Source organism: Prunus mume, linkage group LG5 (assembly GCF_029339155.1).
Source record: "Prunus mume cultivar Tortuosa linkage group LG5, ASM2933915v1, whole genome shotgun sequence".
Lineage (NCBI taxonomy): Eukaryota > Viridiplantae > Streptophyta > Magnoliopsida > Rosales > Rosaceae > Prunus > Prunus mume.
In genome coordinates, this window is record NC_142702.1 from 3,915,481 (window position 1) to 3,983,400 (window position 67,920).

At 35.6% G+C, this 67,920-nt stretch overlaps 5 protein-coding genes, 1 long non-coding RNA gene, 1 other non-coding gene and 1 pseudogene across 12 annotated transcripts; 5 read left to right on the forward strand and 3 right to left on the reverse strand.

The window, feature by feature from the left end:
• The first annotated feature begins 5,230 nt into the window (after positions 1–5,230).
• LOC148916672 (putative serine carboxypeptidase-like 53) lies at positions 5,231–5,840 on the forward strand. Its single transcript, XM_089052255.1, has 2 exons — positions 5,231–5,237; positions 5,497–5,840. Exons 1-2 carry the CDS (start codon positions 5,231–5,233, stop codon positions 5,838–5,840), a joined length of 351 nt encoding a protein of 116 aa, XP_088908381.1.
• Positions 5,841–5,845: 5 nt separating this feature from the next.
• On the forward strand, positions 5,846–19,107 carry LOC148916673 (serine carboxypeptidase-like 40 pseudogene; annotated as a pseudogene). The gene is made up of 4 exons (XR_016126966.1): positions 5,846–7,164; positions 14,927–15,034; positions 15,130–15,404; positions 18,886–19,107. The product of XR_016126966.1 is annotated as a serine carboxypeptidase-like 40 pseudogene (transcript).
• A 14,278-nt stretch (positions 19,108–33,385) lies between these two features.
• Positions 33,386–34,304, forward strand: LOC148916674 (uncharacterized). Its single transcript, XR_016127390.1, has 4 exons — positions 33,386–33,460; positions 33,557–33,768; positions 33,891–33,996; positions 34,118–34,304. It is a non-coding gene; the product is annotated as an uncharacterized LOC148916674 (long non-coding RNA).
• A 3,838-nt stretch (positions 34,305–38,142) lies between these two features.
• Positions 38,143–43,641, forward strand: LOC148916675 (F-box/WD-40 repeat-containing protein At3g52030-like). 2 transcript variants are annotated; one of them, XM_089053395.1, is made up of 9 exons: positions 38,143–38,523; positions 38,608–38,814; positions 39,421–39,475; positions 40,273–40,371; positions 40,849–40,952; positions 41,355–41,444; positions 41,722–41,861; positions 42,385–42,469; positions 43,074–43,641. In XM_089053395.1, exons 1-9 carry the CDS (start codon positions 38,363–38,365, stop codon positions 43,426–43,428), a joined length of 1,296 nt encoding a protein of 431 aa, XP_088909521.1. In that variant the 5' UTR covers positions 38,143–38,362; the 3' UTR covers positions 43,429–43,641. The 2 variants fall into 2 exon arrangements, with proteins under 2 accessions (XP_088909521.1, XP_088909522.1); XM_089053396.1 differs by lacking the exon at positions 40,273–40,371 and having other exon boundaries at positions 38,144–38,523.
• A 685-nt stretch (positions 43,642–44,326) lies between these two features.
• Positions 44,327–47,362, forward strand: LOC103330712 (N-terminal acetyltransferase A complex catalytic subunit NAA10-like). Of its 3 annotated transcripts, XR_016127413.1 has the most exons (3): positions 44,327–45,074; positions 46,308–46,398; positions 47,188–47,362. XR_016127413.1 is itself a non-coding variant. In XM_089053471.1 (2 exons), exon 1 carries the CDS (start codon positions 44,422–44,424, stop codon positions 45,061–45,063), a length of 642 nt encoding a protein of 213 aa, XP_088909597.1. In that variant the 5' UTR covers positions 44,327–44,421; the 3' UTR covers positions 45,064–45,074; positions 47,188–47,362. The 3 variants fall into 3 exon arrangements, 2 of the variants coding, with proteins under 2 accessions (XP_088909597.1, XP_088909596.1); XM_089053471.1 differs by lacking the exon at positions 46,308–46,398; XM_089053470.1 differs by lacking the exon at positions 47,188–47,362 and having other exon boundaries at positions 46,308–46,564.
• A 2,982-nt stretch (positions 47,363–50,344) lies between these two features.
• LOC148916676 (protein PNS1-like) lies at positions 50,345–54,384 on the reverse strand. 2 transcript variants are annotated; one of them, XM_008233318.3, is made up of 5 exons: positions 54,049–54,384; positions 53,580–53,951; positions 52,255–53,169; positions 51,299–51,532; positions 50,345–51,141 (listed from the first exon to the last, which is right to left on the reverse strand). In XM_008233318.3, the coding sequence occupies exons 1-5, from the start codon at positions 54,064–54,066 to the stop codon at positions 50,962–50,964; spliced, it is 1,719 nt and encodes a 572-aa protein (XP_008231540.2). In that variant the 5' UTR covers positions 54,067–54,384; the 3' UTR covers positions 50,345–50,961. The 2 variants fall into 2 exon arrangements, with proteins under 2 accessions (XP_008231540.2, XP_088908756.1); XM_089052630.1 differs by having other exon boundaries at positions 53,580–54,120.
• Positions 54,385–58,671: 4,287 nt separating this feature from the next.
• LOC148916677 (uncharacterized) lies at positions 58,672–60,724 on the reverse strand. Its single transcript, XM_089053682.1, has 2 exons — positions 60,501–60,724; positions 58,672–59,078 (listed from the first exon to the last, which is right to left on the reverse strand). Exons 1-2 carry the CDS (start codon positions 60,642–60,644, stop codon positions 58,953–58,955), a joined length of 270 nt encoding a protein of 89 aa, XP_088909808.1. The 5' UTR covers positions 60,645–60,724; the 3' UTR covers positions 58,672–58,952.
• A 1,253-nt stretch (positions 60,725–61,977) lies between these two features.
• Positions 61,978–62,059, reverse strand: TRNAS-GCU (transfer RNA serine (anticodon GCU)). Its single transcript has one exon. It is a non-coding gene; the product is annotated as a tRNA-Ser (tRNA).
• Positions 62,060–67,920: the final 5,861 nt, after the last annotated feature.

The window sequence follows — 67,920 nt, forward strand, 5'->3', positions numbered from 1 at the left end:
TATAAAATGGGGATTTACATGGGAAGCTAGGGGATTAGTAACTTTCTTCTCCTTCATTGCCCCATTTAATATTTTATTATGTTACAATACATATATAAAAAATTTAGTATTTTAATTGAAACATTGTATGTAAATACTATACATCATGTGAATGTTATCCATGTCCCTTCTATATTCACTATGAAAGCAAAAGACGCACTACAAGGCACATACCACTCCTTGCATGTCACATTCAAGTATCAATCATTTCACCACAACCTCAACCACAGTTATCATCTCATCTCTTGTCTTCTTTCAATTTTTTTCTTCTTCTAAGAAAAAGTACAAGGAAAAACAATTAATGAAAATGATAAATAAATAATATAAAAAATAGCATGTTTACCTACAAGTAATAGAAAGAGTAATGCTATTTGGAACCAAATGGCAATTGATGTGTCATGCAATGAATGTCATGTCAATTAATGAATGTTGCCATGAGGCACACACTAGGAATGCTAGGGTTTTTAATTGACTTAGCACATTCATTAATTGACATGGCATGACATATCAGTTACATGCAGTTAAACAATTGTGTGCCTAAATAGATTACTCATGATAAGAAAATGAATTATTTTCATTCCTGAATTTCATGCATTTACTTACACATGAGAAATCATTTAATATGCGAATTTCACTTACAAATCCTTAATCAAATACTCAAAGGAATGGAAATTGGTAGTTGATTTGATTCTTATTCCTTATTTATCCTATTCCGTTTTTTCTTATTCTGATTACTTATAAGTAAACATGCCATGGGTCTTTCTAAAAATATTAAAAGGGAGCCACCACCTCCAACTTTAAAGTTAGTTTTGATGGCCAACGTGGTCTAACTTAGTGGAAAAGGGTCTTGACTTGCAGACCAGTAGTCACATATTCGAATCCCCTTAACATCTTGGTAGGGTTGGCTCAAAGAATTTAGGGCCCCTATACAAAATTAATAATATGACCTCCTAGAACAAAGTCTTGAACAAAAATAGATAAAAAGAATTGGGCATATATATATTGATAACAAATTTAAAATTACTCATCATGTAACTTACGTGTTTTTGGATCCTCCTTAAAAGGTTATGGTACTCTCGTATCCTAAAATTGTAAAATCGGCCCTTAATCTTGTAGATCCTCATTTTATTAGAATAAGGATCCAATTTACATCCTCATGGTCGAAGTTATCAATTCCTTGTAATGTGGTCTATATCCTTGTAAATGGGGATTTACAACATTATGGATTATGTGAACCCTAATGTTGTAATCCTGGTTCAAAAACTTGTAAATCGCTGCCCAAATCTTGTAACTTATAAGTTTTGGGATCCTCTTACAATGTTATGGTATTCTCATATCCAAACTATTGTAATATTGATCCTTAGTCTTGTAAACCATCGTGTTTACTTTAAGAAGGACCTCATTTTATATCCCTAAGGTCCACACTTACCAATTCCTTGTAATGTTGATCTATGTCCTTATAAAATAGGGATTTACATGGGAAGCTAGGGGATTAGTAACTTTATTCTCCTTCATTGCCCCATTTAGTATTTTATTATGTTACAATACATATATAAAAAATTTAGTATTTTAATTGAAATATTATATGTAAATACTATATTTATGAGTGGATATTCTTATTAAACATTTTTTTTTAATGGATGGGAAAAGGGAAACCTATATAACAAGGATATGAACCAAAAATCATAGGACGATCATAAGAGATAAGTGAAATTTTTGTGGGAACATGAATATGAGGATTGACAATGTATTAAATTATTTGTTTAGGCATAAAAATAAGTTTGTAAAAGCATATTTTGAATATGCTATGAGTCATATTCAAGAAATAATATATAGTTTTAGTTTTAAAACATTTCTCTCAAATTATTTTAGAATTAGCTTGAATTCTAAAATTTCGTACATGAGAAGTGAATGAGATGGTAACTCGATCACTTTCTTTCCCTTCATTACCTCATTTAGTATTTTGTTATGTTACACACTTATATAAAATTTTGAGTATTTTAGTTGAAATTGTATATATTATATGTAAGTATCATATTTATGTATTTACATATTGATTATAAAGTGCAATATATATTATTTAAGTATTATATTATTATATATATTCTTATTCAACATTTTTTTTATTGATCAGAACATGAACCAATTATATTACGAAGATATGAACCAAAAAACAGAGAAGGATCATAAGGGAAATTTTTGTTGGAAGATGCTATGAGTCATCTTTTATTATAAGACATTTGTTTAAACTTATTTTTAGAATAAGCACAAATACATATATATTTTTATATAATAATATGTCATCGTGAGAAGTAATTATAGTGTGGTTTCAGAGTATGCTCATATAATATTTATTATAATATAAGTGGATATTTATTGATATTATGTCTTAAAAGTTGAATATCTTATCATTAAATGATATTAAACACGTAAGTGAATTATACTATGTAGTCAGTATTTTAGTTCCTTGTAGTAATTTATTCACATTTAAGAAATAACAAAACAAAAAGAATAGTTTAGAGTTTCAAAAATTGTTTTTGGTTACACGTAAAAAAACAATTTCAATTTGGCCAATTGGATTTATATAAAGTCACCCAAGTTTTATTGATTTTGGTTATAAGTTATATAAAGCAACCCCTAACTCATGAATCATGAAAAAAATCTGCAAATGTATAATTGTAATAACATTATGGTCTACCCTAATCCATAACACTGTAATACCCTAATTTACAAAGAAAATGACACACAATACCAACATAAGAATGGACTTTTGAGGAGTAAAATTATGTCATTATCCTTGTAAATACAACTGAAAATCTTGTAATCTATGAGAAAACTTGTAAACTTTCTTCTTTTATACTTGTGATCTTGAAATTTAATCCTAACAATGTACTATAAAATCCATGGCCATGTTAGGAAAAGAATCTAAATTTATAATACTTTATGGATGTCTATAAAAGTACAGCCATGTAACATAGAGTTCAACAATTAATATAGTTCTTATTTTAGAAATTGATTTCAACCAATTACATAGACAAAACTCAAGGTGAAAAAAATTTGATGGATAAAGACTTTCAAGCTCTCAAATAAATGTTGTTGCGCATTCACGAATTCTATGAAACAAAAGAAACAAAAAATTAAAACTATCAACCTCAATTGTTTTTTAAAAACTAGGATAAAATACGGAGGAATTAACCACAATTAGCTATCATAATTCATATAAATAAAACCAGCAACTCATAATGAACTTGAGTAAAGCTACAATGAGGTGACATATCGAAATCAGAAGGAAAAAAAAAGTCTAAAACGGTTCTCATAAAAAATATAAAAAAAGTCTAAAACTGTAACTTTATATGTATAAAAGTAAAAAAAAATGTCATTACGAAATTCATAAGCATGTCATCGTGAGTCAAATAGAATAAACTCAATTGAAAAATAACATGTTAAATGATTTGCCAAATGCCAAACAAGAAATGCATAATTGCACGACCCTTATGCAACTGCATTGTTTCTCTCTTAACCTTCACATGTTGCTATCTTGAGAATTCCCAAATACTAGAGAAGGAAGCCTTAACCTTTACCTGCTATAGTAGGTTATGTTTCAGTTTGTTTAGAAATCAATTATCATGTGCTCTATTAAAGACAAAAGGCGCATTTATGCGCTTGGTGCACCCTAGTTGCCTTCACAATGATAGCAAAAGACGCACTACAAGGCACATACCACTCCTTGCATGTCACATTCAAGTATCAATCATTGCACCACAGCCTCAACCACAGTTATCATCTCATCTCTTGTCTTCTTTCAATTTTTTACTTCCCAAAAAAAATTACAAGGAAAAACAATTAATGGAAATGACAAAAAATTAGCATGTTTACTTACAAGTAATGGAAATGATAAGAAAGTGAACTATTTTCATTCCTGAGTTTCATGCATTTACTTACACATGAGAAATCATTTAATACGCGAATTTCACTTACAAATCCTTAATCAAATACTCAAAGGAATGGAAATCGGATCCCTCCTAGTTGATTTGATTCATATTCCTTATTTATCCTATTCCATTTTTTCTTATTCTGATTACTTATAAGTAAACATGTCATGGGTCTTTCTAAAAATATTAAATGGGAGCCACCACCTCCAACTTTAAAGTTAGTTTTGATGGCCAACGTGGTCTAACTTAGTGAAAAAGGTCTGACTTGCAGACCAGTGGTCACATATTGAATCACCTTAATGTCTTGGTAAGGGTCGGCTCAAAGATTTTAGGGGCCCTGTACAAAATTAGTAATATGACCTCCTAGAAAAAAGTCTTGAACAAAAATAGATAAAAAGAATTGAGCATATATATCGATAACAAATTTAAAATTACTCATCGTGTAACTTACTGTTTTTGGATCTTGCTTACAAGGTTATGGTACCCTCATATCCCAAAATTGTAAAATCGGCCCTTAATCTTGTAAATCCTCATTTTACTAGAATAATGACCCAATTTACATCCTCATGGTCTGGAGTTACCAATTCCTTGTAATGTGGATCTATATTCTTGTAAATGGGGATTTACAACATTATGGATTAAATGAACCCTAATGTTGTAATCCTGGTTCAAAAACTTGTAAATCTCTACCCAAATCTTGTAACTTATAAGTCTTGGGATCCTCTTACAATGTTATGGTACTCTCATATCCAAACTATTGTAATACTGGTCCTTAGTCTTGTAAACACCACCCCATTTTATATCCTTAAGGTCCACATTTACCAATTCCTTGTAATGTTGATCTATGTCCTTATAAAATAGGGATTTACACGGGAAGCTAGGGGGTTAGTAACTTTCTTCTCCTTCATTGCCCCATTTAGTATTTTATTATGTAACAATACATATATAAAAAATTTAGTATTTTAGTTGAAATATTATATGTAAATACTATATTTATGAGTGGATATTCTTATTAAACAATTTTTTTATGGATGGGAAAAGGGAAACTCAGATAACAAGGATATGAACCAAAAATTAGAGGAGGATCATAAGAGATAAGAGAAATTTTTTTGGGAACATGAATATGAGGATGAGAATGTATTAAATTATTTGTTACTCATTTCCTTTGTCAGGTTGGATCATTTCATTTTATAAAAATTAAAATGCATGTGTTAGTAAATTACCAAAGCACTCCCTAAACACAACTCACATGGCATAACATGACGGGTGACTAAGAACATACAAAGTCTTCACAACCATCTGGTCCCTCTCTCTTGTCATATAAGACTGAGTCACCTCTCATAGCCTTTCGTGGAGATTTCTTAGAACAATTATTCCTTCTTTGCATCCAAACCTAAAAATCCAAGGCCTCTGATCTCCCTAATTCATATATCTCTTTTTCTCTCCTTAATTCATATGACTGTCAAAATGCAAAACAAGCCTTGTTTACTTCTTTTCTTAGTTCTCCTTCTTTCTTGCTTCATAGCTCAAATCCTTGGGAACAAGCAATCACAAGCACTTGCTCAACTTTACAAGTCCAAGTTGAAGGAAGGCGCGGGCATCGACACGAGCCAATTCGAGGCAATTCTTCACTCCAATGGAGCCAAAATTCATCCTCAGGAGGGGTTGAAGGAGAAGGACAGGATTGATAGCTTGCCTGGACAACCCCATGTGAATTTCTCTCAGTATGGTGGGTATGTTACAGTGGATAAAGAAGCAGGTCGTGCACTCTTTTACTATTTTGCTGAAGCAGAGAAGGCTAAGGATTCCTCACCTCTTCTTCTATGGCTCAATGGAGGTAAATTACTTTACTATACTCTTGCAATGTAGTCAACGTCACCAGCTCAATGATGCTGGTATAATTTGTCACTGCTAGGAAAATTATGTGTGGTTGATTGTGATTTCCTCTTTGTCCGTGCATGCATTCTTTCCTTTAATTCTATTGTTTTTAGTTTTTTGGGTATTTAAAGGGATGAAAATACATCCCATTAAAATGCGAACAAAATAAATGAATCTCTGTTAATTGTAATTTACGCTAGGATTTGCATCCAGCAATCGCTGACAATGATTCATGCACGACGGACAAACTTCCCTCCTTTCATTTTTTCTTTCACAATAATTAATTACCATTACTCATTATTTTAAATTTGTCCTTGTTAGAAACATTTCAACTTTCATTCACATTCCCCAGGTGGCTTCCTGCCGCCCTCTTTAATTTGAGGAATGGCTGGGATAACAAATCCCAGAATTCACTCTTGTGGATGATATCCCGGCCCTCAAGCTGTAGCTGTATATTTTTCACCAGGGAAATATACAAAGATTTAAAATTCAACGTTGAGAAAGTTCTTGGTTGATAATATGCAGCTCAATTATTTATCATTAATATTGTTAGGACCAATTTTTGGTATATTGGCAATTTTGGTATATTGGCAATTTCCTGTTACAAAAACATAGAGTAGGTCTTTGAGTGTAACCTACAGTTTTCAAGTGACATTCTGCTATCCTGGATCAGTGTGGCTCAGAGACAATGCCAAGGTATGTTTTGCATCCATGCATTCATATTTTCATATTTGCTTGATCATCAAAAGTGGCTGTAAGATGTACATGATTGATATATGATTTCAGTCTTATATAATCCAGTGCCAGACATCAATGAGTTTTTAACGATGGTTTTATATTCTTTAGCAAAAGGGCTCTTTTGTCTTTACGGCTGGGTTTTTAATTAAGTGGCTTTATTTGTTTTAAAGAAATAATTTATTTGTTAAAAACCCATTTTTGCTAAAAGCCTTTTTTGGTCTCTGACCTAGTTTTAAGCGTGTAATAAAAGAAAGGAACTTAGCTTTTTTGTTTAGGGTCTGCAACATTGAAAAAGGGAGAAGAACGACAAAATATTTGTAGAGAGGTTTTTGAGAGTTCATATTGAAAACTCATGTGGTTGTTCCTTGTTAGCCTCCATGAGTGATTAAATAATCATCTTTTCATATATGTGTGAGTTCATGAGCATTATGCATGTTGGTGATCAACAATCGTGCCTTGAGGTGTGAGCAGCCGAGACTAGAGTTGTGCCATCTCTTGTTGCGAAGGAAGACAAGATCGCTGGTTGGGTTGAGTAGCAAAGGCGAGTAGGCAAATCTGCCTTGTGAGCGTTAGTCTTGTGAGTTGAGACTTGTAAGACCTTTTTGTATTCTTTCTCATAGTGATTTGTTCTCCGGCATAGTGCCCGCAGTTGTTTTCCTCATCTTGAGGTTTTTTACTGCGTCAACATATCGTGTGTCCCCTGTGCAATTGTTTGCGTTTTTATTTGAGTTTATTCTGCTGCGTATTCTGGAATTTTTTGCTTTAGGATTGTTACAGTATTTCAATCCTGTCGTGGTGTTTGAATATTAAGAAACAGATCGTTGGCCATTCTAGGGAATTTCAATTGGCATCAGAGCGGGTCACTAGACGTGCTTAGTGAGATTGTTGGGCTGTGCTAGAATGGATCGTGCATGTGGGTCTGTGACTCATCCTCCGTTTCTTGATGAGAATACTAACTATGGGGCTTGGAAAGCTAAGATGAAATCTTTTCTGTGGGCTCAAGGTACAAAGGTGTGGACAACTATTGAGAATGGTTGGGAACCTCCAACAAAGGAAATTAAAGGGCGTGGAAAAGAGGTTGAAGGTGAAGGCCAGTCGACAACAAAGGTTGTAATTAAGCAAAATACAGAGTGGACCGATGAAGAAAACGATATGAGTGCCTACAATCAAAAAGGTCTTAACTCCATCTTCACTGCGGTATCAGCTGAAAAATTTGAGTTTATATGTCATTGCAAAACCTCAAAGGAGGCTTGGGATATTCTGGAAATTACTCATGAAGGAAATGCCACTGTCAGAGAATCCAAACTTCAACAACGATGACTAAGTTTGAAAATATGAAGATGCTGGAAACTGAAAAATTTGCTGAATTTTACGCTAGATTGAGTGTGGTGGTGAATGCTTGCAGCAACCTTGGTGATGCAATTCCTGAACACAGAATAGTGAAAAAGATTTTGAGATCTCTGCCTATGATGTATCACGCCAAGAAGACAGCGATTGAAGAGTGTAAGAATTTGAACACTTATAAACTTACTGAGTTAATTGGTTCTCTTACCACTTATGAGATGGAATTTCCAGAAATAAAGAAAAGTAAGGGCATTGCTCTAAATACAGTGAAAGAAGATGGGAGTGACAGTGTGTCAGAAGACAAAATGGATTATGCTTTGCTTACAAAACAATTTCGTAAGTTTTTTGAAATCTAAGAATTCAAGGTCTGGTGAACAAAGAGGAAATTCAGGTTCAAGTACAAGAGGGAGTCGCCCTCGTGAGTTTACTTCTGACAAGTTATCACATACAACCAGAACTATGGAGAGAAAGGGCTCTAAAGATTCATTGAAGTGCTTTGAATGTGGTGGATATGGACACTTTGCCTCTGAATGCGCAAATAATTTGAGGAAGCAAAATAGTGGGAAAAATAAAGTAATGGCAGCAACTTGGAGTGATAGTGAGTCTGATAATGATTCAAATTCAGAAAATGAAGATCAAGTTGTTGCTTTCTCTGGGAGAATTCATGCGCAAAAAGATGAGAACTCTGATGTTGAAGAACCTGAGATAGAAGTGGTGATGAAGCAATTCAATAGTCTCTATGATTCCTCTGAAAAACTGAAGAAGAAAAATGTAGAGCTTGCTGATCAAGTGGCTTTTCTACAAGACGAACTAACCAGGACTGAAGCTGCCTTTCAATCCCAGCTGAAAACAGAAGAAAATCTGCGTGGGTCTTTGCTTGAAAAAATTCAGATGCTCCAAGACAAGTACCAGCTGCAGAAAGATATGAATGTTTCTCTTACTTTCGAAAGGGACCATGTTAGTGCTGAATTAAAATTAGCAACGGAAAAAATATTTGGTATGACCATTGGTGCAGAGAAGATTGACAGGATGCTAAGTCTGGGAAAAAGGGCTGGTGATACGAGAGGTTTGGGTTTTGAAAGTGAAAAGTCTAAGCAAGAGGTCAAAGCTGTGAAATTCATCAAAGAATTCTCTTCTACTGAAGCGAAGGTTAGCCCAAAGAAATTTATACCAATCTGTCATTTTTGTGGAGTTTTTGGTCATATACGGCCTAGATGCAATGTGCTTAGAAAGGAGAAGAGGTCAGCTTACTACTATTCTCCAAGAAATTTTAATCCATCTCAAAGAACCAAACTAGTGTGGAAAAAAAAAGAGGAAAAGTGCTTGGTGACTTTAATGGCCTTATCTGCTAGAAAATCTGATACATGGTATTTCGATAGTGGTTGTTCAAGACATATGTCCGGTGATAAATGTTGGTTTACAAATCTGAATACAGAGTGTGTGGAAGGCTCTGTGACATTTGGAGATGGAAGTAAAGGTAAAATTTTAGGGAAAGGAGATGTTGAGACACTTGGCTTACCATTCTTGAAAAATGTCATGTTGGTGGAAAATTTACAGGCAAATTTGATAAGCATCAGTCAACTTTGTGATGATGGTAGCAGCGTGTGGTTTGATAAAGATCAATGTTATGTTGCTGATTTTCAAGGAAAGAAGGTTATGAGTGGCATGAGATCCAAAGATAATTGCTATTGTATTCAGGTGAATGAGAACAAAAGTCTTGTGTGCAATCGCGCTACTGATGACGTGATGGAATTGTGGCATAGAAGACTTGGTCATATCAACTTTCGTGATCTCTTGAAGCTGTCCAAGAATGAGTGTGTCAGAGGTCTGCCAAAGCTGAGTGGTAAGTCTGCAGGAGTGTGTGGTGCGTGCCAATTAGGTAAGCAAGTCAAGAGTGCTCACAAAAGCATATCCTACATATCAACATCCCAACCATTAGATTTGCTGCATATGGATTTAGTTGGTCCCATTCAGACTGAGAGCATAGGTGGAAAGAAGTATATGTTGGTGTTGGTGGATGACTTTACTCGGTTTACTTGGGTTGATTTTCTTCGTGAAAAATCTGATGCATTTAAGAGTTTTCGTGGCCTATGCAACAAAATTCAGATCGAGAAAAATCGTCACATGTTATTGTCATGAGACTTCGAACAGACCATGGAACAGAGTTTGAAAATATAAGCTTTGCTGAATATTGTGAAGAGAAAGGAATAAAGCACGAATTTTCAGCACCTATTACACCTCAACATAATGGGGTGGTTGAGAGGAAGAATCGCACCTTGCTTGAAATGGGACGTGTGATCTTGACAAGTGCTAAGATAGCGAAGAAATTTTGGGCAGAAGCTATTAGCACAGCATGTTATACAGCAAATCGTGTATATCTTAGACCGGGCACAACTTCAACTCCTTATGAGCTTTGGAAAGGGAGAAAACCTAACATAAAGCACATGAGGGTTTTTGGGAGCGTCTGCTATATTTATAGAGATAGAGAAAACCTAGCAAAGTTTGATACAAGAAGTGATGCTGGCATCTTTTTGGGTTATTCTCTCACTAGCAGGGCTTATAGGGTGTTTAACAAGAGGACATGTACGGTAATGGAATCAATTAATGTTGTTGTCAATGATACTGATATGTCATTTGGTTCTTGTGCAGATGATGATGAGGATATTATTCCAGCAGCTCATAGGCAAGAAGAAAAGGACAAGGTGGCTAACATTAATGATGAAGTGCATGCAGATGAAGATATGTTTTCACCTCCTCTTAGACCTGGTGCTCGGCAAGTCCAAAAGGACCACACACCATCTGATATTATTGGAGATTTAAATGATCAAAGAAAGACAAGAAGCCAAGTCGTTGCGGAGGTAACTCATCTATGCTATGTTTCCAAATTGGAACCAAAAAATTCAAAAGAAGCACTTCTTGATTGTGATTGGATCATGGCGATGCAAGAGGAGTTAGACCAGTTCACTAGAAATGATGTGTGGTACTTGGTTCCACGTCCCAAGGACTTGAATGTGATAGGTACAAAATGGGTTTTCAGGAACAAAACTGATGAAAATGGTGTTATTACAAGAAATAAAGCAAGGTTGGTTGCACAGGGATATTCCCAGGTTGAAGGGTTGGATTTTGATGAAACTTTCGCTCCCGTGGCAAGGCTTGAATCAGTTAGATTGCTTTTAGCTATAGCTTGTCATATGAGGTTCAAACTACACCAGATGGATGTGAAAAGTGCGTTTCTAAATGGGGTTTTACAGGAGGAGGTATATGTAGAACAACCTGTAGGATTCAAAGATCCTTACAATCCTGATCATGTATATCGTCTTAGAAAAGCTCTCTATGGGCTGAAGCAAGCTCCTAGGGCTTGGTATGATCGGTTGTCATCCCATTTGCTGAATAAAGGGTATGTCAGAGGAGCTGTTGACAAAACTCTGTTTGTCAAAAAGACCAACAAGGACTTGATTGTTGCTCAGGTTTATGTCGACGATATTGTTTTTGGGTCTACATCTGAATTTCTTGTAAAAGAATTTACTGAAGTTATGAGCAGCGAATTTGAGATGAGTATGTGTGGGGAGCTGAGCTATTTCCTAGGCCTGCAAGTCAAGCAACAAGATCATGGTATCTTCATTTCTCAAACCAAGTATGCAAAAGACTTGGTCAAAAAGTTTGGTATGAGTTCTGCCAAACCAACAAGGAATCCCATGGCTACACACAACAAAATTGATGCTGACCCTTCTGGAAAATGTGTAGAACAAACACTTTACAGAAGCATGATTGGAAGCCTCTTATATTTAACAGCCAGTCGACGACATATCATTCAGTGTTGGTGTGTGCGCTCGCTTTCAGGCAAATCCAAAGGAGTCTCACTTGAATGCAGTCAAGAGAATCATCAGATATGTAAGTGGTACTCCAACTTTAGGTGTATATTATTCATTTGACTCAAATTCTGAAATTGCAGGTTACACCGATGCCGATTGGGCTGGAAACATTGATGATAGGAAGAGCACATCTGGAGGGTGCTTTTATGTAGGTAATAATCTTGTGTCTTGGCATAGCAAAAAGCAAGCTTGTGTTTCCTTGTCTACAGCCGAAGCGGAATACATTGCTGCTGGAAGTTGTTGCACACAACTACTATGGATGAAGCAAATGATGAGTGATTACGGCATTCATCAAGGTACTTCAACTCTTTTTTGTGATAATCTGAGTGCAATAAATATTTCCAAAAATCCGGTTCAACACTCACGAACAAAACACATAGATATTAGGCATCATTTTATTCGTGAATTGGTGGAAGAAAAGGTGGTAAGTCTTGAGTTTGTTTGCACAGAAAAACAATTGGCTGATTTGTTTACAAAACCATTAGACACTGTTCGTTTTGAAGCTCTCAGGAAGTCTCTTGGTATTTGTTCCATTGAATGAACTCCCTCTAATTTTTTTTTTTTTGCATTCACATTTCATTGTTGTATGCCCATGTCGATTAGGTCTCTTAGTTTCTGTTATTATTTTTTTCCTTCGGTTTTATTTTTTGTAGCCTTGTAGTATATCATTGCATTGCCTTTTCAATCCCATTGTCATAAGCTTGTATTTCTTTGAACTAAGATTGGGTTTTCTAGTCTGAGTACGGGACTAACTGTGAGACACATGCTCTTAGTTGGGAAATATTTTTCTATGTTAGTCTCTGGACATTAATCCTTGCTTGGCATTTTCACAGCATTTCCTTGGTTCTTGCACATGCACACCAATATGAGCTATGAATGCCTTTGTTGCAAGATTTCACTTTAAACGACAATGATAGATATCTTTGGAGCTTGACTCAGGTTATCCCAAAGTAGCCGGACCTCTTACCTAACCAGTGTCGAGGGTCGCGTCGAATACGGGATGGCTTGGTCCATATTTATTTTCAAAAAAAAAAAAAAAAAAAAAAAGTGTCACAACTTTGAAGCCTTTTGACTCGAGTTGCTAAGCCCATGGAGTATCCTTGATATACTTAGTGCCCTAAAGTCCTCTGGCTTGGGAGCATCTGGCCTAAGACTTATTACAAGTCACTAGAAAGCTTAATAAAGTTGTGGACGTGCTCCATAAAAAAAAATATATATATATATATATACAGCACAATTGTGAATCTGTTGAATACCACTTGTATGCATTGTCATTCTATCTCTCTATTGGTTCACTTTTCACACCAAGGCCCCCTGTGCACTTTTGCTAGCCTTGATTATATGGTGTTGCCTGACATGCAGAGATATTTCACAACACTTGATGTTGTGGGTTCTCATTGTTACTCTTCAATTTTGACTTGCTATCTCCTTACAGCTTTGCTTAGAAATCTCGTGTGTGACACTGGTTTGAAAAAAAAAAAATTTCATCTTGTGTGCCTTCTTGCTCCTTCGTCATTACATGTATCTTTTCATACATTCATGGGAGATTTCATAATTTGGAACTTTTGCCTACATTGTTCTTCCTGGGAGTGGTTGTTTGATGTGCAAGTGGTTATTTCTTTGAGGGGGAGTTTGCCATTACCTATCCAAAAAAGGGGGAGTAAACATTCTGAGTTTTATTTTGACATATTGTCTTTTCAACCATACATGCTTTTCACTGGTTATTTTTTGGTTTAGTGGTGCAGAATTCAGGTTACCTTTTCTATTGCAAGTGGTTATGTTTGAGGAATTCTTTTCACTCACTTGTACTTGGTTTAGGGGGAGATTGTTAGGACCAATTTTTGTAACTAGAGTTTTTGTATAGGAAATGCCAAAGGGGGAGATTGTTAGGACCAATTTTTGTAACTAGAGTTTTTGTATAGGAAATGCCAAAGGGGGAGATTGTTAGGACCAATTTTTGGTATATTGGCAATTTTGGTATATTGGCAATTTCCTGTTACAAAAACATAGAGTAGGTCTTTGAGTGTAACCTACAGTTTTCAAGTGACATTCTGCTATCCTGGATCAGTGTGGCTCAGAGACAATGCCAAGGTATGTTTTGCATCCATGCATTCATATTTTCATATTTGCTTGATCATCAAAAGTGGCTGTAAGATGTACATGATTGATATATGATTTCAGTCTTATATAATCCAGTGCCAGACATCAATGAGTTTTTAACGATGGTTTTATATTCTTTAGCGAAAGGGCTCTTTGTCTTTACTGGTTTTTAATTAAGTGGCTTTATTTGTTTTAAAGAAATAATTTATTTGTTAAAAAGCCCATTTTTGCTAAAAGCCTTTTTTGGTCTCTGACCTAGTTTTAAGCGTGTAATAAAAGAAAGGAACTTAGCTTTTTTGTTTAGGGTCTGCAACATTGAAAAAGGGAGAAGAACGACAAAATATTTGTAGAGAGGTTTTTGAGAGTTCATATTGAAAACTCATGTGGTTGTTCCTTGTTAGCCTCCATGAGTGATTAAATAATCATCTTTTCATATATGTGTGAGTTCATGAGCATTATGCATGTTGGTGATCAACAATCGTGCCTTGAGGTGTGAGCAGCCGAGACTAGAGTTGTGCCATCTCTTGTTGACGAAGGAAGACAAGATCGCTGGTTGGGTTGAGTAGAAGGCGAGTAGGCAATCTGCCTTGTGAGCGTTAGTCTTGTGAGTTGAGACTTGTAAGACCTTTTTGTATTCTTTCTCATAGTGATTTGTTCTCCGGCATAGTGCCCGCAGTTGTTTTCCTCATCTTGAGGTTTTTTACTGCGTCAACATATCGTGTGTCCCCTGTGCAATTGTTTATGCGTTTTTATTTGAGTTTATTCTGCTGCGTATTCTGGAATTTTTTTGCTTACAGGATTGTTACAGTATTTCAATCCTGTCGTGGTGTTTGAATATTAAGAAACAGATCAGTTGGCCATTCTAGGGAATTTCAAATATAATGAATCTACTTTTTTTGGTAGAGAGAGAGTGTGAAGACTATAACTTCCAGTAACATTATCTATTAGTTTGATGACAATTTAATAATTATATTACCTGTATGTCTATAATTTAAACGTTGCAATGACTTAATGTCTTCACAGGACCTGGATGTTCTTCTCTTGCCTATGGAGCAATGCTAGAGCTTGGACCGTTCCGAATCCACAGCGATGGAAAAACACTTTACCAAAACAAATTTTCATGGAACTATGGTAAATCTAACACAATTAAAAGGGACTAAAGAATGATTTTCAATGCTTAAAGAAATTGATCTTCTTCTTTTTTTCTTTTTTTGTATTTTTTTCAGCTGCTAATGTTTTGTTCCTTGAGTCCCCTGCCGGGGTGGGATTTTCTTACTCAAATAAAACATCTGATTATGATGCCAACGGGGATAGAAGAACAGCTGCAGATAATTATGTGTTTTTGGTGAATTGGTTGGAGAGATTTCCAGAACACAAGGACAGAGAGTTCTATATTTCTGGTGAAAGCTATGCAGGGCATTATGTACCTCAACTTGCACACGCTATTCTTTACCATAATAAGAGGGCTAACAAGACAATTATCAACCTCAAGGGCATAATGGTAATTCTTTCCCTCTTTCTCTCTCTATTGTGAAGTAAAAATCTATTGCTAATAATAATTGGAATTTAGACTCTATTTGGTACTATGTTCTTGGATTCTTGGTAGTTAGTGTGTAATAACTGATTCTAAATTAATATTTAATTATTAGAGTATTCAAATAAAAGATAATTTTATCTCGAGAATATTTTAATGGGTTTAAAAGTTGACTTTTTATTTGTGAAAGAATTTGGGGATTGTAGTAGTATCGTTGCGTAGAGCACATCGAGATGAGTCCGTAAACACGTAGTATGCTCAAATTGGAATTATAACAAAGAAATTATAATATACGGAAGCTCAATGGCATAACCGTAAATATCTTTTGAAGTTATTTTTTTTAAGAGTGGAGAAATCATTACCCTTTTTTAAAACCCAGATTTTTTTTTTCTTTTCTCCCTCAATTCTCTCTCTCCCTCCCGTAGCCTTTCTCTCTCATGACCAAAGTAGCCACCGATCTTTGGCCGGTGACATCTCCTCCCTCCCGGCCACTTTTTGGCCATGGTCCAAGAACAAAAATTGCTCCATTCATTGCCCAGTCACGAGGTATAGGTCTTGACCAGCGGTTTAGAGGCTTTCCGGTCGTCGAAATTTCTTTGGGCACCACTCCCAGCTGACGCGTGTGGCTGCCTGTGGGCACTGCTTGGGTGACCCTTTGGTCCTAAAATAATCTTCATGTCGCCCCGAGCACGACGGTATGCTCGGATTTCAATTTGGTTATCGTTTGACTGTCGATCGGATATCTCATATTGAGCATTATCCTAGTTCGATATGCTCGGACAGTTAGATAGACTTCATTTTCAAGTATGTTGATCTAGGAATTTCTAGGATCGTGTGGGAATTCGTGAATCATGAATCAGAGTCCGAATGCTCCGATTCAATAATTCAAAATTTAGGATAAATGGTAACCGTCCGATAGTGCGATCTCAAGCGATCCGACTACTCGATCGAGATTAAACTTGCATAACGTGTTTTGTAGACTTGGTTTAACCTGTAGGAACTTTCAGATCGGAAATCGGAGGTCGTGGGCCCCGCGGGTCCATTGACCATTATGGGAAGTTTGATCCCTCGGATGACCAAGAGTCTTCCGAGGTGGTTTCATCCTTCAAGAAGTTCAAGAACGATATTATTAATGCTTGACTATTATGTGATTTATTTTGATTATATTTGGATTATGAGATTATGTTATAGTATTAGTGGCGGATTTTGATGGAGTCTCGCTTTGGTATTCTTGGGTGTTATTTTGGTATTCGAATGCAATATTGGAAGTTATGGGATCTCTAGGGGTTATTATTTATATATTTATTATTATTATGATTATTATTAAAGTATATGACTGAGTGATATTGGATTATTTAAATGTTTATGAGTTACTATGTAATCGCTTATACTTTCTAAGAATATTACATTATGTTTGATTGTGTAAAGTTGGGAATGGCTTATTAATCGGATTTTGGAGTGACTAGTAAATTAATTAAATATCTAAGTATATGTCTATATTTAACATATATACTCAGTGGTTTGAAAATGATGAATTATGGACACTAGTTCTCAACAGTATGTGGTGCAAATTCAAATGTAGTTGAGAACTGATTTTTGGAAAGTTGAGAAAAGATTTGAAAAATGGATTTGTGGAATAAGAGAAATTTTATGATGAGTTTCGGAGTATGGTTTTCAAACCCACCACAAGAGTACCTTAGCGCCTCAAACCCCCAACCCCAAAAAAAAATTGCCTTTGGAACAGTTTAGTCATTTATGATAATGCCCCACGAGTCTTAGGGATATCTGGATCATGAGGAAGGAGGAATGCGGCTCAAGTTGACTAAGTGTTGGCTCGAGTTGACTTTGTGTTTCTGAGGCCTGTGAGGATGTGTAGCTTATGTGACACATTGGAATTGACGGTATAATGTGGGAAATAAATATAAAATGATGGAATTTACGGAACATTATTGGAATTTACAGAATATTAGTGGAATTGACGGGTTATGAATAGGGGTACGCCTAGATGGATAGTATTTGAGTTTTGAGATATTTTAAACTAAAATTGATACTTTTATCTTGGTACTTATTGGTGAAGGTTTTAATATATGTTTTCCAACTTATGAGACAAGGATTGAGAGTTTTCTAAGTTTTAAGGATTTTATATAATTCACAATTTTTTTTTTTAAGTGATGAATTTGTTTTTAAATGTGAAAGAGGGAAACATGTTTTATTTAAATTATTAATATTGATGTTAAGGTTTCATGTGGTCAAATCTATTGTAATAATTTCCTTGTTTTCCTACTTATCTGTAATAAGTTTATTATATATATATATATATTTGTATATGCACGCATGGGATGAGTGGAAGATTTTTTTGAAATCAACAGCCCTTGCTTGAGTTTCAATGGATTGATTTGCAAATTTCATTGAAAAATAACAATTGATGAAGATATACAAGTGCAAATGTGAAAAGTGAAAGAATTATGTATGGCTTGATTCCTTAGTAAGGGTACGTAGGCAACCTAGAGTTACTAGTTGCAGCCACAAGATCAGTTGTTGAAAATTTGTTTAGTTAAGTTACATTGGAACTTGATAACATATTCATGTTGTTCTAAGAGTAGAGACCAGTTTCAAACAACAAAATGATTTATTTGGTATAAAGAGGTCTGAAACTATTTAAAGCTATTTGTCTAATGCATGCTAAACGTTTCTGGATATATGAATTGCTTTCTGTACACTTGTAAATTTTGGGAAACGAGCAATTTACAGGGGAGGTTCTGCCGAATTTTCGGTAGAAATCAAACTTTAAAATAATTTTGAGTCTTAGTTAGAAGAGCAATTTGGTCAAGTGTGCCCAGCACCTGCTAAGTGTCGGACATGCACAGATTCGACGCATGATTCCAAAGTGGAATTTGAATCGGGTCCTGTCATAGTGAAAGTTGTAATTGTAAAGGTCTTGGGAAAATGCTTTGCATTGGTCCCTCTAGCAAGTGGCTAAATGCCCACATTTGGTGGAGCAAAATACGTTCCTATTTGTCATCATATATCTTTTACTCTGTGTTTCTCATAAAATTTGCTTATTGTATGTTGTAATGAAAGCATCAAGTGGAATATGGTTGAGTATAAGTCCATAAATTGGGTAAAGAAACAAAAAAGTTCTGCATGTTGGGAGGTGTGTGTCGGGCTCGTACAATGTTGTGTAAGAAATCCACTATTGTTTATGGGTCTCTAGTTTCGTTCTCGTAATGAAACTCTCATTTTTTAATCTCAGAAGAATGGAAGATGTTCATTCACTGATTTTTAGAACACTAGAAATGAGGGTCATTTAATGTCTTTTTTTATTTATTCCCATGTTTGGTTTGTTTATTAAGAATAAAATAATGTTCTGTTTTCCCTTCTTTTTTTTTTTCACTTCAAATTGTCACCCTTCTTGGGTAAGTAAAAATTTACTTGGCGCATGATCCAGATTGGAAATGCAGTGATTAACTATGAAACTGATTCAAGAGGAATGTACGACTACTTAGCAAGCCACGCCCTCATTTCGGATCAAACTGCAAACAAAATCAACAAATATTGTGATTTTTCACCCAATGCCACAAAGCAGCCTAAGGAGTGCATTGATGCCGCTGATGCTGCAGCTAAGGATACCTATTACCACTACTACAAAAAAGGAAAAACACGACGGTAAATCACCGTCGTGTATTATGTTTTCAAATGGTCGTGGAATCCACCGACATCTTTTCCATAACCAAACCACGACGGTGAATAACCGTCGTTGTTAAAACAAAAACGTCATCAAAAATAAAACCGACGTCTTTGTGCTGCAAAAAGACATAAAAAAAGGGTCGAGGATGAGAATAGACGACCAACTCCAACAAAAAAACGTCGTTAAAAAGGAAACAGATGACATATATTAACAGAACATGGCCGCAAGATAAACATACAACGACGAGAACTTAAACTTGACGCCGTTAAACAAATATTTAACGACAAATATAAATACGACGTCTTTACAATAATAATAGACGACGTTATTGACACCTACTACGTCACAACATTTCCCACAACCGTCGTAAAATAAATTTTCCACTTCGATTTTTCTATGAATTATGACGTGGAAATAGATCTCAGGGTCATTACTTACGACGCATGTATTTACAGAGACGACGTTGAATTGATAAATAACGTCGGTTTCAAATAAATGAGAGCCGTATTACAGAATTTATACGTCATATTTTGAAAATAAACGACGTGGAAAAAATGATGGGGTCATTAATTACGACACAGTAATTTATAAGGACGACGTTGTCGTCTATATACAACGTCGGTACCATGAAAAAGACCGTCGTGTTTAATAATTTATACGTCTTCATTTAAAAAATTGACGTCGTCTAATGCATATATCTTAACGTCGACAAGTTTAATGGACTTCAAATACCGTCGTAAAATAAATTTTCCACTTCGATTTTTCTACGAATTATGACGTGGAAATAGATGTCAGGTTCATTAATTACGACGTATGTATTTACTGAGACGACGTTGAAATGAATAAACAACGTCGGTTCCAAATAAATGAGAGCCGTATTACAGAATTTATGCGTCATATTTTGAAAATAAACGACGTGGAAAAAATGATGGGGTCATTAATTACGACACAGTAATTTATGAGGACGACGTTGTCGTTTATATACAACGTCGGTACCATGAAAAAGACCGTCGTGGTTAATAATTTATACGTCTTTATTAAAAAATTAACGTCGTCTAATTCATAAATCTTAACGTCGACAAATTTAATGGATTTCAAATACCGTCGTGAATTCATCCTTTTCCACTTCGTTTATGAAAGAACATGCGACGTGGTAAATTCATGACGACGTCGTCTTTTGTAACGTTCAGGTTAAAGTTCTCGTCTTTTAGACGTCGGTGTTATGGGATTGGAGACGTGTTATGTTGAATTACATGGCGGTTCTTTATCAAAACCGTCGTGTTTGTAATCTGGAACCAGTAATTTTTGTACTGATTGTTTTGTGGCCAAAACCTGTATAATGAAAGTGAAGAAATCACATTACAATATATTACAAAATTAATGTCATACACTGCCAATTACATAAAGCATCATTCAACCCATATATCTTCACACCCATCTCGAATATTTTGACTCCCTAACTCAACCACCACTTCATCAAATGTGTCAACATTTGGCATCCCCTAGTAAATGGCTCACACTCAATTCTCACATCACCTAAGACATCATCACCAATAACATCATTATATTCTCTATTAGGCATTGATAACACTACCGACCAACCACGATGCATCGGGTCGTCAACAAAAAATACTTGTTTGACTTGAGAAGCCAAAACAAATTGGTCATTCCTATGTCCAATTTTACTCAAATCTACAAGGGTAAATCCAAGTTCGTCCACTACAAGACCAGAAGTATTATCAATCCAATCACACCTAAAGACTGGGATTGTAAACTTTTGCAGTCAAGGTCCCAAATTTCTTGAATGACACCATAGAAACCCATATTTGAGATAATTGGGTTTTTATCCTTGGTAGCAACTTGCATAGTATGTGCAAGTAAATAAACTCCACTATTTTGAGTTGTCCGCACATCATCTTGTGCCTTGATGTTGAATTTAATACCTTTAATGAGATAGCTCCTATATAATGGCACGCCATGTTTGGACCAAATTGCTAGCCACCTTAAATTTTCTGATACGCCATGATTGTCTTCCTCATTAAGTTCACTTTGAACCTGCAAATTAATCATAACTTAATTCAATCTAACATAGAAGAAGAAAATTAAAAGTCCAATATGTTATTCAATAACATATACCTTGAAGCGTAGCCATTGAATGAAAGTGCTATTGTGCTTATCCTGCAGCCACTTTGTTCTCTTTCTAAATTTTGGATAAGCGGTCTGGATGTGGATCATATGTTGCCTACATGACACACAAAATTCAAGTATTACGATCCCAAACATATAAGATAAACATAAGAAATAATTTAAAATGGAAACTTAAAGAATAAAACTCATACGTACTCGATATAAGGTAGGACTTCCTCCGTATTCTCCAAGACATATAGATGTGCTTGGTTCAACAGGTCCCGATCAACTACGCTCACTGTGCAACCTGATAATGGCTTTGAAACTCCCATCTTTTGGCTTGAAGGCACTCCAACTGTACTAACATCAGATAAATGCTCGGTACAAAACTCTACAGCTTCTTCAGCTATATACCGCTCAGCAATGCAACCTTCGGGACGAGTACGATTCTGAACATACCCCTTTAGCACTTTCATATATCTTTCAAACGGATACATCCATCTAAAATATACTGGCCCACACAGACGAACTTCTCTGACAAGATGTACTACTAGATGAACCATGATATCAAAGAATGAAGGGGGAAAGTACTTCTCAAGCAAACACAAAGTAACTACTACATCTTCTTCCAACTTATCTAGCTTGGAAACATCAACAGTCTTTGCACATATAGCATTGAAGAAGAAGCACAAACGAGTTATTGCATACCTTGCAGGCTTCTCCAAAAAGTAACGAATTGCCACAGGAGCAATTGTTGCATTAAGGTATGACAATCATGTGATTTAAGGCCAAGAAGTCTTGAATCTTGTAAAGATACAAGATTTTTTATATTTGAAGAATAACCTTCAGGGACCTTCATACCATAGAAAGAATTGCAAACCTCTCTCTTCTCTCTTGACAAATTCCAAGGCCCGGGAGGCAAACGAGTACGTCTTTCTCCATACTCGGGTTGCAAATCGCTTTTGACCCCCATGTTCAATAAATCTAATCGAGCAGCAATCCCATCTTTATTTTTTCCAGGATCTCCAGAATGTACCAATGATACTATCGCAAACATTCTTCTCAATGTGCATAACATCTAGGACATGCCTCACAGAAGGTATTTCCAATACTGAGATCAAAGAATATTGATTTCTTCTTCCAACAAACTCTGTCACCATCTTCAACCATATGCAGCACTTCTTCTCCGGTTAATGGCTCAGGAGGCGTGCCATATTCGAGTTTCCCATTAAAAGCTGCACGCTGCCTCCTATATGGATGATTGATCGGTAACCATTTTCTATGCCCAATGTAACAAATTTTGTGGCCATTTTTCAACTGTGACTAGGTGTATCATCGCCGCATATTGGACAAGCTTTATATCCTTTAACAACACAACCAGATAAGTTTCCATAGGCGGGGAAATCATTAATTGTCCACATTAATGCAGCTCTGAGTGTAAAGTATTCTCCATTATGTGCATCATACACTCCTCCAATCCCATCCCACAAAGATTTTAAATCATCAATCAAAGGCTCCAAGTAGACGTCTATATCATTTCCGGGCTGTTTAGGACCGGAAATCAATAAGGTCAACATCATGAACTTTCGTTTCATGCACAGCCATGGAGGGAGATTATATGTAACTAAGATAAGCGGCCAGCAACTATATCTCTACTTAGAGAACTGTGGGGATTGAATCCATCGGATGAAAGAGCCAATCTCAAGTTTCTCGGCTCATTACCAAACTCGCCATTTATCATCAAGAAGTTTCAAGACGGGAATCCGCTGGATGAGACATATAACCGTCAATTGATTTTCTAGCAGCATGCCAAGTCAAACTCTTAGCGGTCTCATGTGATCGAAACATCCTTTTAAACCTTGGAATTGGAGGAAAATACCACACCACCTTCGCTGGCACACCCTCTTTCAAGATTGAATCTTTGCCTTCCTTCCACCTTGAGATACCACAATTAGGACAATGAGTTAAATCCTCATACTCCTTCCTATACAAGATGCAATCATTGGGGCATGCGTGCATTTTCTCATAACTCAGCCCCAATGCACACAAAGTCTTTTTTGCCTCATACATAGAGGCCGGTATTGTATTTCCTTCTGGAAGCAAATCGCCTTGAAGTATCAATAATTCTGTAAAACAGACATCACTCATCCCATATTTTGCCTTCAAATTATACAACTTCACTAATGCCGATAACTTCGTGTACTTTCTACAACCAGGGTACAATGGTTGATCTCCATCCCCAATCACATTGGCAAACTCATAAGGATCAGATCCAAAATCACCAAAATCATTATCATCCATCTCTATTTCTTCAGACACAAAACTGTACCTACTATGGTCATCATCTTCTTCAACATTTCTACTAGCATTAGTAGCTGCTTCCCAAGGTTCTCCGTGAAATGTCCAATTCTTATAGCTTTGGTCAACTCCATTAAAGTATAAGTGATCCCTTATAATTCCAACCCCAAACAATTTCAAATTAACACATTTAACACATGGACAACGGATATGTGTGGTAGTTAGAAGATTTTCTACAGAAAAGTTCAAAAATGCTTCCACCCCTAACTCATATGCCTTCGATCTTCTATCCGAGTGCATCCATGACTTATCCATCTCCGACACTATACCCTATTATATATAATAAAGTGAAAAGACAAGCAATGACCATCACTATAGCAGATTATATAAAGTCTAATAGCAAGTAATATACAACAGAGACGACGGTTTTTAAACAAAAACAGACGTATTTGACATATATAGACGACGGATTTTACGTCGTCTAATTATAATCACGACGGTAGTTAAATAACACCGTCGTGTATAATAAAAACGACGGTTTAAAGTAAAAACCGTCGTCAGTATGCCTGAAAACGCGTCGATATCCAGTTTATTTTCAAGATCCCAAAACCCTATTAAGAACACAACATAGACATGAAACCAAGCAAGAAACCAACATATACATGAAACCAACATATACTAAGCATGAAAACAATAAATCCATTCCCAATTCAACATGACAGAGAGTGATTAAAAGATCCGACAAAATGAAATCCATTCCATATTCAACATAACAGAGAGTGATCAAGAAAACATTAAACAGAAAATCCATGAACCCATACCTCCAACAACATTATTAGATCGCAAAACATATACCTAAAACCCTTTAACAAAACACGTAATATATCATTCAATGAATTTACAAGGGGAAGAGAGGGTTTGTACTTACAGGTTGGCAGAGCTCACAGATTATGACCAAATTGGATTTGACACAGCCTGGCCCAACTTTGAATTAGAGATGAAGTGAGAGAGCGAAATGTTACGTTGCGCGAAATCAGAAAATTTTAGGGTTCAGGGTTAGAAGTATAAAAATAAGAGTCAAATCTGAAAATTTTAGGTCCCGCGAATATTTTAAGAAAGCGCGCTTTTTAAAACATCGACCGAAAATACAAGCGTCGTTAAAATTGAACATTAAAGATGACGCTTATTACATTAAGGACGTCGTGGTAAAACTATGTACCACGCAAAATCAAAAAAGGCGTTAAAACTATGAAAAACCACGGCGGGGTTAAGTAACTAACGACGTTGTAAACAATAATAAACGACTAACAGTAAACAAAACGTCGTTTAAAAAAGAAACCACGTCGGATTTTTCACCATACGACGTAAACTCAATATTCCACGACTCAATCACCGTCGTTAAAAGTAATACCCTAAACTTTAAAACCATAAATTATATATTTGTAAAATTTAATTTTATAAAATTGTTTATGGTTTTACATCCTAATAAATAACAAGCATAAACCCTAAACCCCAAAAATTATACTTTATCCATAAACCCTAATAAATAACAACCCTAAACCCCAAACCCTAAACCCTAAACCATCAACCATCAAACTATATAAGTGATGCTATGACTCATAAAAACAATTTTATTTTGGTTGGTCATTTTAAACTTTCATTACACAAACTGCATTTTTTTGGGGTTTAGGGGGAAGAAAATATATCAATGACTTCATAGGAGTTGAAGTTGAATTTTTTGAATTTATTTTAAATTTATTTTTAAAATTTTGAATTAAAAATAATAAAATATTCTTATATCAACAACAAACCACGGCGGGGTTAAGTAACTAACGACGTTGTAAACAATAATAAACGACTAACAGGTAAACAAAACGTCGTTTAAAAAAGAAACCACGTCGTATTTTTCACCATACGACGTAAACTCAATATTCCACGACTCAATCACCGTCGTTAAAAGTAATACCCTAAACTTTAAAACCATAAATTATATATTTGTAAAATTTAATTTTATAAAATTGTTTATGGTTTTACATCCTAATAAATAACAAGCATAAACCCTAAACCCCAAAAATTATACTTTATCCATAAACCCTAATAAATAACAACCCTAAACCCCAAACCCTAAAACCTAAACCCTAAACCATCAAACTATATAAGTGATGCTATGACTCATAAAAACAATTTTATTTTGGTTGGTCATTTTAAACTTTCATTACACAAACTGCATTTTTTTGGGGTTTAGGGGGAAGAAAATATATCAATGACTTCATAGGAGTTGAAGTTGAATTTTTTGAATTTATTTTAAATTTATTTTTAAAATTTTGAATTAAAAATAATAAAATATTCTTATATCAACAACAAACCACGGCGGGGTTAAGTAACTAACGACGTTGTAAACAATAATAAACGACTAACAGGTAAACAAAACGTCGTTTAAAAAAGAAACCACGTCGTATTTTTCACCATACGACGTAAACTCAATATTCCACGACTCAATCACCGTCGTTAAAATTAATACCCTAAACTTTAAAACCATAAATTATATATGTGTAAAATATGAAAACCTCAGCAAATTGTTTTTTCTTTTATAATATGAAAACCTCAGCAAATTGTTTTTTCTTTTATAATATGAAAACCTCTGCAAATTTTCAGGGAAAAAAAGGATGTATATTATAGACAAAATTTGTACATTATATATATTATAGACAAAATTAGTACATATAAAAATATCAAGTGTTCCAAAAATCCTCTAATCCATATGAAGGCAAACAAACTCTGCCCATTCTTTCCTGACTTCATCAATGGCTGCTTGGGGGTATGGCGCTTGATCTTTTCCCTTGGCAAACTGCAATCCATAAACAACGATTATTAAGCTTTACAAAATAAAAAGAAATTCAGTCACAGACGACGCTTTTTTTATAACCGACGTAGTCTATCGATTCAACGACGGTAATTTTAAATGACCGTCGTTGATAATACAAAAACCAAATAAAATGTTTCTGAAAATTTTTTTCTTACCTTCTTCTCAAACTCCAAGGAAGGATCCATGATGATGTCCCTCATGAAGCGCATGACATAATACCCGCATTCGACACTGCTGGGTTGCTTTGGTGTGCCTGGCAGAGTTTTCCAAATTGGTGCTTTACGGCCGGTCGCCTATGTGGGAATTATAAATTTTAAAGCACTGTTCACGATGTTTTTGCCCTCCTCATCCACCACACGATTTCCAGGCAGAGGATCCAGAAAATAGACGGTTTCCCTCTTTGCCCTCACAATCAGCAAGACCCAATGACGGCTGCACAAAAAAAATAAAAAACGACGGTTATTTATAAAAACCGACGTATTATATAGTTTCACACGACGTAAGAACTTAATCATCGACGTGATTATAAATTTATCACGACGAGAATTAACTACCGACGTGGTTAGTTGTTTCAAACGATGGTATAAATAAATAACCGACGTGGTTAGATGTTTCAAACGACACAGAATTAGTTAAACAGTTTTATAAGTGAAAATCATACAAACAAAATCCATTTAAGGAGACTAACCCTGGATTGTAAGGCATCATGAAAATCTGTTCACCATCTGTTTTCTCAAGTCGATCGCTACAATTCGTGATCCGCCGCTTAGTGACCCAAATGGCACTAACTTGAGCAGGGTCGATAAAGCCAACCATGCTGCACATATTTGCTTCTCTCAAAAGATCATATAAGCACCTAAATATATAAAACAAACGACGGTTATTTATACACAAACGACGTATTATATAATTTCACACGACGAACTGAAATAGAAACAGACGTGATAACTAATTTATCACGACGGTAAAAAAAGAACGACGTGGTTAGTGATTTAAAACGACGCAATAATTAAACAACCGACGTCTTATGATATAATGTTTGATATTTGATTAGGACAAACCTCATATATACTGCAACCACAGTAGCCCCAATTTCTTCCATGCCTGCAAATTGTGTAATATCTTCATGCAAGACGAAGGTACTTCGATCTGCACCAAACACCTCCTTCTCAATGTTGAAAGTCATGATCTTCCCCTGTGGCTTTAGTGTAGTTTCCACATAACCACAAAGGGATTGTAAGGAAGATGGCACCTCCACATTTGAATAATCGAGTACTTCATCACCCTGTTTAAAGAAATAAAGCAAAATAAATTGTTGTGGTAATTCATTAAAAACGACGGCTTAAATTAAACAACGTCGTCTGATTATAATTTAAACGACGGTAATTAAATACCGTCGTTTTAGATTATTTATTACGTCGTAGAAAATAAATTCCGACGTCTAATGTTAAAACAAACGACGGTTTAAAGTAAAATATTGACGTCTGAAATGTGAAAAACAAATTAAAAAGGCAAAGTTATGAGAATATACCTCCTCGTCATGCTTTTCTTCATCTTGTTTTTCTTCTTTCTTCTCTTCAACATTTGTGTCTTCCTCTTTGCCTTCATCTTTATTCTCTTCAACATTTGTGTCTTCCTCTTTGCCTTCATCTTTATTCTCTTTTTCTTCTTCCTTCTTCCCTTCATCAATTGTTTCTCCCATCTTCTGTTCATCTTTATTTTCTTCTTTCTTCTCTTCATCTTGATTATCTAAAGCCCCAGATTTCTGTTTTAAATAATAAAGAAATATATATATAAGACAGATTGTACAGAGAGTAAAAAAATTAAACCAAAACGTCGTGGTAAGGCATAACATAAGACGGTATGTAAGAATTATGGACGTCTTAAAATTATTAAACGATGGTAAATAATAAACGTCGTGGTAATTTTATATCACGTCGTTGAGGACAAAAACCGTCGTCTAAAAGCCACAAAGTACGACGTCTAATGGCGTGTAAAACAAGTAAACTAAATACGACGTGGTATTTAAATAAACACGACGGGTTATTTACAAAATCGTCGTGGTATGGTTTTAAAACGACGGGTTTATTCATAATAACGACGTCTAATGTTAAAAAAAAACAGGGAATTCAAAGTTCAGTTATGTTACCGTTTGTTCTTGCTGTTCCCCATTTCGCAGTATCATCCTCTAAATGTAGGGATCTCACTTCAGCCCCAGAACAGCTTGCTTTATCAGACATTGGATTCATGGGACTTGTTTTCGGTTTAAGCATGCTTGGATCAAAATTGGGGATGAGGTGGGAAAGCTAACTTAGTAAATGTTCCCTCTCAGCCTCTACTAATTGTTTGGTTCTAGCTTCCATCTTCTTAGTCTCTTCTTGAAGGACAATTCTTACACTTTCCTTCAATTGATCAGCAAACTTCACCCTTTGTGGTCTAGGTAAATTGAAGAATTGCCTAGGGGAAATCCCAGCACCTACCCCTCTTACTCTCCCTGGATGCTCGGGACCCAAAGCCATGGTCAACACATCATTACTGCCAGCTTATACTCAGATCGCCTTCACCACTTGTTTTTGCAAGTCATCCTAAAACAAAGACAAAAAAAAAAGTCAGCACAAGAAAATACACGACGGTTATTTATAAACAAACGACGCATTATATAATTTCACACGACGGACCAATATAGAAATCGACGTTATAATATCTTTATAACGACGTTAATTAAAACCGACGTGGTTAGTTTCTTAAAATGACGCAATAAATAAACCACCGACGTCTTATGCTGTAATTACAGAAAACAGAGTTGTGATTTCAGATTTAGATATTTCACGACGTTTTTGAAAACATTTTGACGTAGTAATAACATTAACACGACGGAAAACATTAACCACCGACGTCTTATGCTATAATTACAGAAAACAGAGTTGTGATTCCAGATTTATATCTTTCACGACGTTTTTAAAATATTTCGACGTAGTAAAATCATTCACACGACGGAAAAAATATAATATAAGACGTAGTAAGAATTCTACACAGTAATATAAAAATTTAAAACAGAGTGTGTAGGCTTACAATTAATTTTGCTTTCTCTGCCACCTTTGGATCCGGGATGTTACCAAGTTTGTCCTGTCTAGCTTTCTTCCATAAGGTAGATCGATCAATTTCTACCCTAGGCATGGTTTCCTCCAATTGATCCTCCAAACCAGCATATCCTTTTCGAGACAATCGATGATTGTACTCAAGTTTCTCCCTAATCTGTGCATGTTGAGAATGCACAGACTCAAAGTCTTTGGATAACCTTGAAGCTACAAAGGCATCCCATTCGCTTTCTCTATGAATTTATATACCGCAGGGGGTTGGCTTAATTTCTCCCTCTCATTGATGTATGGAAGGATATAATGCCTCGCCAGTGTAGACTTGAAATCCTTCCATTTCTTGGCAGCAGAAGATAACACCGAGGTCTTGCCCCCTTGACCTACCACAAAAGCCATGTCAACGGCTTCCCAAATCTGCTCCTTTATATCATTGGGGATGTCAGCCCATTTCTTGTCCACAAGTGGGACTCGAGCGTGCCAACACACCAATGTAGGATCTGCATCTCAGTATGTGCAGGGCCACATCCTTTCCCTTTTATTGTACTCAACAACTGGCTTGATTTTCTGCAATTTTCTCTTCACAACACGAGGCATTGTGCTCATACCTCGACCTGACTTTGAATCCTCAGAAATTGTTGTCGTGCTGCTTGGTTCTTTCTCAGCAGATGAAACAAACTTCATCTTCTTCAAGGGCTTGTCTTGAGGAGTTACCATTCCAAGCTCCTTACCTCCATTTTTTTTGGAGCCAGAGTACTTACTTTGGTCTTGAGAAACCATGGTTACAGAATAAACAAACCTGCAAGTGAAAATATTTCGTGAAAAAATTAGAACACAAACGACGGTTATTTATAAACTACGACGTATGATAAGATTTTACACGACGTAATAACATAACATCAGACGTAATAAATGATTAAAGAAGAACAATATAAATGTTTAAACAACGACGAAAAAATATTAAATAAGACGTAATAAGAACTTATTACGTCGATATTTACACGACGTCGTGATATTCATATTAACACGGCGTAAATATTAATATAACGTCGTGTTATGTATATTCACACGACGTGAATAATAAGCTACCGTCGTATTTATAAGAAACCAAAAACATTTTTCTTTCTTTGTGAATGTTTGATTGCAGGTTTCATTTCTCTGAAACATGGATTTTGTTTTTCCTAATTTGATAAAATACAAAGAAAAAAAGCTTTCTCATCTTTTTATAGACGACGGTATCTTATTATAACGTCGTGGTATGAACATTCACACGGCGTCAATAATAAGATACCGTCGTCTATATAAGATACCAAACCCTACTTTCTTTGTCTCTGTATTTTATCATATTAGGAAAAACGAAAACCATGGTTCAGAGAAATCAAACCTGCAACTAAACAAGCAAATAAAAAATTGAATGTCATTTTAAAAACAACTTAGATCAATTTTAAGACGACGCTAGGACGACTGACGACCCGTCGTGGTCTACGTATTTAACCACGTAAATAAAAAGCTACCGTCGTCTTATTTAGTTGAGTTAGTTATGTTCAAAGTTCAATATCTTTCCCTCTCTGTCTGTGTATTTTATCAAACTTGGAAACAAAAAAATGATTTTCGCCAGAAAAAAGGTAAAAAGATTTTCAAAACAAAAACAGATGAGCATGCAATATAGCAACAAAAATAGTGAGAAATGAAAGCTTACCTTTAAGTGCAATGAAAGCTTCTCTCGGATTTTGGTGTTTAAGTTCAGAGGCGACGATGAAGACAAGAGGAAGACGATGAGATACTCTGATAGTGCTCTGACAAGGAAAAAAGACGAAAAGTTTTCTCTGGGAGATTGAAATGTTTTCTCGGGTTTGGAAACAGTGCATGTGTAAGTCAGGTAGACGAAAAGTTGTATATGTATACAAACCGTTTCATAGTAATAAGACGGCGGTTTACATATAACGACGACGTATTAATAGACAAACTACGACGCTAATTTGAACTTATGACGTGGTACATAAATACGACCGTAGTGTTGTAGGTACCGCCGTAGTAAACTCCTAAATAAAAGTCGATAACTCAATATCTCGCGTCATGGTAGAAATATTTAACACGACGGTTGTTTTAAAGTTACGACGTTTATTTTTATAATATACGTCGTTTTATTGTAATATACCGACGTGGATAACACTAAACTAAAACGACGTATTATTTTTCCGACGACGTGGATTCGTTTTTAAACGTCGTTATGTGTAATATAACCGACGTGGATTTTATTTTTTTTATTATAAATATAATTCTTTTCCCCTTTTTCTTATAGTGTATTTTTCAAAAACAGTGCCTTATAGATATAGTTTTTTTTCCCGAGGAAATTAATGTTCTAGAATTTGTAAAGTTTCTTTTCTAGGTGACTGATTTAAATCAAATAAAAATATAAAACAACGATCTGTTTTTGTTATACCGTCGTCGTTTCTTGTCGTTTTAAGTAAGAATAAAACGACGTAATATATTTGTTACCGACGAGAATTGTTTTTTTTAAACGTCGTTATGTGTAATATAACCGACGTGGATTTGGTTTTTTAATTATAAATAGGGTTTTTTTCCACGGGTTCTTTCAGTTTTAGTATTCGATTAGGGTTTCAACTTCTTCTTGCCCCTTTCTCTGTCTCACCTCATCTCTTGGGAAGTTTTAGGAGTCAATTGTTTGGATGTGAATGTATGTGCGTTTGTGTAGATACACAAACGCACATACATCATTCACTTCCAAAAAATTGTCTCTCTGATTGCAAATCTGTGGCTGCCGTCATGAAATTTTAGGAGGCAATTGTTTGATGTGAATGTGTGTGTGCGTTTGTGTAGATACACAAACGCACACACATCATTCACTTCCAAAAATTGTCTCTCTGATTGCAAACTGTGGCTGCCGTGAAATTTTAGGAGGCAATTGTTTGGATGTTGATAGCGTGCTTGTGTAGATACACAAACGCACACATATCATCAACTTCCAAAAATTGTCTCTCGATTAAACTGAGGCTGCCGTCAAATTTCAGAGGCAATTTTTGGATGTTAATGTGTATGTGCGCTTGTGTATCTCAAAGACACAAATACACATACATCATTAACCTCTAAAATATTGTCTTTCGTAAGATTATAATGAGCAACAGATCTGAGTTCCATCTTGTAAGATTTCCTAACCCTTGTGATCTCGTAATAACTGATTATGTCGGCGGTTTTCTATATAAACCGTCGTGGTTATTTCAATTTTGTCGTTAGGTAGATCTACCGACGTAGGATAACAAAATCGAAGAAATAAATTTTTTAAAAAATTCTTATTCAGACGACGGTTTAAATATAATTTATGACGTATAAAGTGGACAAATACGACGTTAAATTCTATAATACGTCGTTATATGAAAACCCCAACTTGGTAAGATTGAAAGATGTCGTCGTAGAAATACGAGAAAGACGTCGTTATATTTACCTTTGCCGTAGTTGTACATTAATTTAATACGGCGGTATTTTGTATTTTACCGCCGTGGATTTATTTGTAATTTTACGTCGCTTTATACGTAAAACTTGGTCGTAGCACTTCTGGGTAAAACGACGGCTTTTTTTGAAACCGTCGTCTTTACTTTCTACGTCGGTCGGTTCATAACTTCCGCCGTTATTTGTTGGCTATGATTTTACCTCATGAAAATCCTATTTCAATAAGACGTCGGTTTTTAAATTAAGTACGTCGTGTTTTTGGAACAGCCATTTGAAACTCCATTTTTTAGTTGTCTAATATGTTATTACACGGTGGTTTTATAAAACCGTCGTCTTTTAAAAAACAACGACGGTTTTCACGTAGACCGTCGTGTTTTTGTGGTCGTCTTTTTCACTTTTTGTAGTAGTGTACATTGACATTTACAACATCTATGCCTCCTCATGCGTTTCCTCCAACCTCACTGCAAAACCCAAAAAGGCTTCAGTAAGTTAAAAACAACGCCCTTAATTATACAGCATGTAGGTATTTACCATCTGCTGTTTTCAAAACATTTTGTTGTGTTGAACTGCCGAGCTGCAGATATTCGAATTCGACCCGTGCAGCGAGTACTATGCTTATGCTTATTTTAACCGGCCATACGTTCAACAAGCTCTCCATGCCAATGTTACTAAACTCACACATGACTGGGAACCATGCAGTGATGTTATCACAAACTGGGCCGATAGTGCATCGACCGTAGTGCCCCTTTTAAAAGAGTTCCTGGCTAATGATGTTCGAGTGTGGATTTTTAGGTGAAATTTTGATACTCTTCTTCTTCTTCATCATCTTAAACTTGTAATTTGCTTCTCTGGAGTTTCAGTATTTGAACTCTAAAGCTAATACCAGCTCATTCTTATGGAAATAATGAATGCAGTGGAGACATAGATGGAGTGGTACCAGTCACTTCAACAAAATATTCTATTGAAAAGCTGAATCTTCCAGTAAAGACTGAATGGCATGCTTGGTTTATTGGTGGAGAGGTAGCTTCTCATTTCCCCATCTTTTTTGTCTTCGGATTTTCAAAACCACGTCTTTGAAAGTCTTTGGCGTTAATTATTTTGGATGTTTTATTCATATATATATATTTGTCTTGTGCAACAGGTTGGTGGTTACACACAAGTGTATGAAGGAGAGCTAACATTTGCTACAGTGAGAGGGGCAGGGCATCAAGTGCCAAGCTATCAGCCTGCAAGAGGACTTTCCCTCATCAAGCACTTCCTTGATGGCACACCACTCCCTAATACTACAAGACATACTTAATTTCTTTAAATATTTCTAGCAATCAAAATGTCATTACCTTGTTATTAATTTTTTAGTCCACACAAGGTCACTTGATTTCACGCTCTTCTAGTTGTAATTTATATTCATTGATTAATAAATGTTCATAACAATTGCTTTTCAATTGAACCCCTACCCCCTAAAGATTGTCTTGTAATAAGCTGTATAGTTAGTCCAAAATGCCCAAACTATCTATAAGTGGCGAAGCCAGAAATTGATGTTAGAGGGCTTGCGAAATATAAAAATTGAAGGGAATGAGAGCATAAACACTGCAAAGTTCTAGTAGAGATTCTACGCATTATTTTTCTAAACCAATATCCCCTAAAGTAAAAATCAAGAAATAAACTTTTAAATTACAGATTTTACACAACATGCTATGATTGTTGTATATAAAAAACCTTTGATCCTCCTTCAATATTCAATTCAATTAATAAACACAACATTAAATTATTTACACAGAGAGAGAGAGAGAGAGAGAGAGAGAGAGAGAGAGAGAAGGAGACTGAAATGGCAGGGAAGAAGAAAAAAGAAAGGGAAGAGAGAGAGAGAGAGAGAGAGAGAGAGAGTAAAGAGTTGAGAAGGGATTTGGAACCCCTTTAGTCCCTACATAGCTCCACCATAATTGCATATTGTAGCTTTTCTGGACGTGTGCATAACTAATTCGGGATACTCTCTTTTATTGGTTCCAAGTGTTGATCATGCATGTTTGACATAAACTTTTTTACAAATTAGGCTTGATTATTTCTTTAGTTACACAATGTTTGATGGGGAGGACTAGATTAGATTAGACTAGCCTAGACTAGTCAAATGCCTATATTTCATGTGCATTCAAGACATAATATGGATATGCTGCCTAACTTGGAGGAAGAATGGAAACTATCTATAAGAGGTTGATGACTAAAACTTAATGTTGAAGATTGGCTCACCATAGATGCAGGGGGATGACTAAAACTTAAAAGAGTTTTTCATCCTTCTCTGAGACCTTTTTACCTTTCCTTTGTGAGAGTTTTTTTTATTTGTATTGTTATGGACTGGTATTTTCGAACTTTATCTCATTTTGGTGGTTATCAGTTTGTACTCTTAGTTAGAAAGCCTATAGTTTCTCCACACACACACAAAAAAAAGATAAGGGCATGAGTGTGGTAATTTGAGCATTGATAGCTACTTTTGATTATGATTGATTCTATTCTTTGGTGTAATGATTGTTGATATGATTTTCAGTTTCACATGGCTATGTTTATCTCAAGGAGACGATTTGACTTAATTTGGCTACTTCACCTATTCTAAGACTAAACTGTGAATTTGATATTGGAAGAGAATGGTTTTAATTGATAGGTACAATTGGTTTATACAAGAGTGTGGGGCTTGTTTGTTACACCTCCTTGGCTTGGATTGGCTTGGATTGGTTTGGATTGGCTTGACTAAAAGTTAATCCCATGTTTGTTGTCATCTGGTCCTAATATTAAGTGGGATTAGTAATCCTAGGCCCACCAAAAACACCTTCTTAGGTGTTCTTAGCTAAACCCATGTGAAAATGAGGGACTATTAGTCCCGACCAAAGCTCTGCAACCAACTCCACCCAAGCGCTAGCGGCAACCACCGACCACCCAAACAGCAATCACAACCACCGACTATGGGTTGCAGATGGCAATGGCAGGCAACAACAAAGATGGTAGACGGCGACGACAGTCGGTGTAGGCGATGACAAACCACCACGACGATTGAAGCTATTCCACGATTTATCTTTGGGTCTTCATCAATTTGAGTCTGCTTCTGCCTCTCTCTCAAGTTTGTTTGTGGATGATGATTTTGGTGTGGGCTGTGGATTTCTGCCATGATTTAGGTGTGAGCTCCTGCCTCTCCCTCAAATTTGTTTCTGCAAATTACTTACCACACCAAAGCCAAAGTATCTGAACTAGATGATGTTTTTAGGTGGGGTAGAAATTAGAAGAAGGGAAGGAGAGAGAGTAGGGAGAAGAAGAGATGAAAAAGAAAAGACGCAGATAGAGAAGATGAAGAAGAAATAGCAGAGGGAGAGAGAAGTAAAAATAAAATAAAAATTCATTTGCTTTCTTTTTAAAATTTAAAAATTTAAAAATTTTAAAAATTTAGTCCTAATCCAATCGTACACCAAATGCAGTACTAGGCTTATCCAGCTTATGCCAAGTAAAGCCAATCCAATCTTAGTGTTTAGTCTAGTCCATGACAATCCATCGTACCAAACGACCCCTTAGTGTACAAGGAAACAAGTTCTCGAATCTAGAAAACCTACTAGGAAAGTAAATCCTAATTACAACAGTATTGATATTAACCGATATTATACAAACTTATTTCCTAATACTCCCCCTCAAGATGAAGGATGTGCAAATCCTTGAGAAGGGATCGAAGCCAAGACAACTCACAACATGCTGCCACTATAGATCTATATTCAGCTTCTACTGAAGATAAAGATACAGTTTTCTGTTGCTTAGATTTCCATGAAATTAAAGAAGATCCCAGAAACACACAATAACCTGTAGTAGACCTTCTAGTATGAGGACAACCTGCCCAATCAGAATCACAGAAGGCAAGCAAAGTCAAGTTATTCTAAGAAGACAATAATATTGCCTTGACCTAGTGAGTTTTACGTGGGGGCATGCATAAACCTGCTTAAGACATGAATAGAGTAAGTAATGTATGGCCTTGTGATTGTCAAATAAATTAAGCAACCAACGAGTCTTCTATAATGAGTTGGATCTTTAAGTAATTCATCCTTGTCCGAGAGCTTAAGACCTTTTTCCATAGGAAAACCAACAGGTGCAGCACCTAGGAGTTTTGCATCCTTCAAAATTTCCAATGCATACTTGCATTGAGATAAGAAAATGCCTTGTTTTGATCTTGATACCTCAATCCCCAGAAAGTATTTCAAATCTCCAAGATCTTTAATACGAAAAATGACTGTGCAAAAAATCCTTGAGTGCCGAGATAGCTATAGGGTCATTGCTCGTGATAACAATGTCATCAACATAAATCAATAATGTTGTGAAAGAGTACCCCCAACATTGAGATTAAAAAGAGTTTTTCTATTTAAACTCCACACTTTTCTTTGTTGACCCCAATACTTAAATCAATAAGCTTTTAAGTTTTATTATTGTGTAAAAAGACCACACACACACACACACACACACACACACACAAAAAGTCATCCAACTTAATACTTAACCCTAATACATCTATAAAGAGCCATATAAGGATAGCCAACAGCCATTTGTTACAAAAAAAAAATAGAGCCCATCGCTCTGTTATTTTACAAAAAAATAATAGTCGCGGTTCTTCTTTATGAGCACAGTCCATCTCGTGCTTGTGTTGTGCATGGTTATCCTACCAACAGTCGAATGATCTTCATGTAAAAATTACTTGTTCATTTCCTCAAACTGATTTGAAAATCCACAGTAAACATGTTGTTGGCAGAGATATAAATTCTTTACCATGTTATGTGCGCCAAGAATGATAAATGTTGGTCTGTGTAGGGGTCCAAATCTGTAAACATTTTATTAGACATAATCATTCCAACCTCCAAGCATTTGATTGGTATAGTCCGTATCAAGATCGCATTGACAATTGAAAAGAGCTTGTCGGTTCATTTGATAGTGGGCTGTGGAGTGTGAGTTTATGAGTTTTTTTTTTTTTTTTTTTTTCCTACTAGGTGTGTATTTAGAGGTAGTTTAAAATAGTGTGATTTTTTGTAAATCATAAAACTTAAATTGTGTTTTGTTAACTTAATATGAGTGAACAAAAGAAGTGCATGATTTAAATAGAAAACTCGATTAAAAACTTAACATCTTGCCCAAAAATATCATATGGATGCATTTTCAATTAAATTAATTGATTATCACACAACCTTCGAAGACATTAATCGAATCCTATTCAAACTAGTGAGACTAACCAGAGAGTCAGAGACCTTCTCGTTCGTTTTTCGCCGGAAGAAAAGTATAGACCTAGAACTCGACGACTTTAACCAGCAGATAGACAGAGACTGAAAAAAATAATATTCAGCCAGGCGTTGAAGCCGGAAGCTTACCACCACATATGGATCTCTCTCTCGCCGGCGACAAGAAGAGGCCGCGCAGAAGCTCAAGAGCAAGAGCTCCGACCACAGTGGGCTCTTTCCAACACGACATCCTTTGCATCATCTTCTCTTTACTCGACTGCTTCGACCTCGCAAGTTGTTCCGTCGTATGCAAATCCTGGTAGGCTCTCCCACTCTCTCTTTCAACTATTTGTTCTTCCGGAATTTCGAAGGTGAATTTGCAATGGGTTTTTGTTCAATGCAGGAGTGCGATTATCAACAATTCTAAGTTGCTCCAATTGTTTTACCGCAAAAAATGGCAGACGGGTCTTCTGGGTTCCAGCAATAGGTCTAAAGAATGTCCTGAGGAATCTTGGAAGGATTATTTGGAGGAGATGGCTGTGGAGCGTCATAGACTGGCATTACAGGAAGGTCGAATTCGTGTTGATCACTTGAGGGGTCACTCTGTTGGGTACTGCCTTTGTCCTTACAATTCAATTTTACCTCTTTTTTTGTCCTTTACTTTTCTAGTTTTATTGTTGGGTATGATGGAATTGTTGTGATTCTTCATTCATGTAAAGGTTTTTTTTTGAATAATTGTGTGTCTTTACATTTTACATGATTCAACCAAAAAAGAATTACAATACATGAAGGTTTTAGATGTCAGTAACCTAAACAATCTAGCAGTTAATCAAGGGGTCGTACATCAAAGAATTTGAAGCTTAACAACTTGGACCATTGCTTGTGAAGACCTTTAGTGAAGAAATCAGTTGTCTCATTAACTGAGAGTGGCAAACAAATATGAACCCTAATGCTCGTTAAACCTCAGGAGATATTTCACTCCTCATATTTCAATTTTAATCACAGTTAAGATTATAATTTCTGTATTTGGTATTACAAGATTCTGAACCTGGGGCATCAAACAAATTCTCAAGTTACATGTCTGGTTTAGTTGGCTATGAGTGTAAGCAGGCTCATAGATTGATGAGGAAGGGGATTTGTCTTACTGTGTATGTGAAGCCTAGGCCTGCTGCTCTCTACGGGGATGTATCATTTTTCTAACCTTGCTCTCTATTAGGGGTGAACAGTGTCGAACGAAGATGGGGTTGCTTCTTACTGGCGTCGGTGATAAGGTAGTTTCCCTTGTACAGAGCTTACAAAGCTAGCTTTTATGTATAAATTTATTTTAAGTTCCATAACTTATAATTATCAAAATGCACAAACTTCTGATCCACAGAAGAACTAAGAAGGGAACATTAGATTATTTTAAGCTCCATAACTTATAAGTTCCTACACCACTAGTCCTCCCTATATTTTTTTCATGGTGATATTTCAACTGTATACTGTCTGACGTGTTCATGAAGCAAGAAATAAGTTACCTTACGAATTATTATTAGCTTTTGAATATGCTTGTGGACTTGTTACAATAGAATGTAAATCATATGTATTGGTATCTGGCCAACATATGTATCATTTGTACAAGTTTTCCCTACTTAGCTGGTGAATCTGGCTTAAGGTCATATTAAAAAATGCCATATCTAAACTAAATGAGTTTGGCTGTGAAATAATTTTTCTGTTTGAGGACAATAGTATTATTGAATCAATGGTCCTTTTTTGCCAGTTCAAACTAGCTCAACTTGCATGTATGGACTTTTCCACTTAATACCAACCCTCACTGCTTTGCCACTTAAGCCAAGGCCTCTGTTGCATTTCTAGCCTTTTCTGTTTTCTCTATCATACCTTTCAACAGGTTACGTCTTTTTGAGCAACTTTGGCCTTTGCTTGTTCTGCTCGGTGGCTTTTTCCGTTTGATAGCTTGTAGTACTAGAATCCAGAACCTACACAATTGTCAATAGTTTTGTGGTTATCCTTTCACAAGCTTTATTTTCAGTGTAATTCTTCTGAGTTTTTGGCATGGCATTGATGCTAGGTTATGCGTCTTTGGTCATTGGAGAGCTATAAATGTGTAGGGGAATATCCCATTCCAGACAGAGTCCGTTTAGTTGACTTTGATTTTGATGAGAGCAAGGTCAGTTGAACTATTAATTTTTGGTTTTTCATTTAAGCAAATGTACTGAAATTCTATCAACCATGTTATAGATCAAATATCAGTCCAAAAAAAAATGTAAGACAGTGACTGTTGTTGTTTGCTAGATCACATGTTCTTGTAGGATTGGAATGTCATGTATGCATCTTCATTTAATAGATCAACGTACAAGTGCAAGTGTAGCATTAACATCGATTATGTGACAGAATATATGTGTTTGTAAAATATGCTATTGAGCGTACTAAATTCTTCTAGCTTCCTTGGAAATAATTCCCCCTTTTTTTTTTTTAACCGTCTCTAGTTTAGACTGATATGGATGATTTGTCATGGTAATTTTGACCTCTCATCCTCAATGTGAATAGCTAATGCATCCAATTAATTATACGTATTGAAAGCACGTTGTTTTCTTTTATTAAGGGAATTTTCTGATATCTATACAACCCTCTTACTTTTCTGTAGATTGTTGGCTTGGTTGGCACTCGTATATGCATATGGAGGCAGAATGGGATAAGAAGAATATTTCCCTCGCATGAGGGAACCTTTTCGAAGGGTTTATGCATGCGGTATGTGGACAAAATAATAATACTGTCATTAATTTTAGTTGTAAATGTAAGTGGTAAATGCATTGCTTCATCAGCAGCAATATGCATGGTAAAGACTAAGAACCTAAACTTGGAGATTTATTATTTACTTTCTTTCATCAAATGGTTGAGCATTTGATTGTCTGAATATTTTACTTTTGAGCTTCTATTCCCTAATTTTGATTGATTATATTCTGTTTTAGGTTACTAGTATTGCCACTATTATTGTTATAGACTCGAATGCTATACAAGATGCTTTACTTGCTGAAGGTCCTTCAAAATATTGTGAAAATTCTCTCTACTGGATTATTTCTGTTTTGGAATATATATATTTGAAAGTTTGCTTTTGGTGTGTACAAATATTACATTCTTCTCTGAATGCAGTTACTGCGATCCTGAGGCTGTGGTCGGCTGTGAGGATGGGACAGTTCGTGTATTTGACATGTACAGTAGAAAATGTTCTCAAATCATTAGGTATCCACTGCAAGAAATACATTTTCGTAATGGTGTTTATATTTGTTTTTTCCTGTAAAAATAGAGCTAATGAATAAGGCTTAAGAAGACCGTTTGACTTGTAGACATGCATTTTCAAGCGAGAGATAGATTCTTGCCTGTAAAGGGGCCAAGGGGATATATAGTTTAGATTAAACTTCCTGTCTGGCTTAAAATTCTCAGTATTGTTGTAATATGCATTTATATTGCTCAATGGTTTATGGACTCCATGTTATTTTCTTTTGATTCCTGATTGTAGGGCACATGAGGGGCCAGTAAAATGCTTATGTTTGAGTGATGATCAGTTGATACTTAGTGGTTCTTCTCTTGGCGATGTCACATTATCTGCACTTTCATCTGGCGAGCGGGTAGTGAAGTTACGATCACAAGATTCCTCAGGTTACTTTTTATGCCTGCTCTACCAAGAACTTTTGGAGTACAATCAGATTCTAACTATGGTTATCTTATATCTGCTGTTTTCTGAAATATTTGCTTCTTTGTATGCCCATAACATGGACAGTAATTTTGTCTTCTGTCTGGAGTTTATTTTTTGTTTTGTTAGAGAGAGAGAGAGAGAAAGAGAGTTGAAACCCGAACTTATTAATTGACTATAAATGAATAGAGTACTCTCTGTTTTCTTTTTCGTGAGTACTTGTGGGCTGCAAATGGGATCAACTAGAAGCCATAATTGTACTCTGCTGGATGTAGTCTTAGTTGTACCCTTATGTTCTTGTTGAATGAATTGTATTCATGTGAAAGAGAAATGAAAGAGATCTCATTGCAGTTGTTTGGAAATGTTGGCTCTGTTGGGACATATAATATATGCTAAGTAATATATTTATGGGTTTTATTAATACTCTTTCATGGAGTGGTAAGTTAATATTCATGAGAGCATAAATCTAGTTTAAACTTTTCATGGCAGGCATAAAGACTTTATGTTTCAACCCATGCTCTCACCAAGTATTTGCTGGAACTGCTACTGGATATGGACTTTGTTGGGACCTAAGGTATGGAATATGACTTCAAATGTTATTTAAAGAATCTCAACTTACCTGGGTAAATCTATTTCATACTTTAGCTTTCTAATTTCTGATGAAATCTATGTTATCTGTTTCCATATTTCCACATCATTACAATTTTAAATACTAGGTTTGCATTACTTTAAATCTCTGAAAAGAAAAGTCAAGCCTAATAGCTTCTTACAGAACAACATTTGTAATAGAATTGTGGGAGGTAACTTTCAATTTGTGATGTTCATGTACCTCTCATTAATCGTGTTCAGCTTTTGTCAATGTGGTCAGTATTGCCCATCCGTTGTAATTGGCTTCTCAATAGGGACGAATTCATTCATTTCATGGTTTTCGAATCTTCACTTTCTTTACAGTCATTTAGGGTTCTCTCGGAGTGAACTACTCCGAATAGAATCCATAATTTTTATATGATTGTTTTGAAATCATACAAGTAGTATACAAAACCTCAAAAATGGGTCAGCCTGACTCTTTCTGTCCTAGTTGGCGCCACCTCCACCCTTGGATCTCACTCTTTTGACAGTAACAGATGATGTAATCCAGTTGTAGTTGATTGACCATGTTCTTCCGTTATGTAATTCAGGATGGGACTTTTGTGGAAGACACGAGTGAGTCAAAATAGTGTATATTCAATGCAACACCAGAGAAATGATGCATCAACTTTGGCTGTTGGTGGAATAGATGGTGTGCTACGTCTACTGAATCAGAGCACAGGTGAAGTAATTTCAAGATGCATCTTGGACGGTTATTTATCACCAAGTTCACAAAACACACTTGGGGCTACACAAAGAACGAGGGGAAGAAGGCTTTCAGAAGATACCACCATTGACAGCATTCTCAGAAGCTGTCGACCTCCAATTACGTGCTTGGCTGTAGGGATGAAGAAGGTTATCACCACACACAACAGCAAGTACATCAGAATCTGGAAATTTGACTGAGGCTGAGAGGCGACTCCTTTTCCTTAGGTGTTGTTGATCTTGACTCTTGACTGAGGCCATTCTGTTTTTGCTAGGATATGATGATATTCATGATAAATGTAGATCTATAAGTTCATGTATGATTATCGATCATTTCATTGAAATACGCTCAGTTTCCAGTTGTTTATATTATGGTTTATGGTCAAGACCTCATTTCCCTGTTTTCTTTTCTCAGATTCGTACTTTAGCTTCTGGTTCTTGGACAAACTACAACACTTTATTCTTGAAAAATGCAAACCTGTTTTCAATATAGCTCCTGAGAAAAATAGTTGGTCCAATTTACCTACAGTTACAGAATTGAACAGGTAACAGAAAACGTTTAAATTAAACATGGAAGTTGCTTATGTGGCCTTCTTGTTTCTGATAGCAGAACTGGTAAATATAAATTTTTTACAAAAATAAGTATTTAAAAAAAAGGAAGAATTTCATCATAGCTTAATCATGCATATTTCCCTTTATGGGTTTTTAAGGTTTGGTGCTTTTTCTGTCTTGTAAATGTATTTGTTATATTGTATTGTTGGAATTTATCTAATGAAATTTATAGTCAACGCTAAGAGAAAACTGGCTTGTCGAGAAGATGTCTCAGGTTCACCCTCATGGCATCTTAGTTGTGCGTATGAGATACCCTAATTTAGACTATCATTTGTTTTTTTAAAAAATTGACATTTGCATGTTAATAATAAATAAATAAATAAAAGTCCTTTAACCCCAAAGTTTGTTTTTGTAACAATGGCAGAATTTGTTTCCCTTTTTGGAAAATTAGAGACTTTAAGCCCATGTGTAATTTGATTAAGCCCATGATTGAGCCCAAGCCTTCACACCCACCCGAAGCCAATCTCATTAAAAATTCAGAACCCTCAATTCATTTCTTTGACCTCACTCTGATTTTCTTCTTCCCCAAAATCAAATCAAACTAAAAACCCTAACCCTAGAAACCTAGACCCTCCCCCAAAAATGGTGTGCATACGCAAGGCCACCATAGACGACCTCCTGGCCATGCAAGCCTGCAACCTCTTCTGCCTCCCAGAGAACTACCAGATGAAATACTACCTCTACCACATCCTCTCATGGCCTCAGCTCCTCTACGTCGCCGAAGACTACAACGGTCGCATCGTCGGCTACGTCCTAGCCAAGATGGAAGAGGAGAGCAACGAGTGCCATGGCCACATCACCTCGCTCGCCGTGCTCCGAACCCACCGCAAACTCGGCCTCGCCACTAAGCTCATGAGCGCGGCCCAGAACGCCATGGAACAGGTGTTTGCAGCTGAGTACGTCTCGCTTCATGTGAGGAAGAGCAATCGTGCGGCTTTCAACTTGTATACGGAGACTTTGGGGTATAAGATTCATGACGTTGAAGCTAAGTACTATGCCGATGGGGAAGATGCGTATGATATGAGGAAGGAGCTGAAGGGGAAGAAGGTACATGGACATAGTCATGGACATGGTCATGGGCATGGGCATGCGCATCATCATCACCATCATCACCATCATGAACATGGAGGTGGGTGTTGTTCGGGGGAGGCAGTGAAACCGGAAAAGACAGAGGCGAAAAAGGTGGAGAGAGGGAATGCGAAGGCGGAGGCAAGAGCGGGATGAGAGTGAGAGAGGTAAATTGGGAACTGGGGAAAGTGTATTTTCTATTGTTTTACTTAATCTATGGTTTTGATGCTTACTGCAACTTGGAAAATGCATTTGAGGGTTCAGAACTTATATGGTATTTGTATTAAGGTGTTGACGTTTAAATACATACTCTGATTTGAGTGGTTTATGTTGTCATATTTTGTTTATTTGCTGTTTATTGTGTCAGGGTCTTTTGTTTATGTTGTCTGCTAATAGTTTCCCTGATAATTTAGTTTATGAATGCATTACTGATTCAGAAGCATGATTGTGCGTTGATAAGAGATTTATATTGTTGATGTGTTTTCGTTCTGTTTGATGATGGGTGCCTGATGCTCCTTAACAATTAGTACTGATTTTATTTTGGTCAATAGTACTGAATTATATTAGAAGCAGAGTTTACAAATAATACTGAAATAGAATAGGAGAGCTGGCTAGGTTTGTTTTATTTGCTTGGTAATTCAGCAAGCCACACTCCCACGAGATTACAGGCTTGTTCTTAAATGGGGAGGAGCTGTCTTTGTGCCCAAAGGCAATTTTCTGGCTGGATTATGGGCGACTCTTTTTTTATATGTATATATTTCAAGTAGGAATGTGCAAGTGACTACTTTGTCATAAGAGAAGCACATCATTGTATACAAGAGAGGTTTATTTGATGCACGTGTCAACATCAGACATATAGGGATTAATGATATATTGAGAATGACTAACAGTAGCATTTTTTAAGGTGAGCATGTCTCTGAAATTAAGTTAGATGATTTAAGTTGACCTACGTAGTCTGCCTGTTTGATTGGAGATCTTTTTTTTTTTCTCATTGCCAATGCTTTTAATCATAAGCAGTTAGAAATGAAAGTTTCTCTGTTTTTGGCAATTGTTCTTTGTAGCAGCATCTTGCTCCCTTTCAGGCTCCTAATTCATTTGTTTGTTTAATGTTTAGAATTTTAACCTGCTTTGACACATGAGTTGTATTAGCATGCTGGTGCACAACGGGTATTGAATTTCTTTAGGCATTCCAAGGTGTTGAATGACCGTGGATCCAGCAAAGTATAGGCAAAAAAAGTTACAACATTTATAATACATTAATGATAGAAAATTACAAGGAAATGGAATGGAAGCTTTTATCCATGCACTGAACAAAAGCTTTGATATGCAATAGTGTGGCAAGAATGGGCAACCAATGAGCATTTGCTAATCAATTTCTTACACTATTTGCTGTTTCTTAGGAGTTTGCTAAAGCATCAAGTTCACTTCTTGAAAAAGAGAACATGCAGAAAACAATATGATGTTGTGTGAAAAGTCAGCCTTGTCAGTGATGTAAGTTGGGTCAAGTTATCTGGTGAAGGTTTGGATATTGTGATTAGGAATTAATGTATTTGGTTTAACTAGCATTGTAGGTTTCTTTCTTTGATTCTACGTTGTTTTTTTCTTTTATTAAATTATATGGGTATGAAGATTTTCTTCTACCTTTCAATTTAACTTATCGGCACTTTAATCTATAGTCTAAATAGCTTGTCGGTTGCAGAATTTGTTATATACTAGCAAACTGATTAAGAAAACCATACTTAATTTTCAGCCTTGCCCTGGCCTTGAATTTCTCTACTACTAGCCATTTGATTCCCACCCCTATTTTCTTTTCGCGATAGGCATGCTATTCATATGTAGAATTATGTATACAGCCATGTGATATATTCATCGAGAGTGGCCTTTCCCACTTGGACTGCTTTTTCTGTGTGTGTTCATCCATTTGAATTCTACCTAGTCTGCATGTTTTTTAAGAGCACAGATTAACTTGGTATAGTATAAAGACCAGAAGTTGTATGAGAATGGGATGCCATTTTGTTTGGTTGATGGCATCCTCTTTTGCCACTCTGGAGTATACAACTGCCAACCCCTGCCCCTTTTTTTTCTCCCAAACATGTTTCTGCTGGAACGATTGTATAAAAATGCATTTGTAATCTTCTTGCTCTAGACTTAAGGCTAGAGCAAAGCAGTAGAAGGTCGAAATCCCACCTGGTTCGGCCCCTTCTGATGTAGTGATGTACTCTCTTTTTTTCTAAGACTGCTAGGATGAGTACACTGAGTAGCTTTACGTTTCATGTGCAGCGACATCTGTGTGATTCAACTGGACATGTGCTTTATTAGCCCAGACATTTGTCAACCTAGTTAGTATATTTGCGTATGGTACATGTATTATAAATGTATGTACGTATTTTTAAAACATACCTTGCGTTTTCTGTACACTTTGCAAAGATATGATATACACACTTTTTAACATCAATTGTTTTTTGTGCAAGTGTGCGTATTCTTCATGTTTAATGTATTTCTTTTGCAACTTTTGGATATCCATGTGTTGTATATATTTTTGACATATGTTTGAAAAATTATACAACGCATTAAAAATATTGCATAATTAATATTAAAGTACTCTGAAATGGCGGATTTTTTTATCATGTGTTTTAAATTTTGGTCAATATATGTATCAAAACCGCTTATGATATAGTTTGGTAGAAAAACTTTGAAGTGTTTATGGATATAATCCAAATTCACTTAAGATTTCACAGGCTCGAAAATAAGAATTTGAAATAACATATGAAATTAGGAGTTTGGAAGGATTCGAATTTTTCTTTTTCTTTTTCAGGTATGTCTCTCCGGTCTCCTGAACTAAAATTGTTGGTATAAAATATTTCATCCAAACAGTTAGATCTGAAATCTATAAGTTTTAAGGGAGATTCACTATTATACTTAATATAGAGGCCCAAATTATAAAAATACCATATATAAAATGGATTTTAGAAACACATCCAAAGTTCATTTATAACATAACAAAGAGGCTTTTAACTTCTTATAAATTACAAAATTGCCATCAATTTTTTAAAACAAGTTCAACCCCAAAACTTGATAAAAAATTCAAAAATACTCAATAGAGTATCAAAGTAATTTAATAATTAAAATTAAATTCAATAAGGCCAGCTGTCATTTTTTAAATTTTTTTAGGTTTTATAGAAATTAAATGGTATAGAGTTTATCTATATAGTGCTAAGAAAGGGTATAGGATTAATTATCTCAAATTTTAAATGCATAGGTTAAAAGATTTCAATCTAAATCCAACTCCAAATCCTTGGACCCATACAAGGAAGCTTTTTTTTTTTTTTTTTTTCTTTCTTTCTTTCTTTTTTTTGGGTCGAATGATGAATTCCATTAAGGAAGCTCAAACATACAAATTAATCTACAATATTAGATAAACACGGGCAACAGGACTGTCCCAAATAATAATATAAGGAAGCTTCTTATTCTAAGTTGGCGTTTAAAACTCAAACTCTGTATAATGCCCAAGTTGGTGCTTGTCGTATCATATTTCCCCTTGACATTTTTGACACAAGCAAAGGCTACCGAGGCTATACGGTGCTTTAACACTAATGGCAAAGTGGTTGTGCTTGCTTGGTTGGCTACGCCTACGCAATTACACCAAATTATAAGTAAAAAATATGCTTTATGCCAAAAACAAATATTACAACTCGTACAAGCTCACAAAGATAAAGTTGAAAATGACTCGATCTATTTCTTTTTTCTTTTTCTTTTTCTTTTTCTTTTTTGAGATAAAGCCTCCACAGCACAAGGACTCAGTTATTGAAATCAAGAAATACAACTGGGGGCATGAAGCCTGACTCAGATCAATAGAAACAACTAATAGGACTTCCTGAATAAAATCAGAGCCACCTCTAGCCAAGTCAAATAAATCTCCTTAAACAATTCGAATTTTGCCAATGTATGTGCCACATTATTGACTTCTCTTGGAACAAATTGAAATAAATAATCAGGAACATGCTGTAGAAGACATCGAACATCGTCAAAAATTTGTCCCAACGGCAAATCATTGCCTCCATGTTGTAAGGCTGCTATTCATTTTTTTTTAATACAAGCGATAGTCTAAACTAGATGGGAGGGTGCTTCTCACACATATAATTAAGATGTTATGGAATTTGAACTTGAGATCACTAATTTACCAATCAAGACTCTTTTTCACTAGGTGAGACGTGGATGACGTATGGATGACATTCTAAACAAGTTGTTTAGTTACAACTGCATGCAATGCCAAATGGCAAAATATTTATTGCTTTGTACAAATTCTCTTACTTTACGTTATATATGTCACACGTGATAATAAGTTTAGTTTATGAACCATTTTCTTTTATGATGGAAAAGAAAAAAGGTAACGAGCAAAGGTAGATTGGACCTACCCACCCTACAAGCAAACAAATGAGGAATTTTTTATTGCCAAAAAAGGGTACGAATCTTTTATCTTATTTATTAGCAATTGTTACAAGGTTAGAGGGAAATTATATTAATGAGTTGGTTTCTTTTTCATGAAACCAAAAATGAACAGCTAAATTATATTCTTAATATCTGGAATCACAGCTATAAAGCTTCTTTCTTTTTTTCTTTTTTTTTTTTAAAGAAAAGGCTATAAAGCTTGATAAACAAATAATTTAGTTCCAACGGGTCTAGCCTACTGAAAAAAGGTCTTGATTTGCAAATTATTAATCTCAAATTCGAACCCATAACATCTTGGTAGTGTCTTTATAATTCAAAACATCGCTTGTATTCAAAGAGTTAATGTTTTACGCTTTCAACTTTATCATTGCTTTTTTGTTTGGGTTTGAACGTCAACAATATTTTTAATCATGGCTCTTCCCTACAGGCAACAATGCTTGCCACCAGAACCAGACAATCATGTTTTTTTTGGTTGGTTTATATTCAAAAGAACTTTTACCACTAAAAGAATATGTGATCAGCCCAAGAATCATGATTTTGTATGAAATCCAATCATAAGATTTTTGACTGGCACTCCAATTACTATGGCTCCTCCAATCATTCCATTTGAACTTCATAATAAATATACATATATATATATTTATTTTTACATTATCCAGATTTCTCGATTGTCGACAGAAAAAAAATTCAAATCAATAATTTATTTATCAATAATTCTATAGCTACCAACTTGTTTACAAACCTATTGATATAAATACACGTGGCACATGACATGACAACTCACGTCCTCTATTGCATAGTTTATCATTCATTGCCTCATTCGGGACACTGCATAGATAGGCCAGCCAATACACATTAAACAATCCTAGCCAACCTAAAGCAGTGTGTCAGTATCAACAATGTGCATTAATTTAATTAAGCTGAACCAAACTTTCAGTCTTTACCATAAACATACGAAACTCGAGGGCATATCTACAAGATTAAGATCAGAGAGAATTAAATAATGAATAATTATAGAAAAATAATGGTGGGTCTTTTTGAACAAGGTGAAGATAATAAAATAACGGTGGGCCATTTTTAGCATATGGTATATGCCAAAAGTATATAAATTATTCAAAAGGACAAGGAGCAAGAGACACTTCCTTTTAAGCCTTGTTGGATGGAATCTCAGTGCCTCCACGTTCCTTCCAACAGTACATCCAATAATGCTTCAACTCTCCCATTCAAAAAACCTTTGATCACCAGCACCATCACTCACTCTTGCAATTGTAGGTAATTTTAACTTTGAGCTCATTTGTGGCTGATTCCTCGACTCCCCGAAAATTATTGTATGTGCCAGCTATACATACATACTTACTTTCCATTGTCATGCACGCGATGGGCCACACATACATGTTACAAGAGGTAGTAAATATATAACTTGCACGTGCAAAAATCCGTCCGAACTATATCCGATGCCCTCATAATATCGTACAATTAGGATAAATCAGGGCTGGAACTATGTTTGGGAGTGCCAAAACACCTCCTGCACTCCTTCACACTTGTATGTGAGAGCGCAAATGGTGGTGCTGCAGTGGGAGGAGTTAATGGCAGTGTCACTATGTTTTACCTTGCTGCAAACCTGCGAGGTACTCGAGGTGTGAGGATGGCTACATCTCGACCAGATTTCATCAAAGCCAGACGATCCTTAATTGTGTTGTCAAATAATCTGTTGTCTGGGTTCTCTGCATAGCAAACAAGGTAACTACCTACACAAGCATGTGGTAGTGTCATGGCTATCCTGGTCTGAAAAAGCAAAAATTAATAAACATTGATTATGTTTGGTTAATTGAAGAGCAAAGCAATAAAGATTAAAGAATTGACAAGTTGATCACATGGTTTATATGCAAAAAATAAAAATAAAAGAGCATGAACATAGACTGGTCAAATAGAGGCCACCAACCATAAGGTATCCAATGAAGAATGCAAGGATGGAAATGGTGGCTGTGAAACTTTGGTGAACTCTGGCTGTCCAAGCAGCCACAACTATGACACACATAGAGCCACTGCAGACGCCAGTTAAGAAGCAGATTGAGCTGGTAATATCCGAATCAACAATTTGTTCCATTTCTTGTCTTTCAAAGAGCTCCCAAGTGTCTTGTGACGCCTTCACAAAACCCTTCCCATATGCTGCTATCTGATAGTAATTGGTTGAAATTAAGATAACTGAGTTTAACTTCTATTAATTTAGTGCTAAACCATTGACCATTTAGACAACGACTGCATCATAAGTAATTCAAAATATCGACCGTGATCACAAGTGAGTTGACAAGATAGTAGTAACTTAACAATCAAATTGAGAAAGATTGCCTAAAAAAATGTTAAAAGAAAAAACTTTGGGCGAAAAATAACTTGATGTTGAATATAAATGTATATGCTGATGCTTTGAATCACTCTGAAAACTAAATAACCAATCATGATCTTACATGACATTTGCGAATGACGTAAAATCTACTTTAAACCAATAGATTGCACGTACACTTCTGACAAAGAAGTTCCATCTAATTTGATTCATTTAATAACAAGAAATTTATTCTTTATCCATAGCAGGTAGGATAACTCATTTACAGATGATTTCATTGACACAAACAGCAGACATAATCAGCTGTCAGCATAATTCGTTATCCATATTATTCAAACATGATAGAAGGAATGGCCAGTAAAGTCGCACTGTGTTATAGAAATATTGATCAGCTGGCTAAACAAATATATTTTGCAATGCCAAAGAAATCCCTTCTGGTTGAAAAAGAAGCTAGGAACCAATGTTATAGTTCTTTGTTCTGCTTTGTATGATATGCAAATAGAATTGAAGAAAATTAATCTCAAAATCAATTGATAATGGCTTATGAATAAAGGTACCTGTACAAAGGCCCAGCCATTGCCATATCTGAAGATGGACTCCATGACTCTGAGACAGCAATGTGCACAAGAAAACATGAACTCATCTTCTCCCTCAAGTAAATTTAAGGCTCGAGCAACAATTCTAAGGGCTTCAATTGCAGGCACAAAGAGAGATCCAAAGCATGCACTTCCAAGACTTTTACTCAAGGCTCTTTGAAAGCAAAATTTAGTGTTAGATTGCATTCCTCTGAGATAATACAGAGAAATAACCCTACTCACGGTTATATTTGCCACATTCCTCATTACTTCGGCTGTCCAAGCCAAGCTCAATCCCAGCAAAACTATCATCAGTGGGGTAAAATAGAAATTCAGAGCTCCAATTACTGCTAGATTCCATAGGGACATCCACAAAAATCCAACCCCAAGCATCCAATAAATGGGTTGATTCAAATCAGGGAACTTTGATACTGGTTCGAGTGATTTGATCAATATCTTGCTACAAAATCCGATCCGCTGCGATATCCAACATGCATATAAGCCATTGCCTATTGCAAAAGCAATAAAACAGACCCCAACGCCATCACTAGCAGGCTTTTGGAAGCAAATTAGTAGAATTCCAGCAGACAGAGACATGAGAAAAGTGGTCCATAATATGAAATGAACAAAAAATTTAGGCCACACCCTCACTGCCTTTTGCCATGCAAATGCAAGGGTAATGCTTAAAAGAGATGCAGCTTCAACTTGTGGTAGAAAAAACTTTAAAACTCTTTTCTCTGCTCTCTTAACTCTGTTGTCAGATGCTTCTATCAGCCCCTGAACTCCCTTGAATATAAGAAAACCAACAAGCCCAATAGCTGCAACCATGTGTAGAAGGAACAGGAACAGAGATATCTTGTTGGTGTATTTTCTTGAATTCAGTGTTGTAATAGATGGCTGGTGAAAATTTTGAGAGAAAACCCAACAACATATCAGACTGATGATTTACAAATTCTTACACGAACTATGCATATACAGTTTCTATCAATGAATTAATGGCATAGAAAGAGACCCAAAAAAGACTCCATTTCACATTGGAATAAAAGGAGGAAAAGAGGAACTTAAAAAGTTAAAAATAAAATTTTGTACAAGTAACTCCCAGATAAAGCATCTGTATCATTTCAAACTGATGAAAGAACTCTAGGAAAAAATAAAATTAAAAAGGTATTCCAAGAAAATAAAAACTGGGATATTCTTGTTTAATCTTCCGTAAACATCACTTAATTGACTTGAAAATCACAAACTGATGAAAGCTAAGCTACCCCAAATGTTTAATTTTGTGGGAAGGAAAAAAAAAAAAAACTTACTTGTGGGTTTGGTGTAGAACGAGGCTGAGAATGCGGGGGAGTATGAGAGAAGTGAGGAGGAGATGGAGTAGCACCAACTCTGATATTATTACTTCCATGAGAGAACCGAGAAGGAGGAGGTGGAGTTGCAGCTCTGGTGTTACTATTGATGACGATTCTCAAAGGGTTTGTAGGATTTAGCCTATGCATCATTGACATATGAACATCTCTCTGATTATGGTCATCATTGGTGTTGCTCTCTGCAGCCACCGCCTGTTCTTCATATTCAAAACCCACCTCCTCACCTTTCTCAACATCTCTCTCTTCCCCCTCTTCCTTCTTCTCCCCATTTTCCCCTCTCACCTCAACTTCTTCACTTTCTCTCTCCACCACCTGCATATCACACCAAAGTTCAGACCTTTTTGGCATTTACACGACCAACAACAACAAAACAAGAAAATTTGTTGAATGGTAAAGATGGTTGTTTTACAGGCTCTGCAGCACCCATGTCGGCGGTGATGACGTGGCACCGGTGGCTGTGGAAGTGGCGGTGATGTTGCTGTCTGGAATGTTTAGGTGTGCTTTGTACGTATATGTGTATCTATCTCTCCATCCATCTATGGTTGTGGTGGTGGATGCTGATGTAAATTGGCTCCTCTCTTCTGGACAAAATTAATTACCTCAGAGTATCAGAGTTGCTGGGACCAATATGTTCACAGTCAAGATCAACGCACCAAGGTGGCGCGTGGGAGATGTTGCCCAATGGGAGGAGGCTAGGTGGGTTCATGTCAGATGAGGATGAAGCACGTTGAAACAGAGTCTTCCTGCAGTTGGTGGGTGTCTTTGTAATTTGTATTGAGTGTTCAGAGTATGGACGGTTGGATTTTGTTGTGGGTGAAGTATTGGACGGCTGAGATGGACGCCTGATGTGCCACGATGGGTGAAGTAAGTAAAAATCAAATTTAGGAGGGTGAGAGAAATGGTGGCATAAAAAGCATTTGACTTTTTTACAAAGAAAAGGGGAGAGAGAGAGAGAGAGAGAGAGAGGCGTATGCAAAAAGGGATCAACAGAAAACCCACCTTATCTTCCTTGACTAGTAATTTCCAGGCCGTGCAAGAAACAAACTAGAAACTGCTGTTATTGCTTCTGTTTACTTTGATTCGGAGGAACCGTTATTTGGCATCCATAATTTCGTACGTTTTTCCAATTGGAGCAAGCCCTTCAATTAAATTAAATCAAGTCGAAATCAACATAACAGTTGCTATGTATTATGTATAGTTGTGTTCATAAATTCATCGCTGAGGTGTCTTAACACAACATTTATCATGTCCGAATTTCTGTTAATAAAATATATGTCGGGTACGTGGTTATGCTGAAGCAGTATTTTTCTTTATAATGTTGAAAGATATCCCAATTTAAATCCCCTCGTTCTTATTAATAATAATAAAATACTTAGTCTTTTAATTATGGTCAAAGAAATAAACAATCATAGTCCACTTTTAATTTATAATTTTAGTAAGATAAATTGTGAAATGACTCAACACCAAAACAAGTATGAGAGTATAATTCATTTCATCGTATGCTAGCTAGTAGTAGTAGCAAAACCGTTTTGCTCAAGGTGATCAAAAAGTAGATATTTATTTAAAAACTCATTTTAACAATAAATATTATACAAAAACTTATATAGAGCATATTGGGAGAAACTAATCCAAAATTAGTCATCTGTCATTTTCTAATTGATTTTTAGTGTGTTTAAAATTTTATAAGAACCAATTAAAAAATAATAAGTGGTTAGTTTTGAAATTTTCACTCTAAATAGACTCGGTAAGGGCTTTTTGTATATTATATCATATTAAAATGGATTTATTAATGAAATCCTCGAGGATTTAGATGAGTCAAAATGATAGAAAAAAAAAACATATTCTTTCTCTATTTGAAAAGTTTCTGACATTAAAAAAAATGTTTATTTCAGCACAATGATCTTTTTTGAGCCGTTTACCATGAAAATCTTCAGTAAAATCTCCGAAGTTCTATGCTGTAAATAGTGATGGCATGCCACATTTGACCAGGAGTAAAAGTTGAAAAGTATTATGATCAAAGGTCAGTCAAATTGGAGAATTACTTGGACCCCGAGCTCCACGTGGATGTGACAGGTCAAGCGGTAGGCCCGATTCTGCTGACTACGTTGGAATTAGAGCTTTTTTATTCCTTTTTTTATAAATAATTTGACAGTTAAGGCCGGCCCTACCTAGGCCATTATTTGTTGTCCCTATTATGGGTTGGAGAAAACGTGGCTAAGATAAGTGGGCCTGGACCATCAAGATTTGATGACTCATATCCACCTCAACTTCTCTTATTTATGCGTCTGTCTCATTGTTTTTGTATTCAAAAACAGAAAATGACAAAGATAACAAGTTAAGTTTAGAGCACATTGAAGATGTGTTTCTTTCTTGTTTGGTGCACTGCCGATTTTACAGTTGTTAATATAAATAAATGAAAAAAAACAAAAACAAAGAGAATCACTTGAAATTCTGTTTTTCTTATAATTGGATAAATTTCACTTTACTACTTTGATGTTCAATGAGTTTCAGCCTTTGGTATCCGAAGTATTTTTTCGTCTTTATTTCATACCTAACGTTTATTTTCGCAAGACTTTTATACACACCGTCAATCTTATCCGTTAAGAGGTTTGTTAAATTTTGATGTAGCAATGAATGAGCCACGTGGACTCACTCATATTATGAAAAAAATTTAAAAATCTGAAATAAATTTTTAAAAAAATGAATGAGCACATTGAAGCTGTGTTTCTATCTTCTGTTACTATTCTTCTTTTCTCTTTTTCTTTTTTTATATAGTAATTTTCACTTTACTATTCTAAAGTTTATCTAGTTTCAACCTTTACTACATTAACTTTTTTTCGTATTTCATACCTACCGTCACTCTTGCTATTGATAAGTATGTTAACCACTTACGTGGCATTTATGACCCACTCATATGGTGGCTCATGGTCTGATAATATTATTCATTAAATAAATAAGAAAATATTATTATTTCAATAAATAAATAAATAAAAACTTAAAATAAAAATAAAATAAAAATCCATCTCCAAGAGCCTTCATCTTCATCTCCTCACCGCCACCCACCACCACCCTACCCTATCATAACCGCAAACCACCTCCACCCCACCCTCTCATCTCTGTTGCCCACCCCTACCCTCTACTTACCTGCCATCCACTCCTTTTTTTTTAGGTTTTTAGGTTTTAGATATAAAAAAATTTCACTTTTGGAAAAAGCAAAGTTTTTTCAAAAAGACAAAAATCACTCAACTTTCAAATCAAAACATGCAAAAGTATTGGATTCCTTAGAAATCTAAAATAAATAAGATTTTGTCTATTTTCTTCTTTTAAAAATTTTCTCTCTCCTTTGGTTTTTTTCAAAATGTCCCTTTTTTTTTTTCTCTCTCTCTCTTCAAACAAACCCTAGCCCTTGTTGTAGACCCATTCTTAGACACCCTCCCCTCCCGGCTCTTTCTTCGATATAACCCAGACACATGCGGAAGTCATCCACCAACCTTAACAACACGCTGCACCAGAGGCAACTTGTGCGACTTGTTGACAAATTAATCAAGTATCCTTTTTTTTTTTTATGGTTCCAGTAGATAGGAATATATATTTCCATTTCATGGGGAATCTTGATGATTTATGTGGTAGTGCTTTTAGTAGGATTTTGCCATGGTATGCTCAAAGATTGCCTACTTTGACTGATAAGATATACAATTATGACCCAAAGTCTGAATATGATGATCGTTCAGTATATGAACTAGTGAGATTCGTTCGCAATGTTTTTAATCATTTTGATCCTAGCAAATATGCGATTAATGTGGTTGATGAGAGGTGAGGGATCTGTATTCTCGTGTTCTTGAATCGCAAGTTTGGAAATTTAAAACATTGGACCAAACTGGCTCAACTGGTTCAATTTGGCCAGTTTTCGGTGCAAATGCCCAGCCCTAAAAGCAACTCCACCCATTTGCCCTTAGCCATGGCAAGGGGGAGCTAGGGCAGCCACTATTCACGTGAATAGTAGTTGCCATTGCAAATAGTATTTTCCATTTTCACCCGTTGTCATGGCAAAGGGCAATTACTATTCATTTTTTAATTTTTTTCACAACTTTTTTTACCTTAATAATTAATTTGGATAATATTTTCGGATAAGATTTTCGGGTTCCTACGTGTCAATACTATTCATATCTCATAATCGGATAAAATTTTCAATTTCAAATTTCAGATAAATTAAATAAATAAAAAGGATGGTATTTATAGAAAAAAATTCAATAATTTTTGGGTATTTTTTAAAAAAATTTCCGAATTTTTTCAAGTATTTTATTGCAAAAAAATTGGCTGCCGTTGGATTGGAGGAAAAAATCAGATCGGAGAGCCCAGACGACGCCACGTGGCAAAAAAATCAAATGAGTGGGTCGACGCCACTGCGTTTTGGACCTCAGTGAAGGCCTTCGAGCCACCAATTGCGTGGGACCCACTCCAGCCCATGCTTGGGCTCACCGCTGAAACCAATTTTGCAAAAAACTCCCCTAGCCCGAGGCAAGGGGGCCTTGGTGGAAATGCTCTATGAGTGCCTTATTCGCCTTTTTAATTGTAATATTCAAAATGTGATCATATAAAAAGAGCAAGTGTTGTGCCATTTCGAAGTATTTTTTTCAAGCTTTGTATACAAAATGAAATTTAGATTGATAGGCATGTTGAATTTTGAATCTTTTATGGAACTTAAGTTGACGCAGAAACAGATCCAGAGCAACATGATCAAATCTGATTCGGGTTTGGAAGATGATATAGGAATTGGGCAAAACAGGTCAAACACAGTATATGATCAAATTTTTCTTCTTTCTTGTGTGGTATTTGGGTTAGTTATGCCTTTGCCAATTTGCTCCGACATACATGCAATCCAATGTACTACTGCATTTATGTCAAACAAATGGTTTTGTTTTCTTTACGAGTAAAAATGGAGTCATCACGAAGTAGAGGTCCTGGACAGAATAAGAAGATACCATCTCAGTGTGCAGCTTGGGTCGCTTAATGAATGATACTAGTCACACACTTGCGAAGGATCAGATCATATACCAATATTTATAGTTGATACAATTGATACGAAAGGTAACAATCTAAACCCCAAGACTTTAGGCCTTAATTACATGCTACAAACTACATAACGAGTTGAAGCAGTAAGTACCAATAAAATTCCCAGGTTGGCCTTGCTAAGAAAGAAAAATCTTACAAGACCCCAATACAACACAACAAAATTCTCAGCAGTGGTTTGTTTTTTAAGTGTTTCCAGACAACCTATCACTTGCAACACTCATAATTCTACAAGATCGGCAACTACTGTTGCTTTGCGTTACTACCAGACTCTTGAGGTGTTTTGACAATGCTTAATTGGCCACCTTCCTTGTTTGCAGCAGTGGCGGCCTTCACCTCATTGCACTGGTTTATGAACTTTGTTATCTCCTGATACATCAAATACAAAGGTAAGAAGCCATGAGAAAGATCAAAGTCAGAATGATCAATCGGTGTTCATATATTACTTATTAGGAATGGGCATTGGAATTATTCCAATTCCTGGCTTCCCCTATGTTTACCAACACATAAGGAATAAAAAATTATGTCCTAAGCCAATAACTTGAAAACCAAGAATTAGATTGATTGGGGGGAGTAGTTGATCCTATTCTCATTCCTCTCTTCCCTTCCCTAATTTCTCCAATTCATGACTTTCCTGTTCCTAAGTAAGTAATCATGTCCTTAAATATGAAAGGAATCAGGAGCAAAAGTTGCACATAAAGTTATAGGTTTTGGTCCTTAACATAGACTTGAGTTTCCACATCCTATAATCCAAAAACACATAAATGTTGGTGGAGTTTATTAACACGTCCAATGAAGTTTTTCAATGAGAGAAATATTTAGATCAGTGAAGTTGAATAAATTAATAGGAAGTATTGACTCAGTAATCAGTATACTATCTAGCTTCTAGCACCTACTTCCAAGTTTGTAACAAGGTAACTAAAACTCCCCACTTCTCACACTAAGGTCTTCTCATCTCTAAGAATGTAAAATCTCCTACCAACAAATTTTGGACACTTGATAATTATTACCATAGATAGGAAACAAAACAACGTAAGCACAAAAACTAATAACCTCAACTCGACAAAAATCTAATGCATTATAACAAACCCAAAAACAGCACCACAGTTTATAGGGAAAAGATCGATTCGCTACTCTCAAAATCATATAAGATTTGGCGGCTGCATCATCATAAATAATGGCAGCATTGTCTAAGCACTAGACTATTTACTTCAAACCCACAACAGGGAATCAATGGTCAAAGTTTTATAGTCTACACTTGTTTTTCCTACTTATCATACCTTTGTGCAAAAGAAATTACCCAAATAAGACCAAAACAAAAGGTACGAAAAGGAAATGAAACAGAACAGAGAAAGCCTATGGAAATATCTGTGGAAGAGAATTTGATTGCCTGCAATATAAACTGAAAGAAAGGACATCACCTGTAAATTAATTGCACTTAGAGCCACTACATAATCAAATGACCCCAAAGAAATACTTAAAGGTCTACCCATATTCATCAAACTCTCAATTCAGTCAATTAAACTGCACGAGTTTTAAGTAGAATTTAGAGCAAGGCCACTACCTAAAATATCAATCTTGAGTACCCAATTAAACCAATTTCTTTAATTCATTAAAATCGAAAACATAATAAAGAGAATAAAAAATATAAAAAAATGGGCAAAGGGCTAAAACTCTCAATTTGCCAGTTTCATTCGGGACTGCAAGTAATCCATTACCAAATATACAAAACCATAATGAGAGAGAGAGAGAGAGAGAGAGAGAGAGAGAGAGAGAGAGAAGAGAACATACACGATCGGCATCCATATCACTGCTGATTTTAGAAGGTTTGATTACTCGCTTCCCTTTGCGAGTTTGAGTGATTTTTCCATGGCGGCTGGGAGGAATCGTTTTCTTCTTCTGCTGGCCTTTGAATAGCTTCCCTTTCTGCGTCATCGCTCTTTACTCTGTCTTACTTCTCAGTTCAGCCTTCTCTCTCTTTTCTAGGGTTTTGGGGGTTTATAGGTTTGGGAAAATTCTATATGCACCCAATCATACGTTCAGCACGCCCAACAAAAATCAAAGGAAAATCTTAAATTCCCGATTTACCCCTATTTGCACTTTCATGCATATACGAAAATAATTCTTTAAAAAAAAATTAAAAAACTTATGCACATATATCAAACCAATGATTAAAGTGAAAAAAATAAATAGAATTCCTACTTATGGATGAGAGAGGCAAGTATTTTCTTTTTAGTATTTCTACGGTTTGATAAATAAAAATGAAAATCTTTGGCGATTATGATAATAAGATAACATTTATTTGTTACGAAAACAAATAATAAATTAGTAGAATTAACGTCAAAAACTAATAACATGTATGGACAAAAGAGGAAACTTGGGCAAACTATGGGGCAAAAAGTGTAATTTGGCATCAAGAAAATAACAAAATTATAAAGAAGAAGAAGAAAAGTCACTACCAAAAAACAAAACAAAACAACAAAAATGGTCACAACCGCTAGGGGTGGGCGCGGTCTAGTTTGGTCCGATTCTCACCTTAAATCGGAACCGAAACTGGTACTATTTAACCGGTTCATTCGGTCAGTTTAAGCAAAAAAAATTTCAAAAACCATGATCCGGTTATGGTTTTGAATCGAATTATTAATTTATTAATTTTTTTAATTTTTTTAAAATATTTTTTTAAAATTATAATAAAAAAGAAAGCTGGACTTCGTAACGGAAAAGAAAGAAAAAAGAAAGAGAGAGTAGAGATATAAACTGTTCAAATCATTGCATGGTCAAAAGCGGGACTTTGTAACGAATCCGCATTGCAGGACTCCGTAATGAAGAAGCACCTGTAATATATGAATTTGAATTCGAATGATTTTTTGTAAAGATTATATTTCAAGGAATATCTAAAAGATAGACGGTTCATATTATTAAAATACAATGCGAGTGAACCCTACTTGAGGCTGAGGGGCAACTTGTCCCTTTCCGAGGAAAGTAGATATGAAGCACTACTGGTACCCTTGAATCCTTCGACCCAAAAAAAGAAACAAAAAATGAAGGATTCTCCTGCAGGCTGCAGCAGTTGGACTGATACCTATCTGGAAACAAGTTTTCCATGCCAAAGGAAAAAAAACAATCACAGTGAATAAAATCAAGTACATGAGAGACTTTTTTTGTTTTTTTTGTTTTAGGAATGCTCACATCCGGATTTTTTGTTTTTTTATTTTATTTAAGGGAAGAAATGTGAAGTTTTCCATACCAAAAAAAAAAAAAAAACTTTCGTCGCCTGAGAGATTCGAACTCTCGCGGGGAAACCCCATGTACTTAGCAGGCACACGCCTTAACCACTCGGCCAAAGCGACTGTGCTGTACATTTTCTCTCTGTAACTAATTTAGACTAAAAAAGTTCGGGGCTTTACTCAAAACATAAACACACCCGCGCGCCGGGCCCTTGTTTATTATGCAAGTGGATGCCATTTAAAAACCCTACCCGTTTTATTTGTTTATTTTTCTGATAATTTTTTTTAGGACAGCTCGATATGATTTGTACAAAAACACTACTATACCACATGTAATCAACTCTTGACCCTTCACATAATCTATCTATATATAAAGCGAAAGACAGAAACATTCAAAATACCACAAATTGTCATTAATTAAGTATTAAATATTTTCATTAAATAATAATGATAATATAATAAATTAGCTTTTTTTCATATTAAAAAAATTAAAACTATAAACCGAAATAAGAACATAAGACCTATTTTTATGGGACACAACTTTTCTCATTTTTTTTTTGGAATTATCTTTCATAATTCTAAAGTAGAAAAAACAAATAATAAACCAATTGGCACAGGCCCAATCCATAACCTATTCAGACTAAGCGACTGCACAAAGCCCCCAAAAATTTAGGGCCTTCAAATTATTTTAAACCCACTTATAAAAGAAATCGAAAAGGGCATTTACTTCTGCAGACTTCACTTTTTTAATTTAAAAAAAAAGGTCTTTGACAAAAGAAAACAAGAAAATTGGCCTATTTTTACCTAATTCTTTTAACGTGTTTTCTAGCCAGTGTTTTGCTCTTCCCAAGGTCTTCTTCTTGAGCGCCCCCTCTCTCTCTTGCAAAAATCTGTCTTTTGAACTTTTTTTTTCCTTCAAATCAACCAAAGCTTTGTGATTCAATTTGATCAAAACTCTCTGAGTGTTTATAATAGTTTGAGTTTTTGAAGTGTTGGTTGCTTCATTTTGTTGTTCTTTTATAATAGTTTTTGAACTGCATTCACTTTTTTTTGTATGTAAAAGACAATTGAGTGGACTATGAATATGAGAAAGTAAGTGCAGTTGATGTAACTAAGGATGTATTTGGTTCTATTTGTGGATTATGAATTTTTTTTTTACTTGTATATACAGGGTCTCAACATATCTCTTTGCACAGGGCATCCAAAATCAATGGACCGGCCACACACTTTTCTTTCTTATTTCTAAAGTAAAAAAAATAAAGAAAAACAAATTGGCCCTCACATATAAAAACCAAGTGGCTAGTCATTGATTAAAGGCTTAAATGTGAAAATGATCTCTATGTTTTACTTATTTGGCTAATTTAATCCCCATATTTTTAATTTGGTTGATTTGGTCCTTGTGTTTTACTCCGTTGACCAAACTTGTACATTCTGTCAAATTACTATTAAACATAATTTAGAAATATGTTTATTATTTAAAATAACAAATTAGTTTTCACAACAACAAAAATTGACTAATTAACAAGAAAATGTCAAAACAAAATCCAAAATACAAGCAAGGGAAGAATGTACTTGCATTGAGCGCGAACTTAACAAACAAAACTAGGGGGTTCTCATCATCAATCAAAGTCTTGGTGTAGTGACAAGTAGAGGAATCCCAAGTCCTACCCAACCCATCATAGCTACTAGAGACAATAATGGAGTTGTTTACCCGTTTTTCTGTTGTACATGTGCTCCCCCCATTGACCTAAAATGACAAAAGAGCGCCAAACAAAAAAAACAGAAACTGGAAAGACTTCCAAGTTGTTTTGAAAAATTAAAACGAAATCCGTTACTAAACATGCTTGCAGTTTTCACTTTGAAATGGTTACCAAACAGCTCCTTAGTGTTCCCATCTTATCAAAGCACTACATAATAAGGGATTCACTATTATGCCCAATATAGAGGCCTAAATTATTAAAAATAAAAAAGGAATAATTATTTTATTAGTTCCTGAACTTAGACCCGATTTGCATTTGAGTCTCTCAATTTCCAAAATCGTTCCAGTGGTCCTTTAACTTCAGTTTTTACGACAAATGGTCCTGCCGTCAATTTTGTTAACTTTTTCTGTTAAATACAGGAGCAAAATGGTATTTTTGTACACAAACTTTTTTAATTATTATTTTTATATTGAAGTTCTATTGGAGTAGCTAAGTGCAACTAGAGCACATTATTTTCAAACTTTATACACAAATGTTTAAGAACTTCGTGGCATAACATGTGGCGGCATCTCATTGGTTTGCCATACTAAAAATGGAGTAATTTATTTGATCATCCTCTACAACCGCATATACACCTCACCTCCCAAACCACTCCCCTCCCAATTGTACACAAAACACTCCTCACTCCTCCCAAACGCGGCGAATCACAACTTACAACCATCAACATCACAAAATACAAAACCATGCTCACTGGACCCGACCTTAGAGGATTAAGAAACCCAAACCAGCTTCTATACCTTCTCGTAACGCCAACGATTGCCAAATATCAAACACATAAACACACGCACGCACTCTCCCTCACAATTCACAGAGAGAGAGAGAGAGAGAGAGAGAGAGAGAGGCCACAACAACACAGAAGAAAGACGCCAGTGTCATCTTTTACTTTCGTTCTCGTATAAAAATTCACACACAGATCACATTCAAAACCAAACCCTAAATTTGAAAAAAGGAAACAAAGACGAGAATAAAATTCCTCTCATATCCGGTGCCCCTTTCTCTCTCGAATCACCCAATTCTTCCGTTTCCAATAAAGATTGAGTTGGGGTCAATTCAATTTTTGAGCTATGTCATGTATAAAAGGGGGGTGAATTGATCGGCATCGGTGGCGCTTGTGCCCGACGCGCCATACATGGCGGTGGGGACAATGGCGGGAGCAATGAGCATATTCCTTAGGTAAAAAATTGTGCTCCATTTAATTAGCCAATTGTTTAGACTTAAAATAGAAATATTATCAAAAATTAAGGATTTGATTTTCATTAATTCTCCCTGATTGATCCAATCTCTCCATTTAAGGGAGAGAATAATTCCCTAAAAAACCATAGAAGGCAAGAGCATTATAAATACACGGCTACACCACATACATGAGGTAAATTCCAAAAATCCAAAGAACTATCTCTCTCTCTCTCTCACGGCTCAGGCCACCCAGTTTTCTCGTACCATAGAGAAAACTCCAACCATTTCTGTTATTTTTGTATCTTCCTCAAGATCATCTAATTAACTTAGGCATTGGAGGGCCTTTGGCCAACGCCCCCTGAGTGTGGTCTATTTACTCCAACCTTTTTCCTTAGGAATTGAGGAAGAAGAGAGAGAAGGAAGCTCGAATGGTGAAGAATCTCTTGCGAATATTCTCCCATGAGAAGTTTGCTCAAACATAATACACCTGGACTTTTAAACTTCTTTAAAATCTTTATCTCAATTGAATACACCCCTATAAAAATCATAAAAACTCAAATTACTAAATGGCCATATAAACATATCAAAATTGCAGCCCATGCCACTGCCTTTTATGTATTAATAGTTCATGTGACTACTTTTTATTTATAAATAGTTCTTGCCACTGCTTTCTATGGATTAACAGTTCAAGCCTCGGTAGTAGTAGGTCACCTATATTTGGATTGTAGATTGTCATTGTATTTTTCAATGTGGAACTTACACATCATGGCTTGTATCAAGCCACATTCACCAACAATCTCCACCTTGGCGAGATCCAAGCCAAGGTAACTCGCCCTATCACAACACTCTCACTTTTCAAGGAAGACATGGTTCCTGCAACTCCACCTCTTCCAACAAGGATTTCTTGAGCCTTGCTAGGAGCTCTTACTCCACCTAAGCCTAGGATTTTCTTGAGTTTTGCTAAGAGCCCTTGCTCCACCTAAGCTTGGGATATTCTTGAACTTTGCTAGGAGCCCTTGCTCCACCTATAGTTAGCCGCCCCTAGGATTTCGTTGAGTCTTTTCTTCATCAGCCTTTGCTCTACTATACTCAAAGTATAGTAGAGATTTGCTTCAGTTGCCTCCTCGAACATGTCAATGGCTCCATCACTATACTCAAAGGCATATACTCAAAAGGGAGTGCGATAACTATCACCATACTCAAAGGTATACATATTTTGGAATAAAATCAATTCCTTACCCCATCACTATACTCAAAGGCATATATTTTTTGGAACAAAATCAATTCCTTGCCCCATCAACTATACACAGAACTACAATAATTTAATATTGTAGTCTAGAAAAGAAGAAACATAATTGTACACACACATCAAGCATGGCTCTTTCTAGAATAAATTGGCAAAACAAAAATTAATGTATAACTGGTTTATTATAATCATAAGAACAAAGAAAGATTATAACTTCTAATTATGTTATAACATGTACACTACTACTACGAAAAAAGTGTACTATACATAATATAGAAATAAAAGCAAGATACTTGTGCTTGTCATATATATAACCAGCTAAGGAACAGTCTATAATGCTAGAGTTATCTTTACTTCACCCCCTGCGTACTCCTCTATTCTTCTATTTGAATTCCGTCTCTAAGCTTCCCCTTTAGTGCCCGCCGAGACTTATTTGTGTGTGTGTGTGTTCGTGTGCATCTGTGTTTGTTTGTTTATTTATTTTTTGTTTTAAAAATTAAATTCAATCCATAAAACATGTTTTACTCCAAGCCATTAATCATTTTGACTCTTTTATATTTCTCTATTTTTCTTCAAGAGATCTTTGGAGTTTAACCTCGTTTTGTGGGGTATAAATGTTTCAATCCAGTAGAGTTTAAAGACAATGAGTATGATGAGAGAAATTTAAATATGTTACTAATGGTGCGTTTGGATGAGGGAAATAAACTTGGGATTTTGGCAAAACTCAGAATTTCTAAATTGACATGAACCAATTCCCGTGTTTGGATTAAAAAAAAAATAGAAATTTAGAAATTCCGCGTGGGAAAAAACATGGAATTTGGAGATCATAAATCCCAACTTTAAATTCTATCTAAAAGTCGTCATTTCTAAATTCCTAAGAGAGATTGAGTTTAAAAAAAAGATAACTTTACAAATAAAGGTTCAATTCTGTGTTTTAAATTCATCACCCAAACAAGAAACTTACAAATTCTAGAACAAATTTTCATCATTTATGAAGTCCTTTGTACTTTTAAATTTCCTCATCCAAACGCACTGTAAGAGAAGTAATGTCTAAAGAAGTTTCATATTCAACATTCAGAAGTGACATCATTGGTGGCATATTTAATTATACAATAAAAGCAGTGTTGGAAAACCATTCGGCTTGGAGGTCGCCATGCATCGTGCGAAAGTTGTCTCAATATGGCAGACTTAGAGCTTCACAAGTATTGTCCTTTTAGTCGAGAAGCTATAGTTTGGATGTTAGGTTGCCTTTTAAAGTATTCCGATGCAAATTTCATTGGTGTAAGTGACAAGGAAAATGGATTCTGTGAGATTAGTTCTGAATTCAATGATAATCCCAAGTTGATTAAAAATAAACTCTGTGAGTTGTTAATTCGATTTAGTTATGTAGCTGTTCATGGGTCGTTGAAAGCTAAAGGGAAGAGGAACAATGTTAAAAGAGAAAATACTTTTTGGTACGGTTGAATGTACAAGGGACCTTTTTATTATAGAGTGTAAGAATTACATTGATGTTACAATAAGAGAACTTATAGATCATGAAATGAAATGAAACGGGACGTGCTATTTATGAAGTTGTCACACTATGAATTTTACAAATTTTACTAGGTATTGTTTGTACTAGGTAATAAACTGTTTGAATTATAGGGTTCATAAATGTTGGTGATGGTAATGAGAAAGCAAGTTCTATTCATGTTCCTATGTTATATTTGTGCAATAATAGAAATTAAAGTATGTTCTAGTAGCTACCTATTAATGGAATAAGCGGCATTTTAGTTTTTTAAAAAATTAAATGGGATGCCAGCTGG

Excerpts from the sequence above, each read along its gene's own strand:
- LOC148916677 (XM_089053682.1), bottom strand. The coding sequence starts at position 60,644 with ATGACGCAGAAAGGGAAGCTATTCAAAGGCCAGCAGAAGAAGAAAACG. Across the intron at positions 59,079-60,500 it reads GTGATATGGATGCCGATCGT|GAGATAACAAAGTTCATAAA; the intron begins GTATGTTCTCTT and ends TTGATGTATCAG.
- LOC148916676 (XM_089052630.1), bottom strand. The coding sequence starts at position 53,987 with ATGCCAAAAAGGTCTGAACTTTGGTGTGATATGCAGGTGGTGGAGAGA. Across the intron at positions 53,170-53,579 it reads GTTCTACACCAAACCCACAA|CCATCTATTACAACACTGAA; the intron begins GTAAGTTTTTTT and ends AATTTTCACCAG. Across the intron at positions 51,533-52,254 it reads ATGGCTGGGCCTTTGTACAG|ATAGCAGCATATGGGAAGGG; the intron begins GTACCTTTATTC and ends AATTACTATCAG.
- LOC148916675 (XM_089053395.1), top strand. The coding sequence starts at position 38,363 with ATGGATCTCTCTCTCGCCGGCGACAAGAAGAGGCCGCGCAGAAGCTCA. Across the intron at positions 38,524-38,607 it reads TCCGTCGTATGCAAATCCTG|GAGTGCGATTATCAACAATT; the intron begins GTAGGCTCTCCC and ends TGTTCAATGCAG. Across the intron at positions 40,953-41,354 it reads TCGAAGGGTTTATGCATGCG|TTACTGCGATCCTGAGGCTG; the intron begins GTATGTGGACAA and ends CTCTGAATGCAG.
- LOC103330712 (XM_089053471.1), top strand. The coding sequence starts at position 44,422 with ATGGTGTGCATACGCAAGGCCACCATAGACGACCTCCTGGCCATGCAA.